This window comes from Pelodiscus sinensis, chromosome 3, assembly GCF_052426305.1.
Source record: "Pelodiscus sinensis isolate ZL-2025 chromosome 3, ASM5242630v1, whole genome shotgun sequence".
NCBI lineage: Eukaryota > Metazoa > Chordata > Testudines > Trionychidae > Pelodiscus > Pelodiscus sinensis.
In genome coordinates this window covers 125,889,056-125,961,144 of record NC_143054.1, presented here as the reverse complement: position 1 = coordinate 125,961,144, position 72,089 = coordinate 125,889,056, and the positions used below count along the sequence as shown (strand labels likewise).

Sequence of the window (72,089 nt, the reverse complement as noted above, 5' to 3'; positions counted from 1 at the left end):
GCACAGGTCAGTCCCTGAACTGTTTACAGTCATGTTCATTACTTCATATCTATCAAATCCTAGCTATGCAGGTGACCAAGCTCAATGATTCTGATGATCCTTCCTGGCCCTGTGTCCATAGCACTGAGCAGAGTTAGACTTCTTTATTTTTTTAACTAAAAAAACCCAAACAGATGGACCAGTGCATGTCTGAGAAGGCCTAGCACCTTCTCAGCACAGAGGTATTTTAGGCATAAATCTATAAAAAAGCTCACTAGACTCTAGACTCCAAAATCTTCCCATAAAATAGGCTAGACTCTGGCTTCTCTTGCTGTGCAAATAGCCACATACACAAAAAGGAGGAACTGTCAGCAAGGAGATCCAAAGATAATTGCAACATACCAGTCATAGTGGAATCACAAGAAACAAAGCCAACTGTTGTTTGACACGAAAATTTACTGAGATGAGATAGACCCAAAGCCTTCATGTCAGAGGAAATGCCAAGTTGCACTGATCTATAACACATTCACCAATGTGAAAACTACCAGAGTCAGCCCGCAGTCGGAGTGTCCACAGCCGGCACGATCAAAAGAAATGAATGAGGCAGGAAGAACAGTCAGCTGGGTAAAGCCAGTTCTTTGAAACTGAAGGTCAATTTTCATTTTTGCACAGCTTTGTTTTAGTATCAGCAAAGCAAGAGTAAATCTTCCTGTAAATCTTGGTTTCTATAATACCTACCAAAAACAAACAAAAAAACTGTAAAATACAATTCTTCTCCACTAAACAGGTTCTGAATAGTATGGGACGAAGGGCAGGGCAGGATTTTAAAATACTTCCAGATCACTATGAGTTATGGCTAAAGATCCACATTCTTACATTTAATATGATTTTTATTATCATTCATATTAAGGTACTACGCCTAGCTCCTGTTGTTGTCTTACTATCCAGCTCTTTCCCCCCACCCATTTCAAAGTGCTCTATAAAGGAGGTCAATAGTATTAGCACTATTCTACAAATGGGAAAACTGAAGCACAGAGGGGTGAAATGACTTGCTCACGGTCGGTCAGCAGGCCTGAGATAGAACTGGGACCAACACATGACTTTCCACGCCTTGAATACTGCCTGCTGTTCCTGCAGTTCTGGTTGCTCCATTAAAAAAACAAACAAACAAACAAACAAACAAACAAACAAACAAACAAACAAACAAACCCCACACCAACATATTAGAATTGGAAAAAGCAGAGAGGAGGGCAACAACAATGACTGGGGGTATGGAACAGCTTCAACTTAGAAAAGCAATCACCATGGAGCAATATGATGGATGTCTATAAAATCATGAATGTGCTGAGAAAATGAACAGGAAAGTCCTGTCTTTCCCTTCACATAGCACAAGAACCAGGGGTTGGCTAATGAAATGAATAGGCAGTAGGCTTGAAACAAACATAAGGAAATTCTTCTCCAGACAGCACACAGTCAACCTGTGAAACTTGTTGCCAGGTCATGTTATGAAGGCGAAAATGTAATTTGGTTAAAATAAGAACTAGATACGTTCTTGGAGAATAAGGTCTATCAATGGCTATTAGCCAAGATGGTCAGGAATGGAACTCTATGCTGGGGGTATCCCTAAACCTCCGACGGATGCCTCCCTGGGAGACAGTCAGTAGGTCTATGGAAGAATTTTTCCATCTATCCAGCAGTGTCAATCATGGGGCTAAGTTGGCATAGCTCTATCTTTCTTGGGTGTGGCTTTTTCACACCACTGATAGATATAGCCATGCCAATGTAGGTTTTCAATGGAGACTACCACTGAGATTCCTCTCTTTCAGATATAATAGGTAAAACATCCAACAAACTGGTGCAAACTACTAAGAGTTACACCCAGCCTAGTACTGTAGTTTTCAGTGGAGTGTTTCCTAATTTATATTTACTCAGTTGTAGGTGATTGGCAGCTGTTGTTATGGGGCAGATTTTAAAAGGAATAAATGGGAGCCAGGCAGTGTTCCCTCTTATTTTTTCCATACATGTGTGGAATACGTTTTGTTATGTGCACCAAGGCAAGTGCAGATGTGCACCATCAATAGAAACACATGCTACTTGCTGTGGGTGGCTGAGAGAGCTCTGCTAATCAGTCGAGCAGCACCTGGATTTCTCCTAGGTGGCTGCCCAAGTGCTCAGCTTACAGGAAACATGGGAGTCAGGTGCCCATCTCTCACTGGCTTCCAATAAAATACAGGACTATGTAGCACTTTAAAGACTAACAAGATGGTTTATTAGATGATGAGCGTTTGTGGGCCAGACCCACTTCCTCAGATCAAATAGTGGAAGAAAATAGTCACAGCCATATATACCAAAGGATACAATTAAAAAAAATGAACATATATGAAAAGGACAAATCACATTTCAGAACAGAAGAGGGATGCGGGGGGAGGGGGGGGGGAAGGAAGGTGAATGCCTGTGAGTTAATGATATTAGAGGTGGGGAAGGGTAGATGTCTGTGAGTTAATGGTATTAGAGGTGATAATTGGGGAAGCTATCTTTGTAATGGGTAAGGTAGCTGGGGTCTTTGTTCAGCCTCCCGCAGTGAGTGTCGAATTTTAGCATGAATGCCAGTTCAGAGGATTCCCTTTCAAGTGCAGATTTGAATGTCTTCTGAAGTAGGATGCAGGTGAGTAGGTCATTGAGACAGAATAGAATAGAAGTTGGATGCCTAAATGGCCTTCATGGCTTTGAAAGTTTCCTCCATAATAAATTATATGTAAAGCTGGATGAATAATGAAAAAAGTATTAATTAAATAAGGGAGGGAAAATGCTAACAGACATACACTGGTCAAGGTATAGTATTTGACCAGCACTAATTAGAGTGCACTTTTGTAAAACGGAGACATCCACATATTCACCACTATATATACCATTTCTCCTTTTCTGCAAATACAGTAATAGCATTTGCAGTACAGACTGTGTAATGCTCTGGGTTTGAAAGCACTGTTGAGGCAATTACTAACTGTCTTTGGAGGCTATTTGATAACTGCTGAAAAATCCTTCTGAGGTAACCTAAAAAACAGCAAATAGTCCTGCAGCACTTTAGACAGAGACTAACAAAACAGGTAGATGGTATCCTGAGCTTTCCTGGGCACAACCCACTTTTTCGGATGAATCAATACCTTCTAAGGTATTGTGATAGAAATGTAGCTATGTTAGCGTGGTGTAGCTGAAACAAAATACAGGACTAACAAGATGGTTTATTAGATGATGAGCTTTCGTGGGCCAGACCCACTTCCTCAGATCCACTATTTGATCTGAGGAAGTGGGTCTGGCCCACGAAAGCTCATCACCTAATAAACCATCTTGTTAGTCTTTAAAGTGCTACATAGTCCTGTATTTTGTTTCTGAGGTATTGTTTTTAACTGCTGTCAGATAGGTGGGCTACTTAATGTGTCAGTGAAACACCTCCTAGGAGATGGACACTCACTCTCTCTGGGTCTTGGTGACTCATATTACTTTAGGGTCCATGAAACCCTCTTTCCTTCTAGTCACTGACAGCTGGTTAATGCAAATGATTCTTGAAGTGGATGACGTGCAGTTTTGCTAGGCCTCTTTCAAAGCTCTGATGTCTTTGGAGCTGAGAAGCTCCAATTACAGGCCTCAGGGAAGGAGTCTGGGAGGGCTCCTGTGTGTGTCATTGCTCTCTTCCTTTGCCCACTCTGAATGAACAACAAATAACCCCATGGAAGCTTTTGTCAGACTTTATGCAGATCACCCCCTCTGCAGACCCCCCCAAAGGAGCGTTAACTCTTAATTACAAAGTGTGATTGCCATGAAACAACACATGTTGTACTGATACCCCTCCAGGCCCTTATATGATGCTTATCCTTTCTAGCACAGCCCTCTTCCAGACTCCAGCTACCCTGTAATTGACAGAATTGCAGGGAGCACAGTTTGAAAGCAATTTACACATTTCTATCCATTTTGCATGGGCAGTGCCTGATCTCTGGATGCTGCTAGTGCTACAGAAGTACTAGATTCACTCTTTTATTTCCTTCCCCAGCATCCCTCCCTCAAATATGTTCTCACATTTTGGAAATACATTTCTTGCACCTGTGTAGGGTAGATCTGAAACCGATCTGTCATCTTTACCCAGAACTGGATTTGAAGAAAAGTCGACTCCTGTGTGCAGCATGGACTCAGAATTAAAACTGGGGTTCTGACCTTTTCACTTACACAACTGAGGATGCAGACGTCTCAGGCTACTTCTAGACTGCAGAGTTTTTGCGCAAAAACGGCCGAAAACGCACAGAGCGTCCACACCTTCAAGAGCGTTTTTGCACAAAAAAATTGACAAAACAGAGGGGTTTTTGCTCAAGAGTTATTCCTCTTTCCACGAGGAATAACTCCTCTTTGCCTAAGAGCTCTTGTGTAAAAAGAGGTGCGTAGACGGGGAACTGCCTCTTTTTGTGCAAAAAAACCTCTATCGAAAAAAGCACAGGTGCCCTGGTAGCCATTCTGTGAATAGCTATCACCACTTTCTTTTGAGAGAGCGTCCACACAGTCTGGACGCTCTCTTGTGCAAAAGTGCATCTCTTTTTCAATGCACTTTTTCAGTGTGGACGCTCTCTAGTGCAAGAAACTTCTTGCGCAAGTAGCCTATAGTGTAGACGTAGCCTCAATGTGTCACTTACACATGCTCTTGCTCCCTTTCTCTCATACCTGGCCTGATTCTGTGTTCTCTAATGTCAATAACAATTTGACTTCAATAGGAGCAAAATGAGAGGCAAAATGAGAGCCACAGGTGAATAATTCCTTATACTAGTGGTTTGCAAGCTTTCCAGACTACTCTCCCCCCCTTTCAGGAGTCTGATTTGTCTTGTGTAACCCCAAGTTTCACCTCATTTAAAAACTACTTGCTTACAAAAACAGACATACAAATACCAAAGGGTCACAGCATCACAGCACACGGTCACAGGAAAGCTGCTTACTTTCTCTTTGTTATCAGAGAACACGAATCAGTCTCATTGTTACCGTAACACAAATCAATCGGAATATAAATAGATACATTTTAGTGTTGATACTTGAGCCTGTTTTTACTTGTGAGCCATGTCTGAAGCTGGAACTCTGATGGCAAGGATGGAGCCCAAGCTCCCCCCATGGGACTGAAGCATGTAGCTAGTATGTACAGGCAAGGGAAATAGGGGTGCAGGAGGGGGTTGCCAGCTCCACAAGCTTTGTTGGCTCCCTGGGGTCCCACCGGCCCTTGGGGTCCCATCACTTGCCAGCCCCATGGGCTCTGCCTGTCCTTGGAAACCTGCTGCCTACTGGCCTTGAGATGGGCTCCTCAGCAAGCCGGACCTACCAGCCCAGGGGCCCCACTGGGCGAGGGCTCCGCAGCTGCCCTCATTTGTATCCCCAGCCTGAGGTGGTACAGGTTGGTAACTCTCCTGGACTGCACAGACCGGATGCGACTTGCAGCAATAGAGTCCGGTCTGCCTAGTCCAGGAGAGTTGGCACCCCGATCTCAATAAGTCTAAAGTAGGAGGAGATTGCATCTCAGTATGGCCACCCCAAAAATAGCTCCAGCACCACTGCTAGAGTGAGGACCTATCTGGGCAACTGTCCTGCTTGCCACCCCTTAACATTGGCACTGAACCTGTACTTGCAATCCCCTCTAAACGTTTGCCATGTGTCTTGACCCACCCCCGTGAGTCAAAACCCCCAGTTTGAGAAACACTGATCTAGGTGAGCTAGAAGACCCCCTAGAAGACCTGTGTGTACCCCAAGGTATGTGCACCCTGGCTGAGACCTACAACCTTATTCTGTGAATATTACCCAGATCAATGGGACTATCTATGGGGTAATGTACCACTCAGTAAGGGTGGCCCAAACTTTGCAGTGCTGTGTACTTAGCACTTTTACAACACTGTGGTAGGTTGCGCCATAAAATAATGTCCTGGCTTTAAACCGCTAATTGTTTCTGGACTAATTCCAAAGATGTGGATGGAGGTCCGACTGAACTCAGATCAAACCAGAGGACACTGTGGTTACATTTATAGTTTTTCAGAGGATCTCTCAACTGTAGCCACAAATCTGCTTTTATTTGGCTTGGGTGTGATCCAAAATTACCTCAGAGGTCAGTGGTGCATTCCTTGTGGATTACTGAAAACTACTGAGGGACCTTATGCTGGGCATAATCATCATTCCAGGAAAGGAGCATGCCTTTAATCTATTCTTCTGTAATAAGTGCTCCGCATAGAGATTTTTTTATTTTATTTAGCCACTTAAAGGAAGGATATGCTTAATGCTCTGTATCTTGCTGAATGTTACGACTGCTACTTAAAATTTATTGTATAATGTCTTTTGCCCAATGATCTAAATGCACTTTACCAACATTAATGAATTAAGCTTCACAACCCCTTTTTGAGGCCGATCTGTACAATTCTCAGCCATTTTAATGGAGAAAGAGCCATAGAGAGATTAAGTGGTTTATTCAAGTTCACAGTAGACTAACACACAGAGAAAGGATGGTCTTGTGGTTAAGGCAGTAGTTTATGATGCAGAAGATCTGTTTTCAGTTCCCACTTCTGACACAGGCTACTTCTGTGACTTTAGGCAAATTGTTTGCTTTCTCGGGCCCTGATTTAAAGTTCACTGCAGTCAGTTATTAGGGTTTAATGCAGGGGTGGGGAATCTCAGTCCCAGGGGCCAGATGCAGCCCCTGGGTTGCCTGGATCTGGCCCCCAAGGCCCAGGGGTCCCCCCACTGCAGGGCTGGAGCACACAAAATCTGCTAGCCTGGACCCCCCCTCGGCTTGGGTGTGTGAGGGGATGTCTTGTGGAGAGTGTCTTTCTCCTTCTCAGTCAGGGGCCACATCAGTGGGGAGGGATTTTTTTTTGGTTTTAGAGTGTGTGTGTGTGTGTGTGTGTGTGTGTGTGTGGGGTGGGGGGGGGGTGTTGTTTCTTGCTTTTGTGCAGCCCCTGACTGATTTTTCTGTGAGTCACCCCAAAAAAGGTTCTCCACCCTTGCTTTTTTATATAATGGAGATTGCCTATCTCTTAGAGCTGGAAGGGACCTTGAGTCTAGTCCAGTCCCCTGTCTTCACAGAAGGACCAAGAACCATCGCTGACAAATTTTTGCCCCAATTCCTTAATTGTCTCTGCAAGGATTGAACTCACAAGCCTAGGTTTAGCAGGCCAATGCTCAAACCACTGAACTATGCCTTCCCCATTTCTTTAATGGATGTTGGATCAGGCCCTCTGTGCCTCAATTCCCCATCTGTAAAATGGGGAGATAATAATACATCTCTACGCGGGAGGGGAGGAAGGAGAACTGGGAGGATCTGTCTGTGGTTTCTATGGCAGGGTGGCCATTTAAATAGTGAAATAAATTTATCTGCATGTAAGTCAAGGACTCCAGTTCTGCAGTTGTCTCCTACTCTGACCACACTCTCTCATAGGGAATGAAGTTCCAGGTTTTCTATGGTTAAATCATCTGCATGCATTAACACACAACCAGACAAAATTAACACCTTCCATAAAGGGATTACCCACCATGGGTTGTGCTTGTTTGATTTTGGGCTGTGTGGGGGGAAACACAGCCACTGGGGATGTGAAGTTTGTCATGGCACTGAATGCCTATAAAATTCAAAGCTGGATGTGTGATTTAAGACAAAGGAACCAGACTCCACTGAAGTCAATGATGCTTGGCCAATTTATATCTGCTGAGGAGCTGGCCCATCATGTTTATTTTTGTCCCTGACGTAGGGGTAATGAGAAGGGCAGGGTGGAACTGCCCAAAACAATTTGCAGGGTTGTTTTTTAAGCTCTGTCAGAGGAATCGGGAAGGGATTGTCTTCATTTATTTCATTCAGCCAGTTCAGTATTCTGAATAGCTCCTTAGTGCAGAGGCAGAGCAATCTCCAGTAATTTCCATTTCTTAGCATCTAAAATCTATGGCTGGAGACAGAATATACATGGCCATGTCCTGTTTTCTAAGTGAACCATATCTATGTACAGCATCACACTAAGAAAACAACCGCCCCTTCACCACAGTGCAAACATCCGCTGGTGAGGTTTCATTTCTGGACACTTTTGAGGCAACTCCCTCCCCTCCACCAGCTTTGCACAGCAGGACCCCTCTCTATTAGTCTCATTGTGTGTGTGGTTCACCTAGGTCTCTTTCAATGTAAGAGGAAAGTAAGGTCACAGTTAAGATCCATAGTGCTTTTAAATACAAAGCACCAGAAGGGATCTCATGGCCAGAAGGCATTTGAGATTCTGTGATTATTCAGCCTGAGTAAACAGGTTTTGTTTGGGCTGCAGTTTTGGTTCCTAATTCCAAGTGCAATTCTTCAGAACCACAGAATTAGTTGAAATGGAACAACGGGACAGAACAACTTTGGTTTGATGTGGAAACAGGGGGCTACAGGTTAATGCTCAGTCAGGTATAACATTCTGGTCCTCAGAAGTATGCCTTGAAATATAATTTCACAGATTCAGATCTGTTTCTTTTCTTTGAATTAAAAGTCCAACAAGATGAGTATGACGTGGGCTCTGAGGAAGCCATGGGTAGGCAGGCTATTCATCCAGTTTTCAGCTAGGCATTCCTGCTTTTTAAAGATCCCCTCCCTCTACCACCAAACCAAGACAAAGCTGAATGTGATTTTGTCTGGTTATCAGATGGGAGTCACCATTTGAAGAGCATCTTGACTTGCCTCTGCTAGTGTGACTTTAGGCACATTGTACATCCAAGGTCATGCTGAAGAAGGCCGGGTGCTCTTTGTCGTGAGAATCACAGATCTCATGATGCATACCCAAGAGGGGAAGGACAGAACCAGGTGGACCATTTCAGCAAATTAAAGATATTTATTTATGACAGTGATGAATTTATAGTATTTATTCTAAGATTTTTAATTGACTGTGTCAGTAATAAATTTACACTATTTATTATATTTATTCTACGATTTTTAGTTGAACGTATCAGAAATATAAGTATGGGAATGGCAAGGGGAATAGTCTCTGCTCTCTCTAAAGATATCAAGTTATACTAATTAATAACAATAATAACTACAAACTCTATGTACTACCAAAACAACTATAACACTAAGCTATACAACAAGAAAAATCAAATCATACATACCAACTTACACAGCACACGGCACATTTCAAAGATATCGGTTTGGTTGCGAAGGCCTTGGTTACGCCCGAGTGTCGGGGGAGGTGGCTGGTCGGTTGATCAGGCCAGCAGTACTTTGGAGTATACGGGAAGGCACATGCACAGTGGTACGTGTGTTGCGAAGACCTCCTCGAGCGAACTGTGCGATGGGTATTTATCCCCAAATCTGCACATCGCTTTCCTGTACTTGCATATTACCATATATGGCCCAATGGTCACCAAGTGGGGGGTCTGTGTCCCAGGGGTCGGGCTGAAACTGTGCAGGTTTCATGCAACCAGGTAAGTCCCGCAGTTCTCACGCCAAGGTGACGGGTGGGAGAGTCTGAGGCTATTTTCCCCTTCCCTTTTTCTAAAGGCAATGGTGTGCAGGAAGGGTGTGGCCAGTTTCTCCTAAGGAGTACTGCAGCCCACTATAGCAAAAGCGGCCTGGCCAAACTTTTTACTGGGGGGTGGGGCAGTTTTTTCTCTAATACTCTTCAACATGTCATCCCCTAAGCAGCATGAGTTTGTATGCCCTGTGTGTGCAAGCTCATACCAGCGGGGACGATGTCACACGGTTGGGGCGGGCCCATTCCATTCCTAGAAGTTCTGGAATATTCAGTGTTCCGGGGATGCATGAGTGGCCACCCTGGCTGTAGGTCACAGAGAAGATAAAGGGCTAGCAAGACTGGGGGGCAGTAGGTACTGTGCAAGCTTCCCTTAGATCTGCTAGTGCCAAACTGTCCTGTACCTATAAAGGTGCAAGTGCACTGTTACTCCAGTCCTAGGTTTCTCTTGGTTACCGAGGCACAATGGTGTAGTGCAGTAATACTCAGACTGTAGCTTTTGAGCCACAACTGGCTCTTCAGTGTGTCTCCTGGGGCTCCTTGTAGCACATGCAATTAAAACACGGTGATTTAATTATTAACCAGTCTAAGTTATTAACCTATCACTAGGTTTCACTAGGTTATTAATCAATTAAGTTATCAGCTTGCACTCCATTATTAGCTTATTTGCAGTGAGAATTATATATATCTAAACTAAATATTTCCTCTGTCAGTCACATACGGTGACTCTTTTGGGAAATGTTGGCACCTGGCCCACTGAGGTCAGTGTATCACTGGTTCTAGTGAATAAGGCACTAACGTGGGCCCTAAAGGTTCCCTGCTCTGCTCCTATTCTGCTTTCTGAATACAGCTATATCACATCATCTTTCTGTGTGTCCCTTTCTCTTTTCCAAGCCTGTGCTCTCCATTCAGACTGTAAGATCATTTGGGGCAGGTAGAATCTGACTGTGGGTATGTCTACATTGGACCTGCAAGGTGTAATTTCCAACTTGAATAGACATACCCGTGCTAACTCTAACAGGGAACACTGGCTCCGGTGTATACATACCCTACATGTGTATATGTACGGTTCCTAGCACAAAGAGTAGTGCTGTAATAAAGACTGCCAAAATGCTAGTCTTACTGAACTGTGTTTTGTTGTGCAGTAATTTGTTGATGTGACAAATGTCCAGTGAGGACCAGAGGTGAGGAGAACTCATTTGGACTTGAATCCCATTCAGTATTTGTAGCCACGTCACCAGAGGGTTAACCCATGCAAACACCTTCCATCAAATATTAACTCACTCCACACATATTAACTCGCTGGTGTCCTTCCGTTCCTGCAATTCATGTTCTGATAAAGGCAAATACAGTATACATATGGGCTGTGTCTAGACTGGCTAGTTTTTCCGGAAAATCAGCCGCTTTTCCGGGAAAAACTTGCCAGCTGTCTACACTGGCTGCTTGAATTTCCACAAAAGCACTGACTTCTTACTGTAAGAAATCAGTGCTTCTTGCAGAAATACTATGCTGCTCCCGTTCAGGCAAAAGTCCTTTTGCGCAGAACTTTTGAGCAAAAGGGCCAGTGTAGACAGCTCAGATTTGTTTTCCGCAAAAAAGCCCCGATCGTGAAAATGGTGATTGGGGCTTTTTTGCGGAAAAGCGCATCTAGATTGGCACGCAAATGCTTTTAACGGAAAACTTTTCTGTTAAAAGCATTTCTGGAAAATCATGCCAGTCTAGACGTAGCCATGCTGCTGCAGTGGGCATAGAAAGAAAGAAATCCAAATAAAATTAGCTCTGACAACTTTAAGAACACTGATTCACAGCTTGAGAATTATGTCTGGATTCAGACTGTGAGATGGTGTAAATAAAAATGTGATCACTTTGTACTTTTAAAAATCAATCTGTACATTAAATCTGTTTTCCTCTGGGGAATGAAAGAAATATGGACAACCCCAGCCATTTAGAAACACCTTTTTCATAAAAAGACAAAAAACCGGGAGAGTTAGTAGGAAGAGAGTCTGACACATAAGCCCTCATATCAGAGGCCTGTTATGAGACAGGGCCTGCTTACAGAATCTGGCAATAACAGGGCTAACATTGCAGAAATACACATTCCTGAGAAGTGCTAGGCACCGAGTGCACATATAAATACATCCTGATTTCAAGTGGCACCAGACCATCCCAATATCATGGATGGTACAAAAACATTCCCCAAGGATAACAGGAACACATTGACCCCTCCTAAAAGAGAAAGCCAGGATGACAGAATGTAATACAGATGTTCTGATTGAACCAACATGTACAAGGTGATGGGTGATTAGCCTCTTCATGGGGCCGTAACTATCTCAGACTTGGTTGTTTTTATCAGGGAATGAAGATGTATATAAAAGGGAGTATCTTTGTTCAGCTCAGTGGGGGATTGGAAAATCCTGCTGTTTACTGAGCTGAGTCCATTGTCATGGGTATACATGTCTTAGTATCTCCCTAGAGTCTGCTAGGTGCTATTACTGCCCTTCATCAACAATCAACCTGGCCAGGCACCTTTGCACCTTAATGGATCTTGTGGTCACTGGGTGGTTCACTCAAGGTCTGCCAACCTCTGTCTGAGCAGAACTGGGACACAGGCCATCCCCACCAGTATGCAAAATATGCAGCTGGGTAGGGCACCACAAAATTTGGGACACCAAATTTCCCCCAAACTTTGTGGTGCTCTAGGCAGCATTGTTGGCTCCTGTGGCCAGCCGCATCTCCAGCAAGCCCACTCACAGGCTGCACCCAGAAGGGCCATCCCAAAGTGGGTGTGGGGCCTGAGACAAACCCTCTGCTTCACTCCTGCTCTGCCACTGCCCCACACCCACTGTTCCCCTTCCTCTAAGCCCCACACTCCACCCCTTCCCCAGGCTCCTGTCCCCACTCTCCCACACCTGTCTCTTCCCATCTCTGCTCCGCTGCCTCCCCCCCCCCCACTCTACCCCTTCCCTCAAACTTCCTCCCCTTAGCGATGTGGCCCAGTGGACTAGTGGGGGACCTGGTGTTGGCAGCTGGGGTCATGCCCGCCCCTGCGCTTACTGGTGGTGGCAGGAAGTGGAGTGACCTGGACTCTGCCAGCTCCCAGCCCTGTTACTCAGTGGAGGGGACTTGTGGGAAGGGTGGCATCTCCCTCTCCCCTGCACTCACTGGCAGCAGAGTGAAATGGCTGGAAGCTGGCGGAGTGGAGTGGACTAGGGAAGGGTCCCTCTGCTTCCCGCCAAAAGTGTGGGGCAGGCCCGACCCCTGCTGCCTCACTGCCTGGCTACCTTGCTCCTGCACCCCTGTGCTCTTGCCCTGCAGAGGGCCCTGTGCATAGGAACCAAAAGTGCTAGAGACACACTGGTTGGGACACCACTCAGGGAGAACAAAGACACACAGCCAAACATCTGCCAATACCAGCTAATTCACTGCTGGTCAAAGGACATGAGAAAGGAGAGGGATGATCATCTGATTAGGCTCTGTACAAGCTACTGTGAATGGTGTGTTTTGGAATTGAATTCCATTGGAGACCCCTAGGGAGTGGAGCCTGGATTGTGGGTAGACTTTGGGAGAGCACAACTACTCCTCCCCCCCAATGTTTTGATTCTGACTGCTGTTGTAAAGATGTAGCTTTGGCTCTTTTAGTGCTTGAAGGGCTATTCTAACTGTTTTAGTCCCGTGTCTCCAAGAAAAGCCCTTAGATTATCCCATAGTGTTAGAAATCTGCATTCCACTTGTTTAGGGCACATCTACACTGCAGGGCAATTGAGTAGCTGAAGTTGAAATAGCTTAATTCAGCTTTTCGGCATTGTCTACATGGCAGGAAGTTGAAGGAAGAACAGTCTTCCTTCGACTTCCCTTACTCCTTGTAAAATGAAGATCACAGGAGTCGGAGTAAGAAGTCCTCCAGCTCAACATTATTTTGAAATAACGGCTTGCTATGTAGATGAACACTGTTTTGTAATAACGTCAGTTATTCCAAAATAATGCTGCTGTGTAGACGTACCCTTAGAGAACAATATTTTTGTGCTGCACCCAATTAGGGCCAAGTTTATTATTATAAATTTCATACACTTAATTATAAAATGTTACTTCTAATATTAACTCTCACTGTGCTCTGAAATTGTGAACAATGAAATGAAGAATGCATTTTTGGCCGTGCTTTTCAGTAGTGTTATGATGCTTAAATTGAAATGCTTTGAGCTCCTGGGACGACAGATTCTGTAGCGGTGCAATGTATTGTAATTATTACATATTTTACAGATAAGTGACAGCCATGGAGCAATCTGATAAAAGGACACTGATTTAATTTGGCACTTTCTTGATAATAAACATTTAACATGAACAGAGACTGTAGCATGTGAACCTATCTAATAAAATAAATTGTGACATCAAATGCATAAGTACTACTGACCCTGGCTCATTAAAATATTTCTTCAAGTGCTTACAGCCCCTTTGGTGGGCCATGCTTTTATCCTCTTATGTTAGGAATGCAGCTCTTGACTCAATCATCCTGAATAAGGATTTAAAACCCACAATTTCCATTTTACAGAAGATTAAACCCTGGATGCAAATGTCATCACATTGAAAAGCTTGGTAATATTTGATATGGCTTATATGGGGAGCACACACTATATCTATAACTAGGGCAATCAGTGTAAAATTATTTGACTGCTAGCTAGTTTCTATAGGAATGACATTTTTCTTTTTCAGGCAAATTGTTCAGTGTGATTTTTTAGGGCATAATATGCGCTGTCTGGTTTATTTATTATTCAGTTCTCAGGATTGTTGGAGGAATCACTGTGTCTCCTAATATGAAAAAAAGTGACAGATGTGTGTAACATGCTTGCCAAATGTGATGCATTCCCTTCTTGCCACTGGTCCTCTGCTAGGCTAAGTGCCTAGAATGGCAAGGAGCTTTCAGAGGCTTCTTTAGCTCAATTGGCAGATACTTGGGCTCAGCAACGGGTCCCAGTTCTATTCCTGGTTAGAATTTTCCTTTGTCAGTAATAAAATTATCCTTAAAATAGTGTCTGAATGGTGCATTCAGGAAACTAACCACAAATAATCAGAGGTTAAGACCCCGCAGAGAACAGGGTTGGAGGAGTCAGGAAAAGGGATGAGGTGATTTATTTTTGCTCCAAAGTAAGGTAGAAGCAAGGGAAAATTTGTGATTTTTCCAAATCTGGTCTGCTCCTATGATGGTGTAGCTGTGTAACTGCCCCCTATATTCAGATCAGGTTATAACCCTACTACATGTCTCCCAGGGACTATGAGTACCCCATTATGTTGGGTATCACAGGCACTTCTTGTAGGAATAGGTACAGGCCTGTACGCGGGGAGGGGTGTGTGTGAATAGGGTTGCCAGATGGTTTCAACAAAAATACCAGACACACTTGACATTACATCACAATCTACATTACAGCTTATTTAGAAAATACCGGACATTTATATTTTCTCATTTTCTCAATTTGTTTCCCGAACAGAAAGCTCAAATACTGGACTATCCGGTTCAAAACCGGACACCTGGCAACCTAGGTGTGAAGGGTTCAAAAGCACCCACCAATGGTACCCCAAGTAAGCAAGCTCCGGACAGCCAGGGGAAGGCAGGAGCGGTGCGCTGCCCGAGGCTCCCTCCCCCATGCTCTGGCTGGCCAGAAGAGTGGGGCTGATTCCTGATTATTTGTGGGACCATGGGAGTGTATTCACACCCTTGAGGCCCACATTTACAAAAAAAGCACCCCCCCCAGAAATTCCTGTGTACAGGCCCGGGGTATCTCCCCAGACAGGCCACAGAGAGTCAGTCAACTACCTCCTCTTCCTAGCCTGCATTTGATAACGAGGGTGGGGATGTCACCTGCCATTGGGGCTTCAGATGAAGTGAATCTTTGCAAGTTTATAGAGTCTTCACCAGATGAGGGCTCACATATACGAATAGTAATGGGGAGTTGTGGTGAGAAGTATTTTCTTAGGCGCGGTTGACAGATAGTGAATGTTTCCTGGACTCTACAGAGTGATTAGGCCTTCCCACCATGGGGACCCTACTTTTGGTAGCAACAGAACCCAGGAACAGGATTTTAAACACACTTTGCACACACCACTGCATTTCTTGTATTCTAGCGCTTTGGGCACATAATGGAACACAGACTGATAAACATGTACATGCCTCCCCCACCCCTTGCTGCATTTCTGTTGCATGACAAGCCACAGATTCATAAATTTTAAGGCCTGATGGGACCATTACAATCATATAAACTAAGCTTCAATATAAGTCAGAGAATTCCTCCCAGTGTTTCCTGCATCAGGTCCAATAACCTAAGGTTGAACTAGAGAACGGGTGGGGACCTAAGGCCCGGGGGCTGGATGCAATCCCCAGTTTGCCTGGATCTGACCCCCATCACTCAGGGCTCTCCCTCAGCAGTGAGGCTCCAGTCCCCCTAGCATCCCTCCACAGGGCTAGAGCACACAAAATGTACTACCATGCCCCCCCCCCAGGCTCTGGGAGGGAAAAGTGGGGAGTGTCTTTCTCTTTCTCAGTTTGGGGCCACTTCAGAGAGGGTTTTTGTTGTTTTTTGTTTGTTTTTTTTGTTTTGTTTTGCTTCTCACTTGAGTGCGGCCCCTGACTATTTTTTCTGTGGGTCAATGGCTCCCAATCCAAAAAGGGGTCTTTACCCCCAAAGTAGAGCATATCTTTTAGAAAGGGATCCAATCTTAATTTAAAGATCTGAAGTGGTGGAAAATCCACCTCATCTCTTGACAATATGTGACAATAGTTAATCTCCCGCCCTGTTAAATGTGTACACCTTATTTCCAATGTGAATATTGTTGATAATAAACATTTAACCAAAACAGAGATTGTTGATTTCCAATTTCAGTCACTGGATCTTGCTTATACTCTAAAGCCCATTGTAAGATAGTACGGAATAAAAGATCACTGAGAACTGTAGCTTTTACTGGCAAAACCTTTGTTCCTAGACACCTAAATGGTAGGTGTGAATAAAACCTCTATGTTGCCTCAATCAGTATAGCTGCGGGATGCTTAAACTTCTGAAAAATCTGTCAAATTTGCTGCTCTTGTTTATGCAAGGTCTTTGTGGATCTGCTCCTATTCCCAAGCCAATGCCAAAAACTCTTTAGACTCTAATGCATGGAAGCTGTCACAGTTCTAATATAGCTCTGATCCTATATATTGTTCCTAAATCTTTTCCTTATGCAGTTCTTGTTTCACGTTTTAGCTCCAGACTCTACATCCATCCTCATTAGAAATGTTGTCCCAGGAGGAGATAGGAGAAGCATCAGCTGATCACTGTGCAGTAAATAAAAGCCAGCCAACCACTAATGTCTGTGATTCATTAAAAGAAAAGCAAGACCCTTCTGTGAAATGCTACGTGTTTTCCATCCAGAGTTGTTAAACCCCAGATTCTCCATGCTGGCCATAATGCTACAGTACTGCCAGATGCTTGCCTTCTAGAAATATATCCATGCTGAAGGACAAGCAGTAACTACTCATTCCAAGTAACTACCAAGTAACTCATTCCAAATAGCTACTCTTTCCCATGAATTGTCTAAACTGTTTTTTCTCTGAGGAGCCATGATGACTAAGATGTGGCCTGTCCAGAGGAATTTGTTAAAACACTTGAATAACAATAGCTTTCCTTTATATAGAGCTTTTTTTATCTTGTGTGGTCCCAAAACACTTTACAAAAAATGTTGCAAACTGTGTCCACCAGAATCTCTTCACCCACCTTTGCAGTATAGCCATCGCTGGTATGGTGTATGGTAGCTGTTTAGAAATATGTAGCGATGGTGTAACTTAAGGGAAGTATGCTCCAGTAGATATGGTGGCTGCCCTACAACCTAGATGACCAAGGTTTAAGACTTAATTCTTTTAGTGTGACCTGGGGCGAGTCCCTTGTCCCTCTCTGTTTCAGTTCCTCATCTGTGAAATGGGGATAATGGTACTTCCCTACCCCACAGAGGTGCTGTGAGGCTAAAAGTGTTAAAAATTGTGACTCTAGAGCAGGGATGGGTAATAATTTTTGATGGGGGGAGGCCACTCCAAGATTTTGGTAAGTGTTCAAGGGCTGCACTTTTCTATGGATGGGCTGTAGGGTCCGGGATGGAGCGTGGGTGCAGAAGAGAACTCAGAGTAAAGGGCTGGAGTGCAGGAGAGGGTATGGGATCTGAGAGGGAGTTTGGGTGAAGGAGTGGGTTGTGACCTGGGATAGGAAATTGGAGCATAGGTTATGGTAGGGGGTATGGGCTGCAGGAGAGGACTCTGGCCTGGGGGAAGATTTAGAATGGGATGTAGAGTCTGGGAGGGAGTTGGGGTGCCAGAGATGGGCTCTGGCCAGAAGACGTTTACCTAAGCATCTCCCTGCCAGCAGCATTCTCAGGCAAGCTTCCCTTCCAGCCGCCCCAGACAGCTGGCTCTGCATGTGACTCTCTGCGTTGCAGGGAGAGAGAGGTTACATGTGCTGCCTCCACCCCCAGCAAAATCTCTCATCTCTTATTAGCCAGAAACCAGCCAATTGGAGCTGAGAAATTGTGCTGTACTGCCCCCACCCATAGCACAATATCTCAGCTCCCATTGGTTGGTTTCCAGCCAATAGGAACTGAGAGATTTTGCTGGGGGAGGGAGCAGCGTGCTGAAGTCTCTCCCTCCCACCTCCCTACATGCAGTGCAGAGAGCCACGGGAAGCAGCTAGCGACTTTGATCAGTGTTGCTCCCTGCTGTAGGGGCAGGCACAGGCCAGATCAAAAGGCTTGGCAGGCTGGCCCAGCCTGCAGGTTGTATCTTGCCCGCCCCTGCTCTAGGACGACCCACAAGAAGAGCCAGAAGCACAAAGCGGGGAGGCAAGTGATTAAAAAATAATCAAACGTCCATCTGGTTAAGCAAAGGTTCAAACTAGCTCTTGTTTATTCTATTCCGTTTGCCCACGGATCCTCCTGGTTGAATTCCAACAGGAATGTTGCCCTTTAAGCCACAATTGGTCAGTCTCCTTAGAAACAGAGGGTATGTCTACACTACCCTCCTAGTTCGAACTAGGAGGGTAATGTAGGCATACCGCACTTGCAAATGAAGCCCGGGATTTGAATTTCCCGGGTTCATTTGCATAAGCGGGGCGCCGCCATTTTTAAAACCCCGCTCCACGAGGAGTAATGGTAGTTCAAACTAGGAAGCCTAGTTCGAACTACCTAGTTCATGCCCCGTGTAGCCGCACTGCACGGTGTTCGAACGAGCGGGGTTTTAAAAATGGCGGCGCCCCGCTTATGCAAATGAAGCCCGGGAAATTCAAATCCCGGGCTTCATTTGCAAGTGCGGTATGCCTACATTACCCCACTAGTTCGAACTAGCGGGGTAGTGTAGAAATACCCAGAGAGAATAAGGAGCTGCTCACATCCTGCCCAGTTGGAAGCACCTCATTGTCTCATGTAATCACTGGGATGTACAGGCTGGCCTACTCTCCTCAGTTTGATGGGTAGTTAAATCATGGCCCATTCTCTCCAACCTTGGCTTGCTTGGTGGCCGCCTCATAAAGATGAACCTGGATTAAGCTATGGCAAGGCTCTGCTTTTACTCAGCCTTTACACCCCTAGCTATATTGCAGAGCAAGACAGACAACACCATCATATTAACCAGGACTGGCACAGTAGGGAGCAGGTTGCTGGAAGGCTAGTGATGCAACCTAATTTGCTACCATTTTCACTGCATCCAATTAAACAATAAATGGTTCTGGTCAAATAATGGAAACACACAGATCATTATGTAAATCAGGCTGTGCAGCTGCTTAGCTGCCAAAGGACTCCTGTGAAGCGGCATTGCCTGAAACAGCAATGATAAGATGGTGCAGACGATTTTTTTCTCTTGTGAGTTATTGCCTCGCATAGTACCAAAGGCCCCAATCCTGAAAGATATGTAGGTGCTCACTTCCCATTCAGATCAATAGGAATTAAGTGCCTAAATAGCATTGAGGATCTGGACCACAATGGACATCAGGAGTCACCAATGGTTTAAACATTAGCCTTTTAGGAGGTTAGAGCCTCCATCTGTCCTCGGCAGAGGGCCCAGAGGGGCGGAGATGCAGACCGGGGATTGCTTGCCACTTTACAACAGAAGCAGGTTTTACAACATAAGGAGGGCTTTAAAAAGGGGGAAAAGCTTCAGTCGTCTTAGCACATCAGCCTCTCAGATGTAGTGTCTCAGATGAAATGTAGCATCTCAGATGCAGAGCAGGGGTTGAGCTCCTGTGACCCGCAGGCAGGATCCAGCCCTGGGCTTAATTTAATCTGGTCCATTAAATTAAGACTTACCGCAGGCTTTACCTCAGGAGACTTACCTCAGGCCTCTTACCTCAGGCCTCTGCCCTCTTCCCCCCTATGGTGCTAGAGTGTGGCAAGCGTCGTGAGCGAGGCATGTTTTTTTAAATTTTAATTTTGCTTCTCGCTTGGAAGCAAGTAAGTAGTGAGGGGTTGTTGGTTTTTTTGCTTGTGTGTGGCCCTCAACTGATTTTTCTTTGGGTCAGTGGCCCCTGATCAAAAAAAAAATGTTCCCTACCCCCTATATAGAGTGATTGACCTCTATTATTATATAGAGGTATTAACTCCTTGGATAGGGGATGGGTCGGCAGAGTCTTCCCAAAAGGGGGGGAGGCCCAAAAGCAGCCCCCTGCCTAGGCCCTATCCCACAGGGCTGGGAGTACTGTGTCCTAGCTGGAGTACTGTGTCCAGTTCTGGGCACCACATTTCAAGAAAGATGTGGAGAAATTGGAAAGGGTACAGAGAAGAGCGACAAGAATGATTAAAGGTCTAGAGAACATGACCTATGAAGCCAGGCTTCATGAACTGGGCTTGTTTAGTTTGGAAAAAAGAAGATTAAGGGGGGACATGATAGCGGTTTTCAAATATCTAAAAGGGTGTCACAAGGAGGAAGGCGAAAATTTGTTCCTCTTGGTTTCTGAGGACAGGACAAGGAGTAATGGGCTTAAAGTGCAGCAAGGGAGGTTTAGATTGGACATTAGGAAAAAATTCCTAACTGTCAGGGTGGTCAAATATTGGAATAAATTGCCAAGGGAGGTGGTGGAATCTCCCTCTCTGGAGATATTTAAGAACAGGTTAGATAGACATCTGTCAGGGATGGTGTAGACGGAGCTTGATCCTGCCTTGAGGGCGGGGGGCTGGACTCGATGACCTCTCGAGGTCCCTTCCAGTCCTATTATTCTATGATTCTATGATTCTATGAGGCCCTCCACCCAGGGCAGGTGAAAGGTTCACAGCTCCCTACAGCTGCCTGGCCATGTAGTTCTTTCTGCAACCCAGCTTTGGCGGTGGGGTGGGACCTTGGAGCCACAGCTGGGCCATGATAAGAGCTGTCCAGGCAGCTGGGAGGAGAAGCAGACCCTCCATCTGTCCTAAGTGGGGACACTGACCAGGGGCTGCTCTTGACTGTTCCAAACTGGGTAGGCAGAGGGGCTGCTGCTTCCCACAGGTGCTTGGATAGGCTCCCCAGCTGGATTCCAGCTTCCAGCCTATCTCGGGGGTAGGCCTTAGCAGGGGGAGGAAGGGCAGAGGTGGGACTTGTGGCGAAAAGTAGAAAGGCCAGTCCTGTCCACTTTCAAAAAGTGGGAGGGCTGTGGTGCCCAGGACAACTTCTATTCTAGCGCCTCTATATGCCGGCTGTATTGTTTGAGTCAGACATAGTGTGCCCACATGGAGCTGCCTGAGAGCAATTAGTCCAAATTTAAAGCTGAAAGTGGTCCTCCGTGCAATTGATTACATGGATTACAAAGCAGAGGGAAGGAGATGTGAATTTCACTGCTGTTCCAACTGCTTTCTTTTCAAAGCTGCTGTTTTTTCTCTTTCCTAGAAACATCCATCTCACCATGTGTCCCTGAAATCAAAGGTGCCTGGGAAGCAGTGGGATAAACCACAACTGAGAGAGGACCCAAATGTTTTAGGCCAGTGTTTCTTAAACTTTTTAAGACTGAGGAACACCAAACAATATTTTTTTTTTACGAGGAACACCAAGGATTTTTTGTTGAGCCAAAAAAAAAAAAAAAAGGTGTGTGTGTGGGGAAGGGCGGGGAAAAGTTATTGACAAAAAAAAAGTTGCCTGCCCCTTTAAGGATGGCCATTTTGAATTCTGTTGTTCTCTGTGGCACACCTTTGACTGACTTGCAGAACACAGTTTAAGAAACACTGTTTTAGGCATTGTATAAATACATGAAGAGACAGTCCCTGCTCCCAGAGACTTTCAGTGTAAATACACGACAGGTAAATGACAGGTGAGAGTGTTATCGCAGCTTTACAGATGGGAGAACAGTGACACAGGGCTGGTGTACACTGCAAACTTACATAGCATAGCTATATCTTTCTGGGGTGTAAAAAATCCACACCCTTCAGAGACAGAACTATGTAACCCTAACTCCTCAGCATAGACCGTGCTAGGTCAATAGAGGAATTCTTCCCTTGTGTTAGCTACCACCTCTAGAGGGGTCCTGTGAACTCCCCACCGAACATAAGAGTTTCAAGGTGAAATATGGTGGCGGTGTGAGGTGTACTTTGAGTATTTGATGTTACTGGAATCTGAAACTTAAAGCCTAACTCAGGAATGTAAAGCCATGTGGACTGAAAGTGAAGCAGGATTGGTGGGCACCCCTGCCCACCCACTGAGTTTTGCATGGTTTTAATGCACAATATCTTAAACAATAAATCAAGATTTACAATTACAAATGAGTAAAATGACAAAGAACATTCAGAAGAATCTTCTTTGTCTGTAGCCTCTGATTCTTGTTTCTCTGACGGCAGTGTAGAACAGGAATCACTTCATTGACGTCAATAGTTACACTAGCTTTTGTTTGTTTTGTAAAATAGAAAACTGCCAAGCCCTTATTTTTCATTCATAAATCACAAGGTGGAATCCAGCATTATCTGTTTGTGTTCTGGTTGCAAATGAAATTGACCCCCAATGATGTGCTGAACAATGCAGATGTGCAGATGTTTGCAGCCATGTCATAACACTTTTGTTAATAAACAGCTGGTGAGCTGAGGTCTGGGTCTGGCCTGTGAGAAGATTCTGTTGATCTCTGAAAGATTTTCAGTTGAGTGCATCCCCATGGTCCCCCTGCACCTCCACTCCCCATGGTGGCTGTGGCAGGATTGCCATTGTTTTCCACACAACAAGTCGCAAAAGCCCCCAAAGAAGCCTAAAATGTCAAAAAGGCAAATCCAAGTCCACAATAACCCACTGCCACTTAGGATATTTACCTGCAGTCCAGACTTCATCTGTTCTGCACCATCATCTGTCTGGCTGAGAGGGGTCACTAGAATGGTGTGGACTTGACAGAACCTTGCACACTCTGTGTAGGTGAGGTCATGATGGTGGGGTGGGATTGTGCACATTACAAAATGGTACCTTCCATCCAGAAGAACCTCTGCATATGGCCCATGTAGGTGCCTCAAAATGAGAATCTGGCCCACAGCATTGAAAAATGTGGGCCACTCTGAGCTATCCATTTGTTTCAGAGGGGTAGCTGAGTTAGTCTGTAACTGGAAGTTAGTTTGTAACTGGAAATCTATCCATTTGTGTGACCCACTTATAGTGCAACATTGTCACATTGGGACACCCCAGAATCTGTATGTCTCTGTCCTTCTCTTGCAGGGCAAGCCTTGTTAAAACTCAGTGTCCCAAGAATTTTAAAATAAAAAAACCTCAAAAAGCCCAATGAGTAGATGAGAAGGTGGGTTTCAGTGAATCCTGCCCTCTCTAACGTGTTGCCAAAGACCATCCTAGGTCTACACTACAAAAAAAGTAGGAAAAAGATACGCAAATTGTAAACCGCAATTTGCCTATCTTTTCCTGCTTTTCTTTTGAAAGAGGCTTTTCTGAAATTTGGCCCGTCTACACGGGGCCAAATTTTGGAAAAACCTCTTCTTTTGACACATCCCTTCTTCCTCATAAAATGAAGATTACAGGGATGGTGAAAGAACGTGTCTGCTTTTTCAGAAAGTTTTCATAGAATCATATAATACTAGAACTGGAAGGGACTTCAAGACATCAAGTCCTGTCCCCTGCCCACACAGCAGGATCAAACGCTGTCTAGATGATCACTGACAGGTGTCTATCTAACCTGTTCTTAAATATCTCCAGAGATGGAGATTCCACAACCTCCCTGGGCAATTTATTCCAGTGTTTAACCATCCTGACAGTTAGGAAGTTTTTCCTAATGTCCAACCTAAATCTCCCTTCCTGCAGTTTAAGCCCAATGCTTCTTGTTCTATCAACAGAGTTTTACAGAGTTAGTTGTGGAAAGCAGATATGTGAATGGGTGGAGAGTGACCCTCAGTCCATCAGTATACGGGGTAGCCTCTCTGTAGGAAAACACAGTCTGTCAAGGAAGAACTGAAGCTACTTCCTGATGGTTTTCCTTGTTGGTGGTATTGCTTATCTGTTTTGGTATTGTCAATGTTTTGTGATGTGCTCCATGTAAATGTCCCTAGATTATTTGATGGTGTCTGACACCATGAGCTGCTGTGTCAGATGAGTGTAGCGTTGTAGTGTTGACCGACTCTGCATGCTCTCAACACTGGCCATGGGTGACCAGTATAATAGGTGAGAAAAGGCACAGCCAGGGCCGGGGAGGCTGGCGCTATGTGCTGCTCTCCCTCCCTGGGATCCAGGGCTGGGGAGGTTTGGGCCACATGCTACTCACCCTCCCCATGCTCCCAGGCCACACAGCCTGCCCTCCCTGTGATGGGGGGTATGGCATGGGCAGAAGGGGCAGAGCTGGGGGCAGGGTTGGAGGCTCATTGTTGGGACCCCAAGTGCCCAGGATCCTGTTCTCGAACGGCACTGTGATGTCCACCATGATGATCTTCCTCTGTTCCTCGTCGGTGACAACAATGTCCAGGGACTGCCGACTGTCCATTCTGGGGGTGGTGGAGTTGACAGAACCTTCCCCAGGGATGATGAGATGGCTCTGATGAGGTGATCCCGGCTGGCATTGTCACAGCTACCAGGCCGTGGAGTGGGGCTGGCAGCCACACAGGACTTGTGGGGCAGGAATCTTCCATGGACTGGAAACCTGATTTCGGGTAGACAAAGCAATCCTTCATTGTGGGTGTGCTGCCCCTTCTGCACATGTTCATAATCCCATAACTCAGTGGTTCTACGCAGCCCACAATGTGTTACCTGGATGCATGGGCTGAGTGGTAGGGCAGCAGCAGCCCAGACCCTGACCCCAACCCTGGATCCAGGAGTCCTGCTGTGTGGAGCCAGCTGGCTGCCCACTTCTGACCCCCATCATGTAGCTTCCCTGGACTCTGCGGAGGCAGGTTGGCTGCCCCAACCCTGGACCTCTGCCATGTGGGGTGGGCTGGCTATCCTGAGCCCAGACCTCTGCCACTCCAAACCCTCAGCATGCAGCTGTCCCAGAGGTTGTAGGGGCATGCAGCTGCCCTGGCCACAGGGAGTGGCCAGCAGCCCCAGACATCCAAGTGCCCCAACCCTGGATCTCTACTGTGTATATTCCCTGGACACTGGAGCTGGCAGAGCTGGGCTGCTGCCCTGGACCCCAGACCACAACCCTACTGGGCCAGCCATAAGCCACAACTCTACCACGCTGGGTAGCTAGTTAGCCTTGGCCCTTCTGTGCCAGCCAGACGAGAACCCAGGAAACCCGAGCAGACAGGTTGGATTTAGCTGAACTGGGCTGCAGCTTTGTTCCAATTGGGCCTCAGGTGGCCCACAGGCCATAGGCTCAAAGTTGAACTCAGCACAATGTAGAGCAGCCTTGGGGAAGACTCAGATATATACATTTCAGAGTCCGAGCTAACCCTTGGCCCTCAGAAGCCAGAAACCCCCTTCTCCTGGGCACAGCACCCCTTTCCTCTTCAGCCCCTTACAAACTTTAGAAACTGGCCAGCTCCCAGGTGACATCTACCTGAGTAACAGTTGCTTTCCAAAGTTTCCATTGTTATTAGAGGATTTTCTCTTTCCTTATTGTTCTCTGACACCACCAAGTCACAAGGGATGAAGTTGGACCATGATGTGTTTGTTGTCTGTTGCCTCTTGAAATCCAAGAGAAAATTAGAAGGGGGAAAAAAATTGAGCCACCCAATGGTTCAGCTCACCAGACCAGCTAAAGGATTCATTTTTCAAATTCAGACTATTGTGATTGTTCAAGTAGAAACCCTTTGTCATCATCTTCTAGGAAATGAGGAACAGTGTTTCCACATTAAAAAACAAAACAAAAACCATGCAAGTGGAGTGAGTTGAAAAAGGCAAGAAAAATAAGAAAAATGCCCCCCCTCCAGGGGACTTTTTTTTTTTTTTGCCAGATTGCAACAGCATTGCCAGGCAGTCAGTGTTCCTGGTGTCTCCATACATAGGACTCTGCATAAAATAGATGGCGTGATCATCTGAAGAGACAGAGGGAGCCATTCAAGCACAGGGGTAGGTGGATGGGTGGATGAGGAGAGGTGATGAAGAAATAGCACAGGATGCTTGAATGGCAAATGTTGGTGGAACACCTCCTTTTTAGTCTCTTCGTCCAATGTGAGCCTGGGCAAAACTCAGTTCTGAATACCCCTGAATCCTGGGTGTGTTTTGAAATCTTAACTCTGATCTGAATTTACAAAAGAACCTCTCTTTTTAAAATAATGAGCTCCATCAAAATTCCAGCACTTTCCCATTCAGGGACATCTGAAATTGAGGTGTGTATTCTGTGGTGTGAGCCCACCTCAATTTTTTAATTGAACCGGAGTGCTCTTTTTTCCTGTTAGACACAGACTGGCTGAGGGTGGGTCAGACAAAGTTCCCAGTGTGAATCACCAAAGAAAGGCCACAGCAAACATTCACTTTAAGAGATGAAAACAATAATAATAAAAAAACCCAAGGCAGAGCCCCATATTTATTTCCAGACATGCTGTAAATTATCAATTTATTGTCAGTGATCACTGAGACTGCTTAAAAGCAAAGTATCCATGAAATAACCCTACTAGATGCTACAACAGCCTGACACTGAAATAAAATCTGCCTTCAGCCCTAATCCCTATGATCCCCTAAGCAATAAATCCCCTGTATCCCAAGGCTACGTGTACACTGGCATGAATTTCCGAAAATGCTTTTAACAGAAAAGTTTTCCGTTAAAAGCATTTTCAGAAAAGCGCATCTAGATTGGCAGGATGCTTTTCCGCAAAAGCACTTTTTGCGGGAAAGCGTCCGTGGCCAATCTAGACGCGGTTTTCCGCAGAAAAGCCCCGATCGCCATTTTTGCTATGCTGTCTACTATGCTGTCTACACTGTACTATGCTGTCTACACTGGCCCTTTTGGGCAAAAGTCTTTTGGAAAAAGACTTTTGCCCGAACGGGAGCAGCATAGTTTTTCCGGAAAAGCACTGATGATTTTACATGAGATCGTCAGTGCTTTTCCGGAAATTCAAGTGGCCAGTGTAGACAGCTGGCAAGTTTTTCCGGAAAAGCTGCTGATTTTCTGGAAAAACTTGCCAGTCTAGACACCAAATGTCTTAGATAATCCATTCTGCCCTCTAAGTCACCTGTGATTCCCTAAAAACAATCCACCTTCATTTCTGCCCCAAAGCCCAAGAGTCCTCATGTAATGTTGATGTTGACTCTAATGTTCATTTTTGGCAACCCACAGCAAATATATATACATCAAACCCAATCAACACAAACTGTGTAATTATTTGTGGAGAATGTCTTTATGGGATCCAGGGTCAAACTAAAAGCAGCTGTCGGCCTTCAGTCAGTTCCAAATTAATAATACAAAGAGAAAAGGGCCTCTAAAGGTTTTTTAATGGGTTTATATCTAGCCTTGATAAACACAGTCAAGAGAAGGAAGATGGAAGAGACAGGAAGCTTACTTAGCAGGGTTACTTTCCCCTAAAAAACAACTTGTGAAAACAGCTGCCCAGCCTGTGACTTCCCAGATGTTCTGTTTAACAGAGCACTTAACTTGTTTATATTTTGCCTAACACTGGAATCATGACAGATTATTTTTGTTGCAGGGTCTTTGCAACATTTTGTAGGTGGTCTTGGAAAGGAAAGCAGATTTTAACCCCACCCCCACCTTCTTCTCCTTTGCCCTTATTGTTTACATGGTGATACTGGGTACCAGTTGTTTTAGACTGCTAACAGAGCGTGAGATTGTGGGTCAGAGTCTGATCTCACTCACATTAATTTTACACCAGAGTAACTCCACTGACGATTTATATCACTATAAGCAAGAGAAGATCCCACTTTACATCAATATAATATGGGGAGCGTAGCCATATGTACCTATACACAATGAATATGTGATAGCGTATAATGGTTTTATCAGTATGAGTTTGGGATGGCCACATTACTCACAAGTGGAAATCCATGCTGATGACACCTTATGCCATGCCATCCTGCATGCTGATTACTCCGCTCATGTGGCAGAAAAATTATTTTGGAATGTTTTAGAGAGTTTTGACGTCTGTTTGAATTGGAACTATCTTTTATTTACTTTTCCCTATAAAGCCAGGTATCATATTTACCATGGGTCCATCGTTGAGGAGCTCAAGAAGAGCCATACATTCTTTTAATATGACCCAAAATAGCTCTTTGTTACATTAATACATACATACATACATATATATATATGCACACAAATGGCATAGCAGTATGATCTTGTGAACTCTTAACAAGCCCATTGAAGCCAATGGGATTAGCTGCGAAGCACAGACTGCTTGTATGAGTTTGCAAGACTGGTCTTATACAGTGTGTTGTAGATTACTATTAGCTGGACTATCCTTTCTGTCTCTCTTACATTGATTGGTTGGGGACACAGTTTTTGAGAAAGAGTTCTATTTACCAGTAAAGTTAGGACTAGATTAAAAATGATCACTTAAGATCTTGACAGACTTCACCAGCTAAGTAGATTTGCACTGGGTAAATATTTGGATTTCCAAGCAAATCCTAGGTCATCACTTTCACATGCTCTCTTGAAACCAGGCCGACAGAGGAGAGGAAAGGGGGCCCAGCAAGTCAAAGAGTTCTGGGGCTACCTGCTGCAGTGCTGCACCATGTGCTCTGGGCAGCTCTAAGGACTGGGTGGATGCTACACTACAGGTGGTGCTGAGGGCTGCTTGGGGGCTAGTATGATGTGCTCTGGGTGGTGCTGAGGGCTGGTTGCCCACAGTCCCTTCTACCCTCAGCCTTCCTCCTCCCCCCCGCCATCTTGGCCAGGGGCTTGTGGAGGCTGTCCGTGTCCCTGCCTGAAATTCTATGTACAGAGTTGTGTGTTGTAGAAAGGCAATGGTAATCCAATGGAAAAGTATGCATGAAATGATGTCAGTATGTCTTGTGGGGAAGATTTTCAAAGGCACACATGGAAGGTAGGTACCTTACTCCCAATAAAGATCAACAGGAATTAGGTGCTTACCTCATTCCCATTAATGACTTTAAAAATCTTTCCTAAGCTTGTTTGCCCAAAGGAGATGTTAAGAGAGGAGTTATTAGCTAACATGTCTAAAGGCACTTTGAGATACATTTATTTGTTCATCTCATTTCTTCCAATCAAAAATAAAATGCTCATCTAGTGCTCTGGGAGTGTCTGAATGAAAAATGTTGGGAAAGAGTACAATATTATTTATTAATCTTATTACGTTGTGCTCCTCAAATTAGAGATTTGGAGGACAAGGTACACACAGAGCCCTGGTCTACACTAGGGCATTATTTCAAAATAGCCCCCCTTAGGTTGAATTTATAAGTGGAGCATCCACACTACCAAGCCTGTTATTTCAAAATAAGGAGCAGCTTATTTCAGAATCTGTACTGCTTTTCTTGGGGAATAACACTAATTTTGAAATAGTTGTTTTGAAATAGCAGTAGTGTGGATGCTCCAGTGCTGTTATTTCAAAATAACTACTCCCCAGAGTAATTCATATTAATTACTCTCCAGTGCTTCCTGTGGCTGTAAGGTTACGTGTAGACTACAGGGTTTTGTCGACAGAAGTTTTGTTGACAGATACTGTCGACAAAGCTTCTGTCGACAAAGAGCGTCTAGACTACATCCAGTTCTGTCGACAAAGCAAGCCGCTTTGTCGACATAACAGTGTGGACGCAAAGGACAGTATAGATGCAATAATGCCTTCTATCAACAGAACTCTGTCAACAAAAGGCGTTATTCCTCGTAGAATGAGGTTTACATACATCGACAAAACTGCTGAGTTTTGTCGACGTTATGTCGACATAACTCAAAGGCAGTGTGGACGCAGGTATAGTTTTGTCGACAAAAGTCTAATTTTGTTGACAAAACCCTGTAGTCTAGACACACCCTAAGTGAAGGTAGCACATCTACATTAACAGAGCCTGCCATGGACTAATTTCAAGGCTTCCCTGTAGTGGGGACATGCTATTTCGATTTTGTAAAATCTGGAATCATTTAGTCGAATTTAGTTATTTCAAAATAGTTTCCTAGTGTAGACATGGCCAGAGATATTAAAGGCAGTTTACATAAAGTTCCCATAATTAAATGCCTGAAAACAAATTTGTTTTTGGCTTTGATAAAAATTGAACAGGTGGTGTTACATATTATTTATTTACAGACTACCTTTAATCCCAAAGCATTGAATAAAAGTACCATGTATTTCAGTTTATTGTGTTGCTGTGCATATTCTTTTTGAAGACTATTTAATCTCTCTGTGGCTTTGGTGGATTAGTTGTTGTTGTTGTTGTTGTTGTTGATGATGATTGGTATTTTTTTCCTTATTTTTGTTTTATTATGTTTTCCCCCTCGTTGATTTCTTTTAAAGATGCCTAGATCTGATATCCCATGTATGGGACAGCTTTGACTTTCAGCACAAGAACACATCCTGGAGGGAATGATGACTAACATGCCATATGGTGCAGAGAAAACATCTGTGAATATCTTACGCTGCAGTTCTGCTTCATGGACCCAACATGCCTTTTACACGCATGCTAAAGAGAAATGAATATGACATGAGTGTTTTTCAGTAACCTTATGAGGCACTAAATTAATTTGTTAGAGGAGAGGCTGTAAAAAATAAAAAATGCTACACGGTGCTAATGCAATTTCCCTAATGGAATTGTATTGCTCCTAACACACTTCATTTCCTGTTAAATTGCAGTATCTGTTTTCTTTTGCCACCATGTAGCCTTGAGAATAAATCTCTTACAAATCATCTTACAACTTCTAGATAGGTTAATTAAATGCTAGGTGGTACTGGCACTTTGGTCAGTGCACTTTAAAGCTGCAGACCAACAGATACTGTAAGTACATTAATAGCATTCCCTTTAATTTAACCCCAAAGCAATAGGCATATGGTATGTCTGGATTGGGGCCTGAAAATATTTTCACCCATGAATAATGCTACTCACATGAGTAAAGCTATTCATATGTAGAGGCACTAGCAGACTCTGTTTCAAATACACTTTTTGGAAAGTCTCTGTATTCCAGAGACGAGGAGTCCTGTGGTCCCTTAGGGTACGTCTACACTACAGCGCTAGTTCGAACTAACTTAGTTCGAATTAGTTAATTCGAACTAAGCTAGTTCGAACTAACGCATCTAGAACTAAAAACTAGTTCGAACTAGCGTTTTGCTAGTTCGAACTAGTAAGTCCACATTGAGTGGACTCTGAACAGGGCTTAATGATGGCCGGAAGCAGTGCCGGCAGGGCATAAAAGGAGGACTTAGAGAATGGAGATACTGTCTCAGGCTAGCCGAGGGCTGCGCTTAAAGGGTCCCGACCCCCACCCCGGACACACAGTTCTAAGGGGTGCCCCGCTTGCAAAGAAGTTCTGGCTTGGAGTGCCCTGAGTGCCCACACTGGGCACATCACACCACTCGGCCATCAGCCCGGCTGCACTTGCCGCAGGCTGCCATCTGGGGAGAGGGAGTAATTGGGGGGCTGCAGGAGAGCTTCCACCCCCAGAAGCCCGCAGAGCCAGCCCAGTCCTCCCCATCGGGGGCTCGTACCCCATTCCTCCCTCACCTCCTTCCACTTGCCCTTCCCTAGCCCCCCTTCTTATTGATGTACAAAATAAAGATAACGTTTCTTCCAACATTGACTGTCTTTATTGAAAAAAACTGGGGGAGACTGGGAAAAGGAGGTGGGAGAGGGGAAGAGAAAGGCTGGGAGAGGGGAGGGCAACTAACATGATCAGGGGTTGGGAACAGGTCCCAGATGAAGAGAGGCTACAGAGACTGGGACTGTTCAGCTTAGAAAAGAGGAGACGGAGGGGGGACAGGATAGAGGTCTCTAAAAGCAGGGGTTGGGTGGAGAGGGTGCATTCAGAAAAGTTCTTCCTGAGTTCCCATAAAGAAGGACTAGAGGACACCAAAGGAAAGGAATGGGTAGCAGGCTTGAAACTAGTAAGAGAAAGTTGTTCTTGACAAAGCAAATAGTTAACCTGTGGAACTCCTTGCTGCAGGAGGCTGTGAAGGCTACAACTAGAACAGAGTTTAAAGAGAAGTGAGATAAAGTGATGGAGGTTGGGTCCATGGAGTGGTATGAGCCAGGGGGTAGGAGTGGTGTCCCTGCCCAAAGTTTGTGGAAGGCTGGAGAGGGATGGCACGAGACAAATGGCTTGGTCATTGTCTTCGGTCCATCCCCTCCAGGGTCCCTAGGGTTGGCCGCTGTGGGCAGACAGGCTACTGGGCTAGATGGACCTTTGGTCTGACCCAGGACGGCCATTGTAAGCTCAGGGCTCAGTGTCGGGGGTCTCAGTGGACCCCCTTGATTTTCATGCACACCTGGTCCTGGGTGGCCAGGCTGGCAGCTCTCCTGCCCTAGACGGCCACTTTCCTGTGCCTAGTGCGGAGATCGTGGACGAGGTCCACGATGTCCGCACTAGCCCAGGAAGGTGCCCGCCTCTTGCGGTCCAGGGCAAGCTCCCGGGAGCCGCCAGCCTGGTCCCGGCAAGAGGGGGTGGGCTGGGGGGCATCGGGTGGGTGGCTCTGTGCCGTGCCAGGTGCAGGGTCTGCTAGCTGGGTGCTGGCAGGCTTGCACCTGGCACGGGCACCGTAGCCAGCCCGTGCCCCTTTAAGGGGTCCGGGGCCGGGAGGGGGGCATAGAGTTTCCCTGGTGTTGGCCAGAGTGGCCACCAGGGAAACCTGGGGAGGGCTAGCCTCCCACTAGTTCGAACTAAAGGGCTACACAGCCCTTAGTTCGAACTAGCTAGTTCGAACTAGGCGTTAGTCCTCGTAAAATGAGGTTTACCTAGTTCGAACTAAGCGCTCCGCTAGTTCGATTCAAATTCGAACTAGCGGAGCGCTAGTGTAGCGCATAGGAAAGTTAGTTCGAACTAACGTCTGTTAGTTCGAACTAACTTTCTAGTGTAGACATACCCTTAGAGACTAACAGATTTGTTAGGGCATAAGTTTTCACGGGTGGGTTTTACCCAGAAAAGCTTATGTCCCAATAAATCTATTAGTCTTTAAAGTGTCACAGGACTCCTTGTTGTTTTTATAGATACAGACAAACACTGCCTGCCCCCCCCAAGAACTGTACTCCAGAGAGTACATTTCTAGTGTTTGGCATTTCTAGTGTGTGTCAGGCACCAGAAATGTTGTCAAGACATTGTGTGTGGCTGCCATTTCCTGTACTGCACCTTCTCTGATCAAGTCTTACAAATGCTTCTTTCTGCCTGAGCTGGTTCTGCCGAACTGCTTCCATGTTCTTACAGAGGGAAACCTGAGCTGGAGCAGCTGCATCCTTGTAAATCCTCTCAGCCCACTCTTACAGCGCACCAGCCCGCACATCAGCAACCAAGTGGGCAAGAGTCTGCGCTCTGTGCCGCAGGCAACATGGTGCACCTGGTAACTTGCAGATGGAGAAGGCTGATTGAGTGGGCTGGAACTCAAGAGACTGGAATTCAATTCCGTGCTGCGCTACAGACTTCCTGTGTGCCGTTGCAAAAGTCACTTGGGGCTGGTTGATAGCATGAGTGAATGTGTGGCTAATGTACACCAGCTTGCTGTGCAGCACACTGAGCTGTGCTCCGTGATGCTGCCTAGAGGCTGGGGCCCTCCATTTATTTCCAGACAGGTAGCAGAAGCTATAGCAATAGAAGTGTTTTCATTCCACTCCACCCATGCACAACAGCCTGCACTAGAGCTGTCACCTCTAGCAGCAAAAGGATGGGTAAGTCTCAATGCCCATTTAGTCCTTGTCCTTTCTGCTGAATCAACCAACAATAGTGTCAGTTAGGAGAGTGGTTTTGGTATGTTGTGGACAGCTGTCCCCCTCGGAACTGGCCTAAGACCACAAACACATGTCTCAGGGTATGTCCACACAGCTTGCAGCAGCAAGACTCCAATGCGGGTCAACAGACTCCAGCTAGCGGGGCTCACGCTGGGGTTTTAAAAACATTTCTCAAATGCAGCCACAGCCTCCTGGGCGGTGATTAGGGGGAAGGGCTAAGCAGTGGCTTCTCCCCTGGGGCTGCCACCAGAGGCTGGTCTCTGCCCCCTTCTGTAGCACAAACACTGTAGGAGCAGGCAGCCAGTGTGAATTTCACACCTTCCCAGGGTGGTGAATCTTGGGCTTTGGGCTTCAGCCCTGAAGTGGTGGGTGCCATGCTCTGGCTATGTGGTGGAGGGCTCTGGGTACGTCTAGACTACACGCCTCTGTCGCCAGAGGCATGTAGATTAGGCTACCAGACATAGGAAAATGAAGCGGCAATTTAAATAATCGACGCTTCATTTAAATTTACATGGCTGCCGCGCTGAGCCGACAAACAGCTGATCAGCTGTTTGTTGGCTCAGCGCGATAGTCTGGACGTGCGGGTGTCGACATCAAAGGTATTTGTCGACCACCCAGGTAAACCTCATCCTAGGAGGCATACCTGGGTGGTCGACAAATACCTTTGATGTCGACACCCGCGCGTCCAGACTATCGCGCTGAGCCGACAAACAGCTGATCAGCTGTTTGTCGGCTCAGCGCGGCAGCCATGTAAATTTAAATGAAGCGTCGATTATTTAAATCGCCGCTTCATTTTCCTATGTCTGGTAGCCTAATCTACATGCCTCTGGCGACAGAGGCATGTAGTCTAGATGTACCCTCTGTCTCCCAGCCATGAGGTGGGAGAGAGGCTCCTTAGGGGCTCACTTAGGGTATGTCTACACTACCCCGCTATTTCGAAATAGCGGGGTAATGTAGGCATACCGCAATTGCAAATGAAGCCCGGGATTTGAATTTCCCGGGCTTCATTTGCATAAGCCGGGTGCCGCCATTTTAAAATCCCAGCTGGTTCGAACCCCGTGCCGCGTGTAGCCGCGCGGCACGGGGTTTGAACCAGCCGGGATTTAAAAATGGCGGCGCCTGGCTTATGCAAATGAAGCCCGGGAAATTCAAATCCCGGGCTTCATTTGCAATTGCAGTATGCCTACATTACCCTCCTATTTCGAAATAGGAGGGTAGTGTAGACATACACTTTGAGGGAAGGAACCACCAGCTGTTCAAAACAACTGGCAGTTCTGTCTAGGCACCACACACCCCTGCAAGGCAGGAGCAGGGGGAAAAGACTTCACCCACTCCCCAACCCCCAGGTCAGTCAGGGTCTGGAGGCAGCGGAACATCTGTAGTTTCCTCTCCCCCAACAGGGGTGGGCCAGAACTAAAGGGAACAGCAGCCCCCTCTTGCCTGAGGCCCCACCCCTTCAGAGGCGGCCCATGACCACTTCCAAAGGTTGAGAAGTGCCCCCCCCTTCAAATATTATTGCCCATCCTTGGGTAAACAAAGCCTCAGACAGAAATGCTTCCTACTAAAATATCCCTCATACTACCAGCAGCATGCTAATTCATTCAAGGTTACTTATCCAAACACCAACCAACCCTGACACTGCTTATCTTGTGAAATGTTATTACCCATTACTCTATGGATGCAGACATGCAATTGCTTTTCCAGGGCTAAATATATGTACCTGCCTCTAAGGTTGTTCATTAATAAAAATAAACAGATGATGCTATAATTAGTGTGTGCCTGCTGCTAACTCACTCTGTCTCTCCCATGCTCTCTTTATATAACTCTGCCTGTTTCTATTCTGCATTACTGCACATTGCTGGTAGTTCATTAGATGAGATTGTGAAGGAGGAGATGGGAAAGGAAGAAGGACAAAACACATGTTCAGAGAAGGAAGAAGAAGGCTAAATCAGAGTCATGGATTAGGAGTCAATGCTGGATAAATAAACTTCATTGCTGTATTATTCCAAGTGAAAGTGAAGGACAGAAAATAGGACCATAGTTATCTCACTAGCAGCAGAAAAATATGTAGATTCATAGATCCTAAGGTCAGAAAGGACCTTTCTGTCCATGTAGATTGACTTCCAGTATAACATAGGCCGTACAATGTCCCCAAGTGGTTCAAACCCAGAATATATGACTAAGCCAGAAAACATCTTTTGGAAAGGCATCCACATGCCTTGGAGCCAGCCGCTCACAGAAAATCTTTTCTCTGTAGTGATGTGGGGTTAAGGGACACGGAGAAGAAAACCTCTGGTTGGGTTGGGACGTAGAATTTCCAACCCTCCCAGTGACTATTGAAAGCAATCTTGGGAGATTTTCATAGGCTAATTTAAGAAAATGACATTAGGTCATGTTGGGAAAAAAAGTTTCCCAGAAATAGCTTCCGTCAGAGTTGGCAACCCTATTGAGACTAAAGTTAGAGCCGAGAGGCCAAAATAATCAGAGCTAGGGCCCAGAGCTGGTAGTTAGAACACCTGTCATTTTTTATGCTCACTTTGAGATCATGAGCAAGTCTCTTCCCCTCTGGGTGCCTCTGTTTCCCCAGCAATAAAGTAGAGGTAATCAAGATTTCATTTATTAGACCCATTTTACAGGTGGCAGACTGAGACCCTGTTGGGGCTATCTGCACTAGAGGATTGAGGTGCATTTGTGAGCTGCTGACCCCACATGTTATTCAGAGCCTCTAGATAACACAGCTCCTAAGCATATATTTGGTCTGTGCTTGGCCCCTGTGTAACACCTGGCTGGATAGCCTTTTCCCGCTGTGCTGTAGGGAGCAGGTGCTTGGTACTAAGGCTCTGTAGAGGCTCTCAATGACTAATTTTATAAAATAATTTTTATCGACAAACCAGAAGAAAATCACTGCTGATTAAATGTGTGGGTGGCAAAATACCAGCAGAGGGGTAAATAAGGGTCATATGGAGTGATCTGGATTCATTGGTAAGCTGGACCTATGCAAACAAAAGTTTTAACAGAGCCAGATGCAAATACCCAGCAACAAAGCATGCTGGCCACACCCATGGAACTGATTTCAACAAAGATTTATAGGCCATCCTGGGCAAGCTGCTCAACATGATCTCCCAGTGTGATGCTGTGGTGAACAAAGCTAAAGCCATAATTAGACATATGAGCCTCTGATGCTTTACTGTGAGCTCGCTTGATTCCCCAGGCTCAGCAGTCATTGAGTGGGGTGATCCAGAGGAAACAACTCAAACTGACACAGAGTGGTGGTGAGAAGCAGGACATCAGCCTTGCAGGGGAGGGCTGGGTATTTCTGAGTGTGGCTGTGACATCACAAGGGCCTTTTGCCAGACCTCAGCCTATTGGGCAAAGGTGATGGGGAGGCAGTGACCTCACAGAGAGACCCTGACATCAGTCAGGCAGGACAGAGGCAACCTCAGAGACGCTCCATGGCTTTGCTGCAGCAAATCTTCTTAGGTCTCTCCTTGAGGACTGAGAAAGAAGTAGGGTTCACAACCTTGGCTGGGATGATTTCATTGGGGTTGGTCCTGCTTTGGGCAGGAGGTTGGACTCGATGACCTTCTGAGGGTCTTCCAACCCACTGATTCTATGATACATGAATGAGAGGATGAACCTCTTTGGAGTTGTGGAGACAACTAAGACAGGTTTTGCTAGAAAATCAGCATCCCTGTTTAGAAGATAAGAGCTTCAGAAAAGTCCAGAACCTGTTCAGTCTGATCCACCTGGTGCTGGCTGAATTCTAGGCACAGAAATCACTAGGTTATAGTGGCAGAAGTTGATTTCCTGTCTATGTCCTCTTTCCCTCCCTCTTTTCTCTTCTCTTGCTTCTTTTTTCTCTTTACCCTCCGTGCGTTAAGGAAGATTGTGGGGAGAGGAGGGTGTTGGTCTCTTTGTGGGAGGCTCTTATGAAGAAGTGGGGCTGAAATAGTGCTCTGAGAGTGATCCCCTCTCCCATGGTGACGTGGACCATCCTTCTGGATGTCTGGTGAGAACTCTCAGTCTGTCACCTCTCAGAGTCTGCATGCTGGTTGGCCAAGCAGTGGGCTATTGACAGGGAGGACTCAAGTCCATTAGTTTGCTTTTAATATCTTGCATATAAGTCATAACCAATCAGGTATTTGATTAATCTTGCTGCTTCTCTCCAATAATTGTCTATGAGCAGTTCATGAGTCTCTCGAATCTTCTAGTTTTTTTTAAAGATAGTTGTTGATTTATGATTAGGAACAATTGGTCTGCAGATATCTGAGAGTACTTTATTCTGATCAAGTCAGTGTATCTAAAGAGGCTGGCCAGTGGCTGGAGGCAGGACATCAGCTGCGCAGGGAAGGAGTTGGTACGACCGTGACATCACAAAGGCTTTTTTCAGCACCTCAGCCTATTGGGCAAAGGTGGCAGGAAGGCAGTGACCTCACAGAGAGACCCTGACATCATTCAGACAGGACAGAGGTGCAGGGCAGGGGCACCCTGAAAGACCTCCTTGTGGCTTTGCTGCAGCAAGTTTCCCTCTGAAAGAAGAATGTGAATGGGTAGCTGGTCCTCACAGTTGCTCCCTGGATTTTAGGAATTCAGAGAGGATGGGACCAGTCCTGTCACTGAACTTTGTCCCAATCTAGAGAGACACTGGCAAGTTGTGACTTGCAGGATACACGCATCCAAGGCCAGATTAAGCGGGGGACTAGCTGGGCAGCTGCCTGGGGCACCAACCTATGGGGGGCGCCTGATTGAAGTGCTAAGGGGCGCCACATCAGGTGGCCCCCATAGGTTGCTGCCCGAGGGTGGAGCTGCACATGCACCGCGCGCCCGCTACCCAGGGCACAAGAATGGCTCGGGCCGGCCCTGCATCGTCCTGTGTACAACAATCCTCTTCTAAAGGTCTATGATCAGTGAGTACAATGTTCTACCCCGAGCACAATGTCCCAGCCCCATGGTGTTGGGGGGGCGGGAGGAGGCAGGCACCTGCCTGCCCATTAATCTTGACCTATCTCCATCCCCCATAATATGTAAGCTTCGGGATCAGGTCTAGAGCATCCCAGAAGAGAGCCAGGGCCATAAGGAGCAACAGAGCCCAGCTCAGAGTCACCATTGCACTCCCTGAATTTGACATAAATGACCTCTGACCTCAGCTTCCTGACTCCAGGAGTAGGGGGGCTGGATCCAACAGGCAGTAGGATCTGCAGTTGCAGAGGCCGAGTCAGAACAGGGAATGAGATAGGTTTGAGTCAAGTTCATCTTTGCCTGGTTCAGTGGCTACCCTGGGCCTTTAACAGAACCATGCGTCAGCCCCAGTGCCAGCCAGGATCCTGCCTGGCCTTGGGTCCCTTCTTGTCATCCTGGAGCAGCTGGGAGTGCAAGTCGTCACAGGGGGCCCTGCTCACATTTCCCCAGGAGGACTCAGGGGAAAGAAACTCCTGGCCAAGGGGAGACTGAGCTGACAGTAGGATGCTGATGGAGCCACCTCTCCTTGCTTGTCCCTTCTCCTTCCTCCACAGTTCCCCAAAATAGGCTCAACTGAGTCTGTACATCAGTGACCCAGCCAAGGACATCAGCTGGCAGGCCAGGGAGGGTGTTTAATGGCTCGATGAACTGCTGCTATACCCGAGAGACAAGAAACCCAGCTGCAAAATGGAACTCAATGGAAGAATGACATGGAAGCCGGGCAACAGGTCTCCTGAAGAAATGAGTCATCTGAGACTGACCCCCGTTGGGTAATGGGATCATGACCAAACCCACCAACTCCTCCAAGATTAACCCCAGCTACATGATAAATCTGTCTCTCTCCTTCTTTCCCTACCTAATGCAGGATCAACCTCCCTTTTCAGACAACCAGGATACTCCACCCACGGTAGGGAGCCCTGTTGTTCTATGGGGCCAGAGGTGCAGCGAGTGCTTCTCCTGCTGTGCAGCTAGGTACCGATGGGAATGGAAGAATGCAGGCACTGAAACCAGAAAGGGAATCTGACAAAGAGAAGCTGCCAAGGAACAGCTGTTGGAAGACTGAGGGAATGGAGGCAGGTGCTCCTTCTTCAATGGGATGTGGGATCTTTGGCATTGGAGGTTACTAGAGAGGAAGACAAGAGTCCGCATGCCATGGTTCCAGTTGTCATTAATCCCCCCTGATTTCTGGAGGTATGGAAGTCTCTGACAGGTTCTTGTTCTATTGAGAAAGGAGGACATCACAGCCATCTGGCCCTTTCACCAGCTGTCCAAGGCTCTACAGGGCTGCGTCTAGATTGGCATGATTTTCCGGAAATGCTTTTAATGGAAAAGTTTTCTGTTAAAAGCATTTTCGGAACAGAGCGTCTAGAAAGCACTTTTTGCGGAAAAGCGTCCGTGCCAATCTAGACGGCTTTTCCGCAAAAAAGCCCCAATCACCATTTTCGCGATCGGGGCTTTTTTGCGGAAAACAAATCTGAGCTGTCTACACTGGCCCTTTTGCACAAAAGCTTTGTGCAAAAGGGACTTTTGCCTGAACAGGAGCAGCATAGTATTTCCGCAAGAAGCACTGATTTCAGACAGTAGGAAGTCAGTGCTTTTGTGGAAATTCAAGTGGCCAGTGTAGACAGCTGGCAAGTTTTTCCGGAAAAGCGGCTGATTTTCCGGAAAAACTGGCCAGTCTAGACACAGCCCAGAAGTATAAGCAATAATTTTTTGCCAGGGGCCACTTGGGAAATTTTTGAAGTGGCCCCGAGCCACACAAGAAGGGGCGGGGCCAGGATATTTCCGGGTTCCCCACTCCTAGACAATGATTGGTCTGGGGGTGAGGGAGTGCTTTTGCCCCCACCCCATGTTCCCCCAAGGTGCCCATGCCCCTTGCGTGGGAAGAGACTTCCCTCACTCCTCTGCCCCTAGGCCAATTAGGGTCTGGAGACAGGGGAGCATGCGAAGCCTCCTCCCGCTCTGCCAGGAGCATGCGGTGCTTTGAAGTGCCACACGCTGCTCGCAGGGCGTGGGCAGAGTGGAGAAGGCTTTGCATGCTCCCCCACCCCCAAGCCTTAATTGGCCTGGGGGGGCGGGGAAGCAGCAGGGCCCCCACGGGCTGGATCCACCTGCTTGGCGAGCTGGATCCAGCCCACGGAGGCACTTTTGCCCACCCCTGCTCTACAGGGACTGCACCTTTTAGGATGCCTCTGATGGGGTACATAACCCCACACTGGGCCAGGAGGGATTAGAGAATCCTGGGCCTATGTGATCCTGCTGCACTGCACCAGCGGAGTTGTAGGAGGAGCTGTCAGAGAGAACCGGTCCTGGGATGTATGCATGTACTCCCACGATAGCCTAGCAGCAACCAAAGGGTTACTACAGGCCCTGCCCGGTGCTGCTGATTGGCAGCCTAACAACAGCTGGCAAGATAAAAGTGCTGGAAAGCAGCTGGGTGGGGTAGCTGAGGAGTGAGCAAGCAGGAGAAAAGCTTTTTGGTTAGCAGATTACTAGAGAGCTGCCTAGGGACAATACACCAGAAAAGGCAAATTGGCTAAGAGACTGAAGAGCCCACAGGAGCCTGAGGGAAGGTAAGAAGGGGGCTCACAGCACTGTCAGAGTCAGCAAACTCTGGCTCTCCTTGTCTAACTTGAAGGCCCTGAGCTGGAACCAGGTGGTGGGATGAACTGAGTTCCCTTATCAAGCCCCTGACAGATCATTCAAGGGTTTGTTTGTTTTTAAAGCACAAGGGCAATTGATTATGAAATCCTCCATAAAGGGGAGAGAAGAGATCTAGAAAGTACCATGTGAGCCTACTGAAGGCTTGGAAAGATGGCCTCCTCAGTTCCTTTTTCACCCGAACTTGAGCTCAGTCCACAAATGCCCTTAATCCATGACTCTGGCCTCAGCAGAAACAGCAAATTCGACAGCTAATTGAAGACCTCTCCTTGGTGTACTATTGCCAGAACAAACATACCTGCCTTACCACCAAGTGGCTACCAACCCTGAGGAAAAAGGTCATAGATTCTCAGGGACTGATTTGGTGGAAGTTATGGGAAACAGTCTGTCAGAAATTATTGACTTGCTTGGACTCAGGCTACATTAGGAGATTCCCCAACAACTCTTTCTCAAACTGTGGGTCCTCCTAACTCAAAAGGCTAGTGTGTGTATGGGGGGTGGAATTTCCTGGGTGTGACCTCTTTGGTCCTCCAATTTCCTTTTGTATGCTTTTTGGAAACATGAAAAAATGCAAACTTTTCCTTGTTTTCAAAGCTGAGCAGTGAGTGTGGTGGTCATTGTTTCCTCTAAGTCTATTAAGTGTCATGCAGGTGCTCCAGGCTGTGGCAGGGAGAGATGCTGCAGCCTGAAGAAAAGTGCCTTTCCCCTAGCCACAGAGCTGCTGTGGCAGGGAGAGACACCTCTCCGTACCAAACTAGGTGCTGCTGTGAGGACAGAGACGGGGGAAGTCCTTTCTCCTTCTGGTAGCACCCTGTACTGTTGCCGCAGCCCTGATCCTCTATATCCCACCCTTCTGCCTCAGGTCTAAGTTCCCCTACCACACTCCAGACCCCTCAGCCACACCCCTGCCACATGAATGTTGTTAACACTTCCATAGTGGTGCACATGTGTCATCACCTAGTGGTGCAAACAACAAAACTCATTCTGCACATGTGTGGTGGGGGGAGGGAAAATAGAGGGAACCACCAGTCATTGAGGTGGGGGGAGGGAAAATAGAGGGAACCACCAGTCATTGACCGGGTGGCCAATCTGGAAATTCGTACCACTGCCAGCAGCAGCACAGAAGAAAGAGGGGCCTGGTATGGTATTGACACCCTTCCCCCTGCACTGCTCCTGGCCACAGCGTTGCCTTTTGATCTAGGTGGGAGCAGAGAGGTAGCAGTATGGAAGTCAGTGCTACCACCAACAGTACAGGAGGAGGGATGGAATGATATGGCATTAGCATCCTTCAGCCAGTGCTGTTCCTGGCTGAGCTGGGTGTTCTGTCAGCAACTGCTACTCTCCAGCTGCCCTGCTTGGGAGTCAGTGCAACTGCCAGCAGCAGTGTAGAAGGAAGGGTGACATTACTGCCACCCTTCCTTCTGTGCTGCAGCTGCAAGTGACAGTGCTTTCCACGCTGAGCAGCTGCCACTCTCCAGCTACTCAGCTCTGCAGGCAAGGGAAAATTGTTCATATTTCCAAAATCAACCCAGATGCAGATCAGAGGACTAAAGAGGTCATAGATGGAAAACATGAATGTATGGTGAGGCTACTTTGTGAAAGTCCTGCATTAACTAGCCTTGCCACCCCCTTTTGGGTCAAGTTCCCCCGCATGAGAAATACAAAAACTCCTAGCATAGCAACATGGCATGGCCCATAGTTCTTGGTGGATCATCTTGAGGGAATGTCTTGACCTCAGATATTATGGGGAGTGGGAAGGGAAGCAGATTGGTAGTACAGAAACTAGCCAGAGCAAATACAGAATGTAGAGGTTTATAAGCTTCCATGGATTCAACAGAGATTTTCAAAGATGCCCGTATTCCAGCGCAATGCTCTGTAAGATCCGCCTTTTGTCCTTGCGTGGTGGGATCTTCAGCAAATAGCCAAGTGATTTGTTTTAGTTAAGGCTCTCCGTTAATCATCTCCAGTAAACTTCCTTCAGAAACATCTCTCATTCCCAGACACACAAACCCTTCATAAGGATGAAAATTAATATTGTACGTTGATGTTTCACAAACTGGATGTTTTTGCAACGTTGTCAGATGGACCTTTTTCTGTGCCTCAGATACCCATAAGAGTCTCATTATCATAGTATGGTAGCCTTGTGCTCTTTGGTGTTCAGGGTTTAATTATTGCATTTAATGTTTCTTAATTTCATGTGATCTTACAACAGTATGAGAATGCTGTAGTTAGTCAAAAACACTTGTGAGTCCAGGAATTGTAGCTGTAATTGAAAAATTACAAACATAAACTGGAAATACTAAATGTTGCCGCATAAATGAATAGTGATAGAAATGTAGCCGTGTTAGTCTGGGGTAGTTGAAGCAAAATGCAGGACAATGTAGCACTTTAAAGACTAACAAGATGGTTTATTAGATGATGAGCTTTCGTGGGCCAGACCCACTATTTGATCTGAGGAAGTGGGTCTGGCCCACGAAAGCTCATCATCTAATAAACCATCTTGTTAGTCTTTAAAGTGCTACATTGTCCTGCATTTTGCCGCATAAATCTTATTGCTGCCTGCCCCCTGATTTCCGTTTAACCTTTCTCTAGGATGCTACCTAAAGGAACCAGCTTTGCAGCTGAATAAGTGAATTATACTGAGATTTTGTTCAACCAGCAGTTAGTGTTCAGGTAGAGTTCACAGTGGCATTCAGGTAGGCAGCCAGCCTATTGTGGAGTGGTAGATGGTCTTGTGTGATATGTGGCATGGTTTTTGGTCTGGTCTGTGAAGGTGGGAATATCATTTTGTTTGGTTTCTGTTTGTCCTCTATTAGGAGGAAAAGCTGAGCCAGATTCTCTGTTTACTTCAATAATCATGCAGCATTTGGCCCATTATGTTCGAGTTAATTTCATTTTAAAGGGCATCATGACTCACTCTGGTAGTCTCTCATGTGGCTTGATACCACATTAGTGACAGACCTTGTTGGAATCTCACCACCTCCATAAAATAGCTGGAGAATTCTCCATTGTTCGAATAATACACTGCTTCCCTTTCCTTAATTCTGTTGTGCACGAGTCCCCTTTGTGCATGCCACAATGAAGAAATATGATCAGACTCAGTTAAATACCTCGGTCAGGTTGGTATAATTTCTTTTTCTTTTTTTCCATCCAACTGACACCATCTCTCCAGATTGGTGCCTTGAGGCTTGGGCACACTCAGGCACTATATAGATGAGAGAAGTGTGAATTTTAGCATTAGCAATGTGGTTTTCCAACTTTTCTGGTGACCCAATTGAAGACAATTGTTGATACCTGAGACCCAGCAGAGCTGTGGAATCAGGGCTATTGAAATGGACAAGAGGAGTGCTGACCAGCACGTGGTGACTAAGGGTATGTCTACACTACCGCGTTATTTCGAAAGATCTAATTTCAAAATAGTTAATTCAAAATAGCTTATTTCAAAATAACGTGTCTAAACACAAAATGCATTTTGAAATAGCGTTTTTCTATTTTGAAATAGCGTGTCCACACTGAGTGGACGCTGAATCTTATTTAAGGCTGGTTGAACCAGTTCTGGGAGAGCATCAGGTCAGAAGTTGCCTTGTGGCCAGGGCGGCCACCAGGGCACCCAGGGAAGGGCTGGAGGCCCCCTATTTCAAAATAAGCGTCTACACAGCGCTTATTTCGAAATAGTAATTTCGAAATTGGCACTATTCCTCGTGAAATGAGGCTTACTAATTTCGAAGTAAGTCCTGTGCTATTTCAAATTAATGGCTGTGTAGATGCTAGGATAGTTATTTCATAATAACTTTGCTGTGTAGACATACCCTTAGGGATTAAACTCAGGTATCCAGAAGAACCAATGGGCTTGTGGTGGAAATTTGAATTATATAAGATTCCTTGCCTCCTTCCTTTATGTGGGAGAGTTAAACCAGGAGTGGATACAGAATGATTTAAACCCAGGCAGGACTATCATGCCTCCAAGGAATCTGAGGTATGGAAGAGGACTGAACCAAGAAAAGATGGGGAGTAAGGTAAGGGAAAGAGTGAATCTAGTCGTGATCAGGATATTTTCTTTATTTTGTGGCTTGGTTTGAATTGCTGTGTGTGAATCTGTGCCTCTCCTCCCCATTTACCACCTAAGCATTGTTCCCAGAGACTTTCTCATGTCAGGGGCTGTTTCCCACTCTGGGACTCCAAGTGTAGAAGGTGGTGGTGGGGGCCCCGGCAGAGACTTTAAATATACCTTGCCACCATAGGCACTGGTTACAAAAGCGTCCTCCAGAATCACAATACACGGGTTGGGGCGGAGGGTTGCTGATCTTTATCCCTAAAACCAGGGGGGTGAACATTTGAACTCACCCCCAGGGGTATCTGTATATTGGGTTGTAGATATAGATCTTGTTATGGTAACTGAGTAGGTCACTGGGGTCAGCCCAGCTAGTCTGGGCTTGTTCTAGTGAGTTCTGTGCTATGCAATAAAATGGACACTTGCACCTACTCCAGCTCTCTGCCTTTCCACTGATTTCTTCCTATGCTGTGAAACTCCCCGCGACATAACAAGTGGCGACGAGGGTGGGATATCTGTGCTGCCTCCAGCAACAAAAGAAGTTGAAGTCAATGTAAGAAAACAAACTCTTTTTGGCTGTTCTGGAAGGTGGGGGTAAGAACTGACTGCTACACTGTGCAAACTGAAACTAAGATCAAGGAGCCCAGAGACTGGAAAAATAAAAAAAAAAGGGGGAAGTGCAGCAGCCATGGCTACACTTACAGGGCCACTGGGACCTTTTGAGGAAACTGTAGAGCAATGGCACGTATATACTGAGCGTTTTGAACTTTTTGTTATTGCAAATGACATTAAAGAAGAGAAGAAGGTGCCAATATTTTTAAGTGTTGTAGGGGCTAAGACCTATTCTTTGCTATGCAGTTTGCTGCTCCCTGTTAAGCCAGAGACCAAATCTTACAGTGACGTTGTGGAAATCCTGGGGTCACATTATGCTCCAAAACCACTGGTAATTGCAGAAAGGTACAGGTTCCATAGCAGAAACCAAAAAGGAAGTGAAACAATTGTACAATTTGTAGCCAATTTGAAAAAGCTTGCTGAACACTGTGAATTTAAGGAGATGTTAAATGATGCCATACGTGACAGGTTAGTGTGTGGCCTGCACAGTGAAGCTAGACGGAGGCGTTTGTTAACAGAAGCTCAGCTCACCCTACAGAAGGCCATTGATATTGCGGTCTCCATGGAACTGGCCACACAGGAGGCACAATACCTTAGTGCACCCCCAGGGGGGCATAAAATATCCCAAGTACCTACTCACAAAACAGTGGGGAGCCAGGAATGTTACTGCTGTGGTAAGACAGGTCACCATGCATCAGAATGCTGGTGTAAGAACCTAGTGTGTCGACAGTGTGGAAAAAAGGACACACTGAGCATGCCTGCAAACAAAAGAAAAAGAGGCCTGTGGCCTGGCGGAACAAAAAGGAAAATCTGCATACCATTGAGCAGATGCCTGATGATCAAAGTGACACCTTGTCTGAAGAAGAAGCACCATGCTGTGTTTTGCCTTTGAAAGGGGGCTCCCATGAATACTGGGTAACCCCATGTGACAGCGCATTGGGGGTCCCCCGTCTCCTGCACCCCAAAATGGCACAAACAGACTGCACCAGCCGGTGGAATAGAGGAAGTTTATTGCCTCTCCAGGATACAGTACAGCACAGATGTAATCTGGTCACAGAGCTGGGCTAGGATGCCTCAGGCCCCCTTGAGATGGGGGAGACCGGGCCCCTAAACTCCAGCCCCTTTCCCTAGGCTGTCTCCTCCATGCTCCCAGCCAGCCAGCCAGCCACTAACTAACTCTCTTCCAGCCCTGCCCCCCAGCCAGGGCAGCATTCCACCTTCCTTTGTTCCTCTCCATGGGGGGTGTCTGGCCATACTGGTTTGCATAGTGACTCATCCTGTTTTGCTGGGTCGTGGTACCCACGGCAGCCAGTGGGGGTTACCCCAGAGCCAGCAGCATAGAAACCAGCCAGGTACCCCCACTACGTCACACCCCACTGTTGGATGGCAAACCGGTACGCATGGAAGTGGACACTGGTGCAGCAGTTTCATTGGTCTCAGACTCGGTGTATAAGGAAAAGTTGAAGCATCTTCCACTTAAGGCAACAAAGATCATTCTGAAGACATATACAGGAGAAGCAGTACCCCTATTGGGCACTACTGATGTTAAGGTGGAACTAAATGGACGGACTGCAGAATTACCACTGTTTGTGGTGAAAGGCCATTACCCAGCCTTAATAGGGAGATCATGGCTTAGGAAGATCCCACTGGACTGGGCAGAAGTGCACCGGATGACTAAAGAAGAAACAGGTCTGACTGATATATTAGAGACATGTTGCTGTTTTTGGAGAGGATCTGGGAAGTATGAGGGGAATCACTGTGAAACTGAACATTAAACCTGGTAGCCAACCAAAATATCTGAAGGCCAGAACTGTGCCATATGCTATCAGACCAAAAGTTGAAGCAGACCTGGAGCGCCTAGTCAAAAATGGAGTCCTAATACCAGTTGCCCATGGACTATGGGCAACTCCAATAGTTCCAATATTGAAGAAAGATGGTTCTATTCGGATTTGTGGGGATTTTAAGGTCACTGTTAACCCTGTTGTATGTGCAGAACAATACCCCCTTCCTCGCATTGATGACATCTTTGCAGGCCTGGCTGGGGGACAAAGGTTCAGCAAGATTGATCTGAGTCAAGCATATTTACAGATGCAAGTTGATGAGGAATCCCAAGAGCTGTTGACTATTGTGACTCATAAAGGGCTTTATCGTTACTGTCGCTTACCCTTCAGAATAACTTCTGCCCCAGCCTTGTTCCAGAAAGCTATGGACCAGATCTTGTGTGGCTTGCCAGGAGTTCAGTGTGAAGGGTATGCATGGAGAGGCATGCTGTGGCTCACCACCCTAGCAACAGCCTGGGGGAGGCCAAGGGGAGGGGGGTGAGCTCGGCATGTGGACTGGAGAGGTGCGGGCATGTGACAAACAAAGCCATATATGGAAAGGTTGAATCTGATTGGTTTAGAAGTTTGTGTTATGTAACCTGTAACCATGTGCTATAAAACAGCAAGGGGAGGGGCTCCTTGCTCGAGGGGCTCTGGCTGATTTTAGTACCAGGGGCTCTCCCTTTGTGCACATTGAATAAAGTATTGAATTGAATTGAATTGAAGACCCTTGATTCTGCCCAGCACCTGAGTCTCTGGGAACCGCAAAATCCCAACAGTTTCTTGGTGCAGCGAGCAGGGTGAGAAATATCCTTCAGGATCAAGACCTACAATCAAGTTAGAGGGTGATTTTTGTTCATTTTTCATTTGGTTGTGTGTCCCTGACCTGACTGGTGACTCTCACACCTTTTGTAGTAAGTGAAACTGGGTGTTGGAGAATTTAAGGGGTTTGTTGCAGTTTTGTAACATTTTGGTTGCAGTCTTAAGACACTGTACTTCGTGTGGGGGCGGGTTAAGCTGTAAGTTCCTCTAAGTGTTGTTGAAGTGGGAAATCAAAGAGGCCATAAAGACCAACAGTTAATGTAGGGGCAGGTATAGCCATAAGTGCCTCTAGTTAATGTGTTGGCTGGCCCAGATCTCCTAATTGGAAATTGTTATTAGTTTGTAAACAGAATTGTATTTAAAGATTTTGAGATTGGAGGATATTTAGGTTTAAAAAAAGGGGGAAAGATGAAGGGATTTAGTGATCCACAATATGAAGAGTGTTTAATTAGTGCTTTTATAACTATTGTAGCAGTAAGTTTATTAGTTTTCTTGTTGAGATATCTTGGCTGTATGACTGAAAGAAAGAAGGATGACCAACCCCCATTACAAGTGGGCAACACTGATTTTGTGCATAAACCACAATATTTATCAAAGGACAAATTGGCTGGCATGTGTTTAATTGTTGATTATGAACAACTGGTTAGAAAGTGTGATATGCTAAAAGGAAGGGTAGGAGAGTTAGAAGCAGAGGTAGAAAAACTGTAAACAGAAGCAAAAAACTATAAAGAAACAGCCATGAAGGAAAAGAGATCTTGTCCCTCAGCACCTTTGGACCCTACATGTGGTATGTGGGGATATCAGTCTGGTTTTATGGCTCCAGTGAGAGTGCACACTGTCCTTAATCCTAATCAAGGGGAAGGGGACCCTGCTACTGTTAGTCGCCTAGAGCACACTTCTATGAGTCCATCTGACTTGTGGAGCATGTTAAAAGAATTGCCATCTTTGCAGCTTAATAACCCAAACCTACCCTTCTGGGAAAAGGTGCAGGAGTGGATGGTCGTGGGAGGCCTGCATGCTTTTGATGTTTTCACCATGGTAAAAGCAAAATGTCCTGTGCACCCTGACAGTCAATTTTGGTTTGCATTTACTGTTAAAGGGAAGCAATATACTTTTACTCGCCTAAGCCAGGGTTTTCATAACTCACCTACTTTGTTTCATAGAGCATTAGCTGATGTGCTGGCAAAGCTGCCAGACATGGCTTCTTGTGTTGTACAGTATGTTGATGATCTTCTTATCTCCTCACCAGATCGCCAAACGCACATGAAAGATTTGGAAGTGATCCTGCAGCACTTGGCAGACAGTGGGGTAAAATGTAATGCTAGAAAGGCTCAGATTGCAAAGGGGGAAGTATCATATCTGGGGTACCTAATATCCAAAGGGTACAAGCGTTTAACTGTTGACCGCACTGAGGCTATTAATGCATGCCCACGACCAACTATGGTCAGGGGAGTTAGGAAAGTGTTGGGGCTATTCAATTTCTGCCGAACTCAAATTCCCAATTATTCAAGGATTGTCCAGCCTCTTAATAATCTCCTGAAGGGTGCTGGTGGACCACATGAGGCAATTGAATGGACACTTGACTGTGAACAGGCATTTACCACATTGAAAAAAAGGCTAAGTACTGCCCCAGGGTTGGGACTTCCTAATCCATTAATGCCTTTTACATTGTACACGCATGTCAGTGAGGGACATATGGCAGCAGTATTAACGCAAAAACATGGGGATAAACAGCGCCCAGTAGCATACTACTCTTCTAAACTAGATGCTGTCGCTCAAGCAATGCCACCATGCCTTCAGGCAGTGGAAGGAGCTTCTATGGCCCTAAATCAGGCCACACCACTTATTGGTTCACAGGATGTAAATATTGTTGTACCTCACGCTGTCCTTGCTATTTTATCAGGGAAGAAATCCTCAGCAGTCCATATGGCAAGATGGACTCGATGGGAAACAAGCTTGCTAATGCCTTCGGTACATCTGCAAAGAGCATCATCGTTAAACCCTGCTACCCTCATGCCTACCCCAGATGAGGGACACCCACATCATTGTTGCCTTGAGGAAGAGCCCATGGACGTTCCATTGGTAAAAGAAACTGAAATACCTGGTGCCCCTTGCCTATATGTGGATGGTTCTTCCTTCTATGTGGATGGCAAGCGACACACAGGATGGGCCGTTTGTACTCAAGATGGACAGCTGGTGGCACACGGCAGTTTGCCTGGGGCATCTGCACAAGTAGCAGAACTGCAGGCATTAGTTGCAGCATGTGAAGCTGCGAAAGGTCATGCTGTAAACATATATACTGATTCTAGATATGCGTTTGGGGTTGTACATGATTATATTAACTTGTGGGTAAATCGGGGATTCCTGACGAGTACAGGATCCCCAATACAAAATGGGGGAATAGTGGAGAAACTTCATGAAGCCATGCAGAAACCTACTGAATTAGCAGTGATATAAGTGAGGGCCCACACAAAAGGGACAGACCCTCATAGTAAGGGGAACTGAAGGGCAGACGAACTAGCTAAACGAGCAGCAGTGGAAGGTAAAGAGATGCAATTGATTGCTGCAACACAGCCTCTCATAAAAACCCCAAACTTTTTTGAATTACAGGACATCCAACACTCTGCACCAAGGGCAGAAAAGTGGTTATGGATGGATAATGGGGGGGAAACCTGTGTGATGATAACACTTGGAGAGGCCCAGGAAACACATTAGTGTTACCAAATGTGCTGATGGGAACTATGATACAAATATATCACATGTTGGGACATGATGGAGCACGGAGGGTGATCCACCGGATATCGGACACCTGGTGGCATCCTCAGCTTAATGCAAATGTGCATGATTATGTGAGGAGGTGTGTAACATGTGCTCAATGTAATTCTGCTCCCACAGTGAAAATGAAAATGCAACATCAGCCAAGACCAACACAGCCCTTCACACAGTTACAAATAGATTTCATTGGACCTCTGCCAAGGTGCAGAGGGAAAGAATATGTTCTGGTGATCATGGATCACTTTACTAAGTGGGTAGAAGCTTTCCCAGTGGCCAAGGCCACTGCGTCTGATGTAGCTAAAATATTGATGACCGAAATAATTCCCCAATGGGGATTTCCATGCTTCATTGATAGTGACCAAGGTACCCACTTTACAGGGAAGGTGATGAAAACAGTATGCATGTCACTGGGGATCAAACAGAAATTCCACTGTCCCTACCATCCCCAGAGTTCGGGATTAGTAGAAAGAGCTAACCGAACCATTAAAAACAAACTAACCAAACAGATGTTTTCTGCTACAGGGAAAGACTGGGTCACGAATTTACCAGTGGTTCTCATGTCTATGAGATCCAGTCCTACTAATCCACATTCCTTATCTCCTTTTGAAATGCTGACAGGGCGGGCGATGAGGACGCCAGGAAATCTGTGCATTGGAGCGGGGGAATTGTATGTCATGGGTGACCAGCTTGCTGAATATTGCAAATTGTTATCTCAGTGTGTCTCACAGGACCCCCAAACTGAACCAGACCCAAAGGCTAGCGAAGAAGACACATGTGAGGTGCAGCCCGGTGATCAGGTACTGGTGAAAGCCTATAGAAAACGAACCTTTGAACCAGCCTGGACTGGACCTCACATGGTTCTCCTGGTAACTCCTTCAGCGGCCCGGGTCACTGGAATTCCAGTTTGGGTGCACCTGTCACAAGTAAAAGTATACAAGGGTGACACTCAACATAGGGCACAATAATCTCTGTTTACCCTATGGACTCCTTGAGGGCCATTCTCAGTATTGTTAAGTGTTTTATTGATGTAGTCACCTGGGGAGGAGCCACTGGATCAGTTGTAAATGCCATTACTCAAGCTATCAAATCTCATAATAGGGACTGGGTTGAAAATTTGTTAGTAGCAGGGATGACAGTTTATTGTGGTGAGAATAGGGCTCATGTCTAATTAATTAGATATCACCTTAACTCAGCAACATATTTGGTTAGGTCCTCACTGTTGTACTCAGCCATCTATTAAAAACTACTAAAATGTCTGAGCAAGCATTGGTCTGGAATGGTGTTATCATACTGGCATGGTGTTAACATGAAAGTTGCAGCCCTGATAGGAGACTTGCTCATGTCACAGGTGCCCTGTTGGGTGAGAGCCGCAGTTCTCAAAGACTGAATGTCTTCACCTTGGATGATGGCAGGGGAGTGGTCTCTATTGATAATGGGCATTTTGGAATGATTATTCCGTCTTTGGAGAGGTGTTAATTCCTGTGGGTTGGTCTCCTGGATTGGAGGCTCAGCCCTTCCACCCACTCCCATTCTCATGTCATAGACACCTGTGTAGCTGAGTATGTAATAATGGCTGGAGATAACTATATAGCTTTCCCATGGGACCAATCTCCCATCCTGGGAGGATGGGTTTTGTATACAAGAAACATGGAGTCAGGACAAGCCCTATCTCAAATGTTGGGACCTGACTTAATGGTACATGTAATGTTTAATTTAATGGATGACATAACAGTGAAGAAAGACTCCACTACCTGGTGTGGATTTGGGTATTTAGCTTTGGAAAGTAAGCCTGGCTTGAACATCTCGTACTTCCTATTGTGGAAGATATTATGAAAGAAGTGGTAAGGCAATTACAGTGATTCCGTGGATAGAAGAGTTTGCTATTATGGGAACAGAGATTCCCTGGGGATGGATTTCAGTTGTGTTTTCGCAATGGATATGGGGACTTACTATTACTTTTAGTGTAGATACCATTATGTATTAAAGGTTGAATGTATTGTTTAATTCTGTTACCAAAACTGCAATTAATTAAGTGTTGATAAGGTCAATTATAGCTCCTAATAAATACAAGGAAGTGGTGTTAGTGGGGTTTAAGAATTGTTCTTAGCCCCAAAACCAAATGGGGGAGCTGAAGGGTATGCATGGAGAGGCATGCTGTGGCTCACCACCCTAGCAACAGCCTGGGGGAGGCCAAGGGGAGGGGGGTGAGCTCGGCATGTGGACTGGAGAGGTGCGGGCATGTGACAAACAAAGCCATATATGGAAAGGTTGAATCTGATTGGTTTAGAAGTTTGTGTTATATAACCTGTAACCATGTGCTATAAAACAGCAAGGGGAGGGGCTCCTTGCTCGAGGGGCTCTGGCTGATTTTAGTACCAGGGGCTCTCCCTTTGTGCACATTGAATAAAGTATTGAATTGAATTGAATTGAATTGAAGACCCTTGATTCTGCCCAGCACCTGAGTCTCTGGGAACCGCAAAATCCCAACAAGTGCTATCTTGACGACATCCTGGTCATGGGTGGGAATGAGGAGGATCACCTTAAGAACTTAGAGGCTACCCTACAAAGACTGGAAGAGCATGGCCTACGAGTCCGTAAAGATAAGTGTGCATTCTTTCAGCACTCTATTGAATATTTGGGACACATCATTGATGCTACTGGTCTTCATAAGTCCCCTTCAAAAGTTAAGGCTATTGTGGAAGCTCCACCCCCTCAAAATGTTAGTCAACTTCGCTCATTTCTAGGACTATTGAACTATTATGGAAGGTTTATTTCACAGCTAGCCACACTATTAAAACCACTTCACGAGCTCCTTGGCCAGAACAAGGTCTGGAAGTGGACGGACGCCTGTGATGTTGTATTTAACAAGGCTAAATGTGCATTGCTATATGCAGAGGTCCTGACGCATTTTGATCCATCCTTACCTTTACAGTTGGCTTGTGATGCCTCCCCATATGGAGTGGGAGCAGTCTTGTCACATGTTATGCCCTCAGGAGAGGAGAAACCGATTGCTTTTGCTTCATGCACCTTAAGCACAGCTGAAACTAACTATGCGCAAATTGAACGTGAAGCATTGGGAATCGTTTTTGGAATTCGGAAATTTCACCAGTACCTGTTCGGACGGAAGTTTACACTTCTCACTGACCATCGACCTCTGACGGCAATTTTTGGTACACACTCAGGTATTCCACCAATGGCTGCTAGTCGTATGCAACGATGGGCATTGTGGCTTTCAGGACACACATATGAGATCAGATATCGGAAAGCCACTCTACATGGCAATGCAGATGGTCTCTCTAGGCTGCCTTTGCCAGTCAAACATCAAGATAGTGGCCAGAAGGAGATCTTTTACTTTGAGCAGGTAGAGAACTTGTGCAGCAGTGATGGGCCTGTTAAGAGAGCAACTCGTGTTGACCCAGTACTCTCCCAAGTAATGGAACTAGTGATGCGTGGAACATCTCTACGGAACTCTCAGGTCTCATCTGACCTTGTCCCTTACTTGTCCAGGAGAACGGAGTTATCAACCCATTCGGGGTGCTTGTTGTGGGGAATGCGTGTCATTATTCCAAAAATACTGAGACAACAGATGTTAGAGCAACTACATTCAGGTCACTGTGGAATGGTGCGATGAAAGAAATTGCACAAAGCTATTTTTGGTGGCCTGGTTTGGACAGTGACATTGAAGAGCAGGCAAGAGCTTGTATTTCTTGCCAGGGTGTGAGGAATGCACCTCAATTGGCACCTCTGCATCCATGGGACTGGCCTGAAAAACCATGGCAACGTATTCATGTTGATTTTGCTGGCCCATTTGAAGGTAGCATGTTTTTGGTGGTGGTAGATGCTCATTCTAAATGGCCAGAAGTCTGTATAATGCCTTCCACTACTGCTGAGAGTACTATCCAAAAATTACGGGGAATCTTCTGTCATTTGGGTATTCCTGAACAACTTGTGAGTGACAACGGTCCACAGTTTGTGTCTCAGGAGTTTGGAAATTTTATGAAAGCAAACGGGATCCATCACATCACTTCAGCACCGTATCACCCGGCCACAAATGGATTGGCTGAAAGGTTTGTCCAGACAATGAAACAAGCTTTGAAATCAGTTAGAGGACATTCACTCATACAAAAGAGTCTGGACACCTTCTTACTATCCTACAGAAACACTCCTCACGCTACAACCAAAGTGTCCCCGGCTTTTCTAATGATGGGACGTCAGCTACGCACGTGCTTTGATTTGCTGAAACCTTCAGAACCATGACAAATTGTGCAACGTCAGCAGGAAGGTCAAGTCATCAGGCGTGCATCTAGAGCAAAAGACCGAACCTTTAGTCCTGGACAGACAGTTTTGGCTCGGAACTATGTTCCTGGAGCTAAATGGGTCCCTGCCACTATTATTGCTCAAACAGGACCTGTTTCCTATACTGTCCGGACTGCGAAAGATCTCATCTGGCGGCGGCATGTAGATCAGCTATTGACAGGTTATTCCTGCCCCCAAGGCACATCTCCAGTTGAGTTGCCCGTCCTTCCCACTGCTGGTGAGCTACCATGTCAAGAATCACCTGCTCCTGACTCTCCTCCTCCATCACCACCAGCGGCGAACAATAACCTCCTCCCTGAGCAGGCTGATCCAACAGCCTCACCTGTTCCCACTTCAAGTTCCCAGCCCAGTGTCAGGCCTGCACCCATAACATCTTCGGGTGCGAGAACGCCGGATGTCCGTCGTAATCCACCTAGAGAAAGGAGGCCTCCTCAATGGCTGGACCTTTAGTTGAGATTAACTCACAGCTGGGAACTTGAGGCGTTCTACCCTCATTTCATAGTTAGTTTTTGTTTTCTTAAAGGGACATTTTTATTAAGGGGGGAGGAATATGTTGTATATTGGGTTGTAGATATAGATCTTGTTGTTATGGTAACTGAGTAGGTCACTGGGGTCAGCCCAGCTAGTCTGGGCTTGTTCTAGTGAGTTCTGTGCTATGCAATAAAATGGACACTTGCACCTACTCCAGCTCTCTGCCTTTCCACTGATTTCTTCCTATGCTGTGAAACTCCCCACGACATAACAGTATCCAAGCTCTTTTGCCCTAAAAAGAGCTTGAAAAGAGAAATAAGCTGCAGTCTCTGGTAGCTGACCTCTCAGTCTGAGGCATGCAGACACACACGTCCCCTGTACCTTCCAGGACACAAGAATCAAATCATCGCCTTAAAAAGGTGAACTTTTTTTAATTACAAAACAAAAGATAAACTTGAAAAAGCATTTTTGGTTACTAGATGCTAGAGCAACTAAGGAAAAATTAGCAGGGGATTGGGGTCCTGGCTTACCTCCAATGGATTCTCATCAGCAGGGGTTTGAAGACCTGCTTCCTGCCTGTCTTAATGCCATGGACCATACTGTGCCCCAGAAGCCGCCAGCAACAGGTCCAGCTCCTAGGCAAAGGTGGGCAAGTAGCTACACGCGGCCCTCACTTGCAGACACTGATCCTCCTTAGCTCCTGTTGGCTGGTTTCTGGTCACTCACAGCGTGGAGTTGATGCTCAGGATGAGGGTAGAGTGGGGAGTCCTGTTGCCTTGCTGCCTAGGAGCCAGACCAGCTGCTGGCCACTTGTGGGGTGTATCGTCAACAGGTAGGGATTTGAGAGGTAGTTAACCAGAGGTTCTACTAAACTTGCACCGGTGAAATCTGTACTGTGGATCATGAAATATGGTCTCCCTGGGGAAGTATGGTCTCTGGCCACCTGGCTGAAGGCACAGCTGAGAGCTGGGCACCTAAGCAGCCACTAACGCTCTCATGACAATGCTACATGTCAGCAGCAGCAGAGACGAGGGTGGCAATACTGTGACCCCCCTGCCCCATAAGCTTGTGACCCCTTTGGGGTCCAAGCCCCCTAGTTTGAGAAATGCTGCATCTAAAGTCTCTTCCTGTTGTAGCTATATCAGCAATATCTTCCTACCCTGTAGTAGTAGGGTCACTTTGTAGTGGAAACATGGACAACGTGCAGCTCACTGGTACTGCATTGTGGGATGGTATCTTCCATAGGTTTCACTGGTATAGAAACCCTGGAGAACTCGCAAATCAGATACTCAGCAAATGCTTTTGCCATCCAGTAAGATAGGACAAGTATCTGTGACGTAATCTCTTCAGGTTGTCATGAGTTTTCCTGCTAGTCTCTAAGGGTATGTCTACACTACCCCGCTAGTTCGAACTAGCTGGGGTAATGTAGTCATCCGCAGTTGCAAATGAAGCCTAATCCGAACTAGCTAGTCCGTGCCACGTGTAGCCGCGTGGCATGGGGTTCGAACTAGCCGGCATTTAAAAATGGCGCCGGCTGGCTTCATGCAAATGCAGCCCGGGAAATTCAAATCCCGGGCTTCATTTGCAACTGCGGATGACTACATTACCCCCGCTAGTTTGAACTAGCGGGGTAGTGTAGACATACCCTAAGGGTGTGTCCACATAGCAGAGATTAACTTGAAATAAACTATACAAATTGAGCTATATCAAGTGCGTAGCTTATTTTGAAATTGGGAGTGTCTACACAGCACTTATTTTGAAATGGCGTACTCTTCCTCTGACTTTCCTTACTCCTTGTACAATGAGGGTTACCAGAGTTGGAGTAAAGTCTTCCAGCTTGACAGTATTTCGACATTATTTTGAGAACTGCTTGCTGTATAGACGTGGACTAAGTTATTTCGAAATAATACTAATTATTTCAAAATAATGTTGCTGTGTAGACGTACCCAAGACTTGCTCCCATTTGAAAACTACACAGCTGGCTGAGATTACTTTTGGCTATTGGAGTATGTTTCTTAAGAATGTCTCTTAGGTCTGACCTGAACTTGGTAAAACCTTAAATTACATTCCATGAACAACATCACTGGTATCTGACAGGCAGAAAAATTTGTGGGTGTGTTAATAATTTACATAAGAATCCTTATGGCAAAATTAAGAATTATTGTTTCCTTTCTTGGTGGTTTTCCTTTTTGAAGTAAATATTACTGGTCTGGAATGAAACCTTTCAGTTTGGGAGCAAGCTTTAAACAATTCCCACTTGCACCCTAAAATGGCATGAGTGGACCATAGCAAAATCAACCTCTCACCACTGCCCTCCCATGTGCACCACCATAGCTTGGGAAATGTGGGATCCAGATCCAGGTCTGAACTCTGCAGCTGAGGGCTCCCTGTCCTGCCCATCCCATGGGAACCCCACACAGGCATATTCAGATTGAATACGACTGCATGGGGGGAATGTTTGCCCTATGTTTTCCAAAGCAGTGCTCAGGGAGTTAGGCATGTGCACAGATAGGAACACGCGTAATAGGATTTGGTACAGAACTCCCCATGCACAGCTATAACATTTTTAATCCTAATCTGTCCATTAAATGATGATTAATTATTCTGGAACCTCAAAGAACACTCTAGAGATCGCTTTGAATCAAATACCAAATGCATTCATCATGCCGGAGTATGTACTCTGCTTGCTCATTCACTCGGTATTCATGTGGGCGACAAATGTCTTCCAGGATTATGCTATACATTTAGCACCTATGAAGTGGCCCATAAAAGGGGTCCACTCAGAGAAATTAGACCTAGGACTGTTTTATCTGCTATTCCTCTCTTCTCTTCCCCCCCCCCCCCCCCCCCCCCCCCCACATACTAGTACAAGAGTGCTCCTCATTCGATAGGACAGTGTTCCTCAGATTTTTTTTGTGCTGCTAAAACTTGAGAAAATGTTGACCCCATATCTTAAATATCAAGTAAATACTCAAGGTCGGCATTCTAGGATGGTGAGCAGAAGCAATTGCCTGCGGCTCTGTGCCACATAGGGCCCCGCAAAACTAAATTACGTTCTCCAGCTCCTGGTGGTGGACACTGGGCTCGAGCCCTTGGCAGCAGAGGGGCTGGTACCTGTAAGTTAGCTTTGTGATGCCAATGTGGCATGGGGGCCCAGGCAGTTGCCCTGCTTGCTGTCTTCTAATGCTGGCCCTGCACTTTAGACCCCCTCCCCTCCTAAATCTCTCATGACTCCTCTGAGGGTTGTGATTCCCCAGGCTGAGAAACACTGCTCTACAGGCTTGCTCTGTTTTCAGTGACTCAGGAAATGGGGCTCTCACCATGTCTACAGTCCAACTTCTTTTATGTAAGTCAAGGCTATGCTGACATGCTACACTCTGGAAGCGTCCTCCTTTAGAGCGTGCTTCCTTGTTAGCGCCTGGTTCTCTCACATGACTTGCTGAAAACAAGCTAACAGCTTGGAAGATGTTTTGCAAGGAGAGGGGTGGTCACTGTTTCAGATGGCAATGTGTGGGGGAGCTGAAAGCAAATCAGACAGTTGGGGCGGGACCCACCACAGAGACCTCTCAAGAGCCTCATTGCAATGTGAGGAGGTGTTAGGGAGGGGAAATGTGAAGTGTTAGGCAGTCTAAGTACAAAAATCTGTGTGTGATATGGGAGTGTCTGAGCTTTCCAGGACAGAACTGATATCTTCTCCCCTTAAACAACCTCCACAGTTAAAGGAACAGAAAGCAGTTACATGAATAGTCCATGTGGGGGGGAGGGAATCTGTGTCTGTGTCTGTTCCTGTTTAGACTTCTGCATGGACAGGCAGCTCTTCTGTTCAACTTTCTTATGGGGGGATGAGTTTATTTTGTCTCCTTTTTCATGTGTGTGTTGCTGCTGCCCATCACTGCATGAGCTGAACACCTTCCTCGTAAAATTGGCAGCAATAGTGAAGTCCGCAGGACTCTTCATGCATCAAGTCTCTATCATTTTCCCCTCTTCAGGGTCAAACTGCATCGGGTAGGATGGGGGGGAGGGCTGGATAGGGGTTTATGGGCTGGAGAGGTGTCGCCCTTTGCCATTGGGTAGGATGGGGGGAGGGCTGGATAGGGGTTTATGGGCTGGAGAGGTGTCGCCCTTTGCCATTGGGTAGGATGGGGGGAGGGCTGGATAGGGGTTTATGGGCTGGAGAGGTGTCGCCCTTTGCCATAGCATTGCTAACAGATGCTTTTATCACAGGTCTCATGATACTGTGGGTTTTTTCTTAAAGCCTCCAGCTCCTGGAGTCATGTGGTTACATGAGAATCTCAGCATCTGTTTCAGCAGAGGGAAATATCTACTAGCTCTTGCAGTGGTGGGGAATGGGGTTCCTCAAGGCTCAAAAGGCAGAACCCAGCACTTCTGGCTTGTTAATGTTTTTTCAGCTAATCTTATGATTTGGGTTTCAAACCTTTGGGATTGGTGATATTGCAGACAACCCAGTTCCCTCAGGAGTCAGGAACCCCGTGTACTCGTCCCTCGGGCTGTGCCAGCCTCACTGACCTTTCTCTGAGAGGAACAGAAGCACCACAGGAGTTCAGACTGCCACTGGTAACCTTTATTCTTTGGCTGGGTGCGGGGGAAGAAAGCTATTGAGCAATTGCTCCCCAGCTTCACCCACTTCTCCAATATTTCCCTCCCCTCCCAACCTAGCTACAGAAGAGGTGAACTTAACTTCTTGTTTGTTGAGTTTTCCCAGCATTGAAGCATCTGGTCTATTTGTCCTTTTCTCCTCTCCCCCGCCCCTCAGCCCTGGCTTTATACAGCTAACTGTTAGCATGTGTTAGGAGTGACCATTCATACCAGCATATCCTACCTTGGGTTTCATGTGGTGGGATTCAGGTTCTCGTCAAACTACTTTCTGGATCAGATTATACACTTCCTTGAGCCTTAAGAACATACAGATGTTCCAGTGCCAGACAGCCTGCTGCTCATAGGGTTAGAGGAAATTGCCTACTTCTTTCAATTATTTATTACTGGAGACGAGATCCAGTGTTTCCACTCATTCCTTATGTTCATGCACATTTGATTCTCACATAGCATAAGCAGGGAAGCTTGCTCATTGTGCCAGCCCATGCTACATAAACTAGCAGCTTCTCCAGCTGCAAACAGGTGCCTAATAGCTTAAATGTTCTGCCAGAAGCTGGCTCTTCTCCTAGGGCTCCGATATTACAGCATTAACAAATGTATAGCTCTCTAAACTGTAGATCTGTGTTCCATGAAGTACAGTGTCATTAGTACCACTTCACAGAAGGTCAAACAGGCATAGAGATGAAATGACTCAAGATTGTACAGCATCTCAATGGGTGATAAAGAAACTCTTCAAAACCCTAGTCCAGAGCCAACCCCCTTGTAATCCCCTGACCTTTTGTGTGGGAGGTACTATACTGTCTTTCCAACTTCTGCTCCTTTATAACAGCTTTCAGAACTTCAGTGAGCTAGCTACAGACTGAATAGGCCAGGTAGTAGTCTACAGTTCACCAGCAAATGAGATGTTCTAGAGCTATAACATTGCAGATAAAGCTGTGTGGAAGATGGGAATTCCATTTCACAAAGGATTTTGAGGGTTCATATATATATATATATATATATATTTTTTTAACAGCCAGAGAAGACCACTATGGTCTAATCTGATCTCTTGCACATTGCAGGCCACAGAACCTCAACCACCCCCTCCAGCCCAATGCTCATAACCTCTAGCTAACAAATGTATTTAGTATCATGAGCTTTTGTGGACAAAACCCTCTTCAGATGAGCAGATCTGAGGAAATGTGTTTTACATGTGAAAGCGCCATGACCATATATAGTGTTAGCCTCTAAGGCTACATCTAGACTGTAGGCTTCTTTCAGAAGAAGCTTTTCCAGAAGAGATCTTCCGAAAGAGCGTCCATACTGCCAAAGCGCATAGAAAAAGTGATCTGCTTTTTTGAAAGATAGCATCCATTCAGTGTGGATGCTATCTCGCATTTATGCTGATTACTATGGGCACCTGTGCTTTTTCCTCTTTCATTGTCTTGTGAAAACTCCCTCTTCCCCCACACCTTTTTTCCAAAAGAGCTCTTTCAGAAAAAGGTTTCTTCCTTGTAGAAAGGTTTAACAGTATTGGAAAAACCCCTCTGTTCTTTGTTTGTTTCTTCAGAAAAACAGCTGTTTTCCTGAAGACTCTGTAGTGTAGACATAGCTTCTGGTGCTACAGGACTACTTGTTGTTTTTAAAGTTACAGATTAACATGGCTACCCCTCTGATAGTTCTAGCCCTCAAATCGAAAGACATCTCTCAAACGCCACCATGTACTCCATTCCTAACCAGTGTCATTTGTTCTCCCCTATTACTGATTCCACACTTTAAACTTGGCTTAATTCCAAATGAGATGACCTGAAAATTTCAAAATTCTCTAAAAGAAATGTCAGACTACTTCTTGTTGTGGAATGTCAAAATATTTTGACATATAATTTTTTTTAAATTATACATTAAAAATGCAGTCATTTCCAATTGTCAGAGCAAAACATTTTGATTTTTTTCAATGTGTTAAGACAGTGTTTCAACACTCAATTTTTTTTTCCCGGGCTTTTCTTGGAAGTGAAATTTTCATAAAATTTGCACTATTTTGCAAAGCACTTCAATTTTTGATGGACCTGCATGCTCCAATGGGGAATGACTGAGTCAGTTTTTCAAGTTGCACTATATTTTTTTAAAACAAATTTAGCGTTCTGTGTTTGTTCAGAGTGGATGCAGCCTGGACAATTACAATGTAATCTCCCATCACATGCCTCAATCCTGACCTAGAACTGGGGTGCACAATAGAACAGCAGTGGTTAGCCGGGCTTAGCCCCTTGTGAGCCTCTGCTGCTATATTTACTTGTGCTGTTGCAGGAATGGGCAACTGCAGCTCCCATTGGCCACATTTTGCCATTTTCAAACAATGGGAGCTTCAGGAAGTGCTACCAACCAGGACACTGCTTCCCACAGGTAAATATAGCAGTGGCAACTTGCCAGGGTCTAACCCTGGTGAACTGGAACTGGGCTAGTATTTGCCTGCTTCTGACCTAGAAGGATCACCTCTAGAGCAGTGAAGGAGTAGTTAATTTCCTTAAAGTCCTGACCGAAACTAAATGTTCTCACACTCCAAGCACTTTGTGGTTCAGGTCCACTTATGGATTCCATGGTCTAGCCATCCCTTGACTTCTGCTGACCTTGCCAGCAGGGGATAATTAGTGCCAAGGAATACTTCTCCGGCCAATGCTTTTCTAGTAACACCTGCTAAATGTCCTGATTTCATTTAGGACCTCAGCCACAGGGGGTCAAGAACGGGATATTTTTCTCCTCTCTACATGTAGGTTTTTCTGATACTTGGCTCAGTTGGAGGCAAGACACCAGACTTAAGAGAACAATGATCTGACACTGTGTGGCAAACACTATACTCTTGTAGGTGGTTGATTTAGTCTATATCTATTTCCCTCATTCTGGATAAACTGCTACATCCAGAGACCGTTCAGATGACATAGTTAAGCACTCAGAAGCTAAGAACTGACAACGTTGGAGTTGTGCACACAGTCCTGACTCTTCCCCTTTGTACGTATTTATTACTGCACAGTCTGAATTGTGATGATTCCTTACTCACAAGCTCTTTCTGATCTAGTACAATTGAATATACTAGAATACCACATGATTGTTTCTGCAACTTCAGATATGCATGTAGCATCTTGCAGATGAAAGACAGTTTGTTGGGTAGGGCACCAATCAACTATTTAAAAGACTTGGGTTGAAGTTCCTGTCTTGCCACAGGCTCCCTGTGTGACCTCAGGCAAATCACTCAGGTGTGTAGACAATCCACACCTGTGAGTGATGGTGTTAAGCTGAACTTTCCCCAGGTGTAGACACTTCTAGATGGATAAAAGAAGTCTTACGGACACTTAGGGAGGCAGAGTTCCTACACTGATGGGAGAACCCCTCTTGGTCAGTGTCGGTAGTGTCTGCATGAAAACATTTCACATGTAAGGAAGCCCCTTGTCTCTGTGCCTTGTATCCCCATTTTACAGATGGGGATAATAGCACTTCTTGACCTCACAAGGGTGTTGTGAGGATCAGTACATTACAGGCTATGAGGTACTGTGGTGATGGAGGCCAGATAAGTTTAAGGATGGGAATGACAGAGCCTACAAAAGCCATTTCAAATGACACCGTAAATGGCATTTGCACAATGTAAAACCCTGTGCTCATCTTCACCACAATGCTAACTCAGGGTAAGCCTCCAGTGTTGTAGCTGACTATCTCTTTAGGGTACGATTCCCAATAGCACCCTAAAGAGACTGTTCTGTTAGTTGAAAAACAAGGATACATCACAGTGGTGCTGACTACGTTATTAAAATACAAAGCTGGAACAAGGATGGCTTGCCCCTGATAGACTAGATGCCTGGGTCTGGCCAGCCCTAGCACCCACCAGTTGCTAATGGAAACTCACCATTAATGACATCATTACACGGGAGCCATTTTTCTAGTGCTGCAGCTGGGGAGAATGGTTTAATTTAAATTATTAAACAAATTAACCATTTTAACTCATGTTAGCTTATCAAACTTCATTTTAAATAAAATAAAATATTAACTTATGTCCAACACACAAGGTTTCCATGTTTCTTTCTTTATGGCAGGGGGGAGGAACATTATTTAGGTCAGGGGCCGTTGATCCACAGAAATCAGTTGGGGACAACACAAGAAGCAAAAGAACTTTCCCCAACTCTCACCAACGTGGCCCCCAACTGGGACACCTCACTCTGGCATTCCACCCCACCTCTTCTGGTTGATTTTTATGGAGCTCGCTTAGGTTCTGGGGTGGGGACAAAAATGAGGGTTTCAGTATGAGACAGGGCTGTCAGAGAATGGGCTAGGGATGGGGTGAAGGATTTGGGGGGAGGGGAGGACAGGACAGAAGAGGTAAAGGTTGCAAGGTCTGGGTGGCAGGTAGGGTGCAGAAGCAGGCTGGGAGTAGGGTATCTGGCTAGGGGGAGGGAGCAACATGTGGTCAGGAAGGAGGGTGTAGGAGGAACAGTGGATGCAGGAGCAGACTGGGGGTAGCATGTCTGGCCAAGGAAGCGTGTGTAGGAGCAGACTTGCAGAGTAGCCACTCTGGCACCCCACTCTCTGGTCACTCTCCAGGCCACCTTGGGCAGTGTGTGTGTGTGTGGGCGGGTCTCTCTTCCACTCCCCCATGCCCAGCCAGGCTGTGGAGGGTGGATTCACCCCATTTGCCCAGCCAGGGTGAGGGTCCCATTCCCCCCTTGCCTAGCTGGGCTGCGGGGGGGGGGGGGCGCTCTTCTCCTCCCCCCCTCTCCACCAGCCAGGCCACAGGGGGGCTGCTCTTGACTGCGCTGCTCCCTCCCCCCCCCCACTTTGTCTGTCCTGGCCCAGAGCCCAGCCACTTACTCAGCTTCCTGGGCTCCTACAAGCACCACCTCCCGCTTCTTCTATTGGCTGGATCCCCCACCCCGGAAGCATCCCTGACTCCTCCCCCGGGGAGGGAGAGAAGGAGGCGAAGCAGTGTGGGACCTTTTTCCAGGACAAATCTGGGGGTTTCTGGGACACCCAGACAGAACATTAAAAATTGGGATAGTCCCGGATTTTTGGGGCCATATGGTCACTGTAATTCTAGGACATGCCAGGCTCCAGAGGAGGAACTTGTTACTGGGGAGTGAGATGACAGGCTTTGGAGTGAGCTAATAAGGAGGTACATGGATGGACCCCAGGAGATTTTAATTATTTTGAACTGATTTGTTTATAAAACCAAACTCTGAGGAGGCACAGCATTGACTGGCAAGCCTGTATGTGTTGGTCACTTTCAGGGGGAAACCGAAGTGCTGCTTGTTGGCCGTGTGGGGGTACGCTGTTTTAGGCAGTCCCGTGGCAATCTGTGAGAGGAGTTGGTAGACTTTCAAAGACATGAATGGTAGTTAAATGCCCAGTTCCCTTGGAAGTTACATACCAAACTTCTATTCAGAGTCCTGAAAATCTACCCTGAGATAATAAAATAAAACTGAAAATCCCGCCTCTGCAAGTGGCTCAGTATGGGCAGACCACATTGCCTGCATGGAGCCGCACTGACTTCAAAGTGTTTCAGTAATAATTTTGACTAATTATTGACTTCAGTGAGATTCCGTGCAGGGTTTTCCACACAGAGCAGCTTGCACAACCAGGACCTAGGTCAATAAAGGCATTCTGACCTGTTACAATAATTCCATTCTTTAAAAGGTGGGAAAGAGTACAGTTAGGGGTTAATCTTGGTGAAATTTGTGATCTAAATGTTCTGTGCTGCCTGGCTCCTTCCCTTTGACACAGTTTTTTTTTTTTTTAAATGTTGAAAAAGCTTTTATGATAAAGTTACTAACAGACTTTGGTTTATTTTGTTTCATGCTGTGGGTTTATTTAAAATGTAATAGTTTTTCTTTTTTTCTGAAAGAAATACAACTGATAACGAGTGCATATGGATCTTTTCAGTTTAATGTTTTGTTTACATCGAGCACTGGTTTGCCTGCGATGTGTGTGCTTTAGATTACTCTGCTTTATTTTAAGCCAAATATATGCGTGAGATAGGAGGTACTTTTTCAGGACCATATGATGACCATGTTTCATGCCCCAGGTAGTGAAGCTCTTGGCAAATATATCCTCTCCCCGCCCCATCTTTCACTGTCATTTAATTTAGCAATCTGTAATAGACACTGAATTTTCAATTACTGGCAACAGAATGAATGATCAGTGTTGTAAGAATTAGTCACTTTTTTGGAGGGAAAAACATGGCGAAGGGTGAAAAATCACCCCCTCTCCAGCCCTCCTTCACACCATGTAAAAAAAATCCACACCAAGGGTTCTTGGAAGCCCTGTAGAGACAGCTGTAAGTCTGCCTTCCGAGGTCCCTCTTAATGTGGGAAATACTGAGTAGGACTGGGGATGGAAGGGGTATCATGCAGTTCTGCAGGACATCTGCTGTCAGTTACGTATGTTTACACTGCAGAGTTTTTCCATAAAAACTAGACTTACATCCACACTGCTATTGTGTTCTTTCGACAGACTGCTGAAAGAATAGAGGGGTTTTTCTGATGCCGGTAAATATCATTCTATGAGAGAAGCCTTTTTCCCCAAAAAAAGCATGTGTGGATGTGGAAGAGGGTGTTTTTTTGAGAGGCCTCCAGGAAAAAGCACAGTGCCCTGGTGGCCACTCTGTCCACAGTAATCACAACTTAAGTGCAAGATAGCGTCCAATCAATGTGGATGCTATCTCTTGAAAAAGCAGATTGCTTTTTCGTTGCACTTCTGCTGTGTGGTTGCTCTTTCTAAAGTAGTTTTTCTGGAAGATCTCTTCAGGAAAAGCTGCTTCCGAAAGAAGCCTGCAGTCTAGATGAAACCTTAGAGGGATGCCTAAAAGGGGAGGGGCCTCTCTGGCCCCTGGGAGCAACTCTGGGTCAGGAGGGCACCAAGATGGCTTATAATAACTACCTTAGCAGCCCTTCCCACATTCTGCACAGAATCTCACACTGTTGCTTTGTCACAGTCTCTGCACCTACTTATGTTTGAATTTATGTACATGTGTCTAGGACAGGGGTTGGATTGCAAACACTTGTGCCTGAGTAAACTGGCCAGCATGACTGAAGTTAAGTGTCTGTTTGAAGGACTGAGGCCTTAACTTTTAAATTCACTGCAGCAGGAATAATCCTGAAATATCGTTTTATATATACAGGTGCAGGTGAGGCCTGATGTTGACTGGGCAAAGTCATTTTTCGTAGATGACATTTATAGCAAAGTTCAAGAAATTAATAAATTCTATTGCATCTATTTAATGTGACTGACAAAGGGAAGTAAAAACAATTTTAAATTTGTAGGATTTCAAACATTCTTTATTTTATTGAATTACCCTACAGAGTCAATTTAAATCAGAAACTTGTAAAAACTTCCATTTTCTGATGAAAAACAAAAATAATTATTTTAAACCTTTCGCCCAGCATACTCTGGTGTAAAAAGTAGTGCATTTAGCAATTTAAGTGACAGGATTGCTTATGCAAAATTTCATATCCTATAGGTAATTGGGAAGTATGACTTTCTTTTACACAAACTTCAAAATATACAATAGATAACCCTCTACATCAGGGGTGGGCAATAATTTTTGGCCAGGGGCCACTTCAGAAATCTTTGAAATGGCCCTGGGCTGCCCAGGAAGGGGCATGGCCTAAACCAGAAGGGGTGGGGCCAGGATGCTTCTGGGCTACCCCACCCACATCCCATGATTGTTCTGGGAGTGGAGGAGCCCCTTTGCCACCCTCTTTCCCACTAGGCACCCATGCCCCTGGCAGGATGGAAAAAGGCTTCACACGCTTCAGGGCCTGGGGGCGGATGAGTGCATGAAGCCTCCTCTCGCCGTGCGAGGAGCATGTGGCACTTTGAAGTGCTGCTTGCTCCTTGCAGGGCCAGGGCAGGGTGAAGGACCTAGACAGTGGGACTAAAAGGTTTCTGATGCAGCACTGCTATGTGGGTGTGACTTAAGATCCTGTACTCATTATTTATTGGTTTGACAGATGGACTTTTAATATCAGGCATCCTTTTGAAGCCACACATTCTAGAAGAATGAAGTGGAAACCGCAGACAACGCTGTGCTATTTTTTTTTTTGTATATCTCTCAAAAGGCTATTCAAGCAGAAATAGATTTGCATTACAAAAGATGTGATGCCTTTGTTCTTAAACCTGAACTTCTGTCCTTTTATAATGATGGTCAAATAAACACACTTGCCTAAATTCAGTGTGTTTCTTTGTTACAATGGGGATGAATTTGTCCCACTGCTATTACCTTACATTTTGTACCCATTCAGCTGAAAAGTCATTTAGTTCCAGAGAGGAAACTGGCCAATAGTCATCTTGAATGTGATTCTGCTCTTACTAACACAGGTGTAAATCAAGAGTAGTGCAATTGAAGCTAATAAAGTTGCACTTGGGTCAGTCTGGTGCAAGATAAGGATCAGTCTGTGTCCTTGAGGTTCTGCTGTTTGAACCAAACTCCAGTATTTTGAGCTAGGAACCTGTGTACATGCTTTCCCAGTACACAGAATCCAATGATTTGTAACAAGCCCCTTGCCTCAAAGAGAAAATTTCAATGGCTCCAAGGCTTTCTAACCCTTCTAATGACCTATCTGGCGGTCTGAGTCCATCTAGATCAGGGATAACACTCATTTCATTTTCCTGCATTTGAATACATCTTTAAGGGCACAGCTTACAGATGAGGCTAATCTGCTTTTTATCAATTGGGGTTCCTATTAAAAAAAATTCTCTCCTTCCCCTCCCTTCTCCCATTACACACACCCAGAATTAAAAGGCTTCCTGGCCAGAGGCGCACAAAGGTATAAGCGGATGCCACCAATTGAGCTACCAATTAAAGCTCTCCTACCCAGACAAGAGCTTCTGTGGACTATTATGGACTGTGGACCTGATTTAAATGACAGCAGCAGCTGACACACAAAGACTCCATTCATTTCTTGACAGGTCCTGGGTACTTGCAGTACATGCTCTGCCTTTAGCTTAATGCAGTGTGGAACATATACATCACATGGAGGCCTTGCTGCCATTTATTATCTTCCCTGCCCCCTCTTCCAGAATCACAGAACAGGGCAATCCTGAGCAGCCTGATTTGCCTTGTTTACGCTGCGGTTGCTTTGAACAGGACTGCTGTATATGCAATGGCTGTGATTTGGTGTCTGCCATGCCCCTGAAGTCCACTTGGTTCCTCGTCTGCGTTGGCTTTTTCTATATTGGTGTTTTCCCTCTACAAGTTTTATGCTTGGATGGCCATTGCCTCAGCTGCTATTTCATAGAAATCTAACCTCCTTGCTGACTTCTGGGTACTCATAATGGTGCTGTGTGTGATTAAAAAGATTACCTGTGTGAACACCTTCTCTGTGAGACCCTTGTTTCCTGTACAGCTCAGATTCTGGGGTTGTATCTGTGCACCTCCATTTGCAGCATGCAGCTGATGAAAGGACCTCAGTTAGAGCAGGCAGAATAGTTTGTCAACTATTCTAATGTTGTGGCTTTGAAAGTGTGATTCGATGTAACTGGGCTGGATTCCTAGGAGGGAGAAGGGGAGAGAATTCCTGTAGGTTTTATTTTTTAAAAGGGTGTGTGTGGAAGTGTACGTGCTGAAGGGGAATGGAAAAGAAAGCAGGACTGGGAGACGGAGTGAAGAACAAAATTTCTGGCCTTCTCCCAGCATTTCCAAAATGTTCTAAGTTTGATCCATTGGAAATACTCTGAGAACATCTACCTTGTCTCTTTTTTTTTTTTTTTTTTTTTTTTTTTTAAAGAATCTGGGTAGTTCCATGTTCTTTTGTGAGGGACATCAATAGGAGTGTCAGAGGCATGGTACTATGCTGTGTCCCCCTTCGTAATCATAATGACCAGTTTCCAGAATGGAACCCTCCTTGTAGCTCGGGCTATGCCTACCCTGCATCCCTCTTGTGCAAAAGCCTATGCAAATGAAGCATGGATTAGCTTATTGCTGCACTTCATTTGCTTAATTAATATGAAGCTGTTTTCGTGCAAGAGGCTTTTGTGCAAAAAGGAGCCGTCTACACAGCTCCTTTTTGCGCAAAAAAACCCCTCTTGCACAAGAGCCATTCTTCTTCATTTTTTCAGGAACGGCTCTTGCGCAAGACGGGTTTTTGCTCAAAAAGAAGCTGTGTAGACAGCTCCTTTTTGTGCAAAAGCCTCTTGTGCAAAAATGGCCCCTGAGTATGCAAATGAAGCATGGCATATGCTAATCTGCACTTCATTTGCATAGGTTTTGCACAAGAGGGATGCAGTGTAGATGTTGCCTCTAAATATTTACTAACCTGATTGCCACAGAGTGGATCTTGTCCCCGCGAACCATTCTTGTCATTCGTGTGTGTGTGTGTGTGTGTGTGTGTGTGTGTGTGTGTGTGTGTGTGTGTAAAATTCACATTAATATCAGTGAGTGGCACGCATGCTGTAGGGAGAACAAAACTCAGTCTAGATGATATATCTTCACCTGAAACTCAGGGAGAGATTATTGTATTTCCTCTATGGGCGGCAGAGCTGTAGAATCTACAACTCAAAATTCAGGACAGGCTCACTGCCAAGTGTGCAAAACTCTTGATGCACCTGGGATGTTCAAGGTTTTTGATGGAAACAAGATGAAACTGAAGTTTTGGCTGAGAATTGTCTCGGGTTTTGAGTGGTGGTGTGTAGTGAGAATAGGCTAATTTCCCTTTTAAATATGAGTCCTTTAGTGGTGCTCACTATGTCTATTGTAGAAGCTGCCAGAAGGCAGTCTGAGCACAGTATGCGTATAACTAGGGTTTGCATATTTGTGTTTATTTATTAATATGGTTATTCAGGACCCAGTTGTGCCTGTGTGGTTTCTTCATATTAGTTTGTGTAAAGAAAAAGTGATGTAACAGCAGTTCATCAGCTTCAGAGGGTAGCCGAGTTAGTCTGTAACTGGAAAAACTTAAATGAATTGTCTAGCAGCACCTTAAAGACTAACAAAACATGTTGATGGTATCATGAGCTTCCGTATTGTACCCATGAAAAGCTCATGATACCATCAACATGTTTTGTTAGTCTTTAAGGTGCTGCTAGACCATTTGTTGTTTTTTAAGGGGTTTATCAAACATGAATCTCAAAGGGACAGTTGAATAAGTGCAAACACGTAGAAAGCCAAACTGGGAAAGCAGTTTGCAGGAATCCCTGAGAACCTCTGACAGAAGCCAGCATTAAAGGGGATGTCTAATGTGTTCTGTTTCGTTAAAAATAAGTTGTGGTGAAAATTAGAGAGGTTCATGTATTTTCCCTATCCTGGTACTGACAGACTTAACAGCTCTGAGGGCTGGTATCAACACTCCTTAGAAATGTTT

At 45.7% G+C, this 72,089-nt stretch overlaps 1 long non-coding RNA gene across 3 annotated transcripts; it reads left to right on the top strand.

Annotated features, from left to right (window-relative positions):
• The first annotated feature begins 43,822 nt into the window (after window positions 1–43,822).
• LOC142827964 (uncharacterized) lies at window positions 43,823–52,804 on the top strand. Of its 3 annotated transcripts, none has more exons than XR_016349236.1 (4): window positions 43,823–43,988; window positions 45,238–45,896; window positions 49,847–49,905; window positions 50,501–52,804. It is a non-coding gene; the product is annotated as an uncharacterized LOC142827964 (long non-coding RNA). The 3 variants fall into 3 exon arrangements; XR_016349237.1 differs by having other exon boundaries at window positions 43,823–45,308; window positions 45,781–45,896; XR_016349235.1 differs by having other exon boundaries at window positions 43,823–45,896.
• The last annotated feature ends 19,285 nt before the right edge of the window (window positions 52,805–72,089 follow it).